This window comes from Chanodichthys erythropterus, chromosome 13 (assembly GCF_024489055.1).
Source record: "Chanodichthys erythropterus isolate Z2021 chromosome 13, ASM2448905v1, whole genome shotgun sequence".
NCBI lineage: Eukaryota > Metazoa > Chordata > Actinopteri > Cypriniformes > Xenocyprididae > Chanodichthys > Chanodichthys erythropterus.
The window spans coordinates 12,934,376-12,989,444 of record NC_090233.1 but is presented as its reverse complement, the minus strand read 5'-3'; the positions used below and the strand labels follow the sequence as shown (position 1 = coordinate 12,989,444).

Here is a 55,069-nt window from a genome sequence, read left to right as displayed (position 1 = left end):
TTAATTAATATCATTAAGTACTTTGTCTAATTACACTGTTACCTTAAAATAAAGGGTAACCAACTCATATTTCATATTGTGTACAAACCCTTACAACTGTCTACTTGTTCCGGGTGTTTCCCAGCATTTGGTACACTGGGATTTGCTCCAGCATTCCCACAAGCCTATGTAAGATGGATGGATGGATGGAAACTTTTTCCATGACTCCAAGGTCACAAGACCTTTATTTTGAGAATGAGCCAAAGACAATCAAAATGTAATTAAAATTGTCATGTTTCTTGACCCGGAGCTGCTCATAACTAATGGCCAAAAGCAGCTAAATATGAACTATTTCCCATACAGAATCTCCAGATCAAAACGCAGGTGAAGAAGAAGCAGAAACAAGCAATAAAAGCATTGCTTATGCTGAAGTCTTTGGAAAAAAAAAAAATTCAATATGGTGCTTTTTTTAAAATGAAACACCCAAGTCCAAGTGTTGATAAAAAAAAGGAAAGAAAAAAAAATAATCATGAAGGTAGAATAAAATGTTTTTTTAAAGCAGAGTCTTTGTTTTGATATAGTTCAGATATTTACACAACAAAATAATCTGGGGGGCATGAAAGTTTTGTGAAAATGATCAAAAATGCTGGCAACTTTACAAAAAAAAAAAAAAAAAAACAGGCAGGGAAAGAGTTAATTACTTTCTATGCCTTTACTTAAAAAAAAAAAAACATGACAGGTTTAGCTAGAATACAACATTCGGGATGTCAAAGAAAACCCAAGTCAAACTAATAATGTGAATTTTTGCTGAATCTGAACACTTTAGTCATGTTTGGTCTGGTGTGTTGCGGTTATTTAATACATTTTCAATCCGATTTTCAACCCACTTTGTATAATGTCGGCAGTTATATGGATTGTAAATGAACAATTTACTCATTTTCCGTGTCACCTATACCAAGAAAATCAGGTTTATTTGTCAGCAAAAGTCTTCTCCCTGTTGAAAAAAACAGCATATGCTGGTTAGGTATGTTTTGAAGCATGGAAGCTGGTTTAAGCTGGTCAAGTGCTGGTCCTACAGGTATTTCCTACTAAATCAAGGCGGTTTTTGACTCTGGTCAACCCTATCAGACTGGGCGTGGCCTCAGACTGCAACATGCCCAGTGCATTATGGGTGTTAGAGTTGTCCTAACTATTTGGAAAAAGGGAAGACAACTGAACCTGAGTCAGGTAGAACAGAAAATGTTTCACTTTTCTACCGCATTGGCAGCCAAGTTTTATTGAAAGCCCATTTTGACAGTGGTGAATTACACCTTTGAGCCTGAACATTTAAAAGAAGACTGTGCTAGAATAACGGTCAACAAGAAAAACACAGGCAGGAGAACATTCATATGTCATTTACTTTAAAAAAAAAAAATTGTGAAAAAGATACAAATCTCTCTGTTGAGTCACATCGGCTTGATATTTCAAATGATGGTGTAACAAATGCTTTTTATTGGTACATTAAGAGTCATATTTGCTGCACTTGAATAATGTTTATATATATATATAATATAAGTTATTCAAGAATGATGTGTGGTCATATTTAAAAAAAAGGCAGAAAAAAAAAATCAATAAAAAAACTTCATAGGAGTCATGTAGAATAAAATAAAACAAACTGACATGAAATGTACAGTTTTAAGAAATATCAAAACACACTGCTGAAAAGTGTATTTACAAAACATGCAGGAAAGTACAAACGCAGGTCGCTGTCGATGGACCGATCTGACATCTTTAAAAAGCAAATAGCAAATAATGCATATGCAAGTTTTTTGCTGAGATAAGCTGATTTAACTCTATTGCCTATTCAAGTTTATTTAACAGAAAATGCATTATAAATATAATTTGTGCTGCATTTTTAGTTAAGTTATTAAATAAGAAAAGGCTTGAAGACATTTCATAAGAGAAAATAAAAAGTAATGCATCGTCATTCATACATGTTTTATAATGCGCCATCCTCTGGAAAACTGTTCAGATGTAAACCGAGCACAGCGGTCATCATGTGCGCCACAGCGGCATAAGAAAGACATTTCATATATAAATATGCCTTTTAGCATCTCTTAATTATATTTAAAATTAGAATTTGCTTGTGTGATCTCAAGGCTTCCACTGTGAATCTGGAAAAAAAGGCCTTGATTGATTTTATTCAAATGTTTCATAAAAATAATCCTCTGCAAATGTTTCTCTTTCACTATGAACATTTTAAACAACTGTCAGACGTTACTTATCAAGTTTGTCAGTCCAATGTTGGATCATAAAAGTGCCATTTCGTTGTTCGTTTGTAATATATTTCAGTTCTAACGTCTCCATTAACCGTGCAGGAGATGATCAGAGTCTCTCACATGAACGAATGAATCAAATCACCCACAATGATGATGCTGAGCTCTGTTTTTACATTGATAATTACATTCCATCTTCACACTTCGTTTCAGAAGTGTGTCTGTCTTTCTCAAGCACAAAAACCTCAGAATCAGTGCGTGAGCGGCTCTGCTTCAGTCTGAGATCTACAGGAGTTTCAGGATGACGTTGTACATCTGCGTGAGGACGGTGAAATGAACGGGAAGGCAGGAACGCCGGTCTTGTGCGGTGGGATCACAGGTGAGCCAGGACAGAGCGTTATACTGCTCCAGAACAAACCTGAAACACAACAGCACAAACCTGAACATGTGAAGACCAGCATGAACTTCCACACTGGTGCGGGCTTATGTGCCTTAGTTTAGTTTGGAGCTGTTAACCAGCAAAACTCTGATGAAACTTTCTGGAGGGTTTGAGTGTGATGACCCAGCCGATAAAAATATGTTCTAAGAACGTTTCACTAATACTCTCATTAAGTTAAGAAAACATTATTAGTGAATAATCTCTTAACATTCAAAGTTTTTTCTTAATTATTTTTTACTAACCAACATCTTCTTGCGAAACATATGGAAGAGGATTAGGGCCAAGCAATAATAAAAAAAAATAATCTCGAGATTAAAGTAGTTAAATTGCGAGAAAAAACTCGTTAAATTTCGAGAAAAAAGTCGAGATAAAATGTTGAGAATAAACTTGTTAAATTATGAGAAAAAAAGTCATTAAATTTCGAATTTGTTCTCATGATTTAACGACTTTTTTCTCGTAATTTAATGACTTTATTCTCAACATTTTATCTCAACTTTCTCGTAATTTAACAAGTTTATTGTCAACATTTTATCTCGACTTTTTTCTTGAGTTTTTTTTCTCGTAATTTAATGAGTTTATTATTGGCCCTAATCCTCTTCCGTAGAAACATGTACAAAGTGCAAAGATACATAGTTTTGATTTATACATAAACTTGTAATATGACTGTGTTTTTTAAAGCATGACAAGAAGAATAAAGAGAAGAAATTAAAATAATAATAATAATAATAATAATAATAATAATAATAATAATAATAAAGGTACCAATACACCACTAAAACGAAACTATCAGAACAACAAACTTGAAATTAAAAAAAAAGTTAACCAGCAAAACTTTAAAAAAAAAAGAAGAAAAAAAAATTTAGGAGTGAAAAAAAGAATTTTAAAAAGTGTGCTCAAAAACTTCCTCCCCATATCTCACAAATTTCTCTTTTTTAAATGTTTTAAAAATGTTTTTTCTTGGTTATGTGAACATTAAGGGAACATTCCATTTTATTATTCTTCAAACATTATGGGAACGTTACTTCTGAATGTTCTGAAACAAATAGTAACACTTTAAAAAAAAAAAAACGATCATCCAAATAAAATATTTCAGAAAAATGTTCCATGAATAAATAATGTTTTTGTGCTAACGTTTTGGGAACATTATTACCAAACATTCTAGTAACAGGAAGAACGTTTGTTCATAACATTGAGAGAACATTCTGAGAGCGTTCCCTGTTAGCTGGTTAGTAGTTGTGCTGGTAAACAGACCTGAGCACGTCTGAAGTGGTTTTGGAGTCCAGTGGGTGAATCCGCAGAGACACCAGATCATCCGTCTGAGCGATGGAGATGTGATGATGCAGAGACGCCTGCGAACACAAACACATCTTAGATGCAGAGATATGCTGAGCAGATGCAGGTAATTCACACACACATCTTTCTCTAATTCAAACAAATGCTATAAATCATTCATTCATTCAAGTCATTCATTCATCTTGCACTCTACTTCATCTCTAGGGGCTTTCGCACAGAATAGTACTAGGAACTCAGTTATAGGAAACAGCCACTAGGATAGTTCCGAGAACTAATTTCTCCCCCGGGCCATGTTCCTCGTCGCATTCACACCGGGAATAGGAACTCTGAAGCGGCCAACAATGTTAAAAACCGGTGGATGGAGGATGCTGTGATCGGAGCTGTGTTTGTTGTGTGTCAAGGGTTTCATGATAACGGAGATGAAATGCAAACGCATAATTTACACGACTGAAAGAGCAAAAAGTGAGGCTATGAGACGAAATCTCCTATGACAACTTTCAATATTACATATCATTGAGGTGGAGAAAAGAACAACCCTGCAGACAACAGGTAAATGCCGTTATCGCTGTTTTCCATGTTTGTGAAGTAAATATGTTTACACAGTTTTTTAAAAATCCCAGGTGCCAGTGTTTGGTATGCGTTTGACCAATCAACATATACTTACGTCATATACTTGCTGGTTTAGACCTTACTCTGAAGTAGGAGCTAATTTAGTTCCTAGAACTAAAATCGTTTCTAGTTCCTGCGGTGTGAACACGCCAAAATCTGGGTATACTTCAGCCAATAGTTTTAGGAACTATGAAAAGGTTCCTCCAGTGCGAAAGCCCCTTCTGTGTCTGATTTAAGGTGGGCAGAATACTACATCTAGTGAGCCATAACTGACAAAAATAACTGTCATTTTAACCCTTCTGGTCAATTACAGCTTTAACTTGCCGATGCTGGTAAATGACCATGGTATAAATGGTATAATCCATGGCTAGCTGTGCATTAAACCATTTGAATGCAGCCCACTTCGCGTCAGGTGGTTCTTTGCCTCCAGGTCATGCATTAAAATCATTTAAAGCACAGCTAGCCATGGATTATTCCTTACTTAAATGTGTCCTTGATTTCACTTATTTAACTTTAGTTAGTGTGTAATGTTGCCGTTTGAGCATAAACAACATCTGCAAAGTTACGACGCTAAAAAAAGTTCAATGCAAAGAGAGATATTTTCTTTAACAGAAATCACTTTTAAGTACTACAACAAATGGCTGGTAGGGACTACAACAAGCTTCTTCCCGGGTTACTGACATCACAAATGCCATAAACCCCGCCCCCGGGAACACACAACAAAGGGGATGGGGCCATGTTGGGCTGCTTTAGAGAAGAGGAAGAGTTGTTGTAGTAGAGTGTTGTTGTCATGCCGTTATTTTACGCCAGACACCAGATCATCCGTCTGAGCGATGCTGGTAAGGCTGTACACAGTTACTGACAATCGTCATTTTGGCTGCGTGAGATTCTCCTGCTTTGTTTTATCAACTCAAGCTCATTTGCATTTAAAGGGACACACACAAAAACAGCGTGTTTTTGCTCACACCCAAATAGAAGCAAATTTGACAAGCTATAATAAATGATCTGTGGGGTATTTTAAGATGAAACTTCACAGACACATTCTGGGGACACCAAAGACTTATATTACAGCTTGTGAAAAGGGGCATTATAGGTCCCCTTTAAACCCCACATGTGTGAGAAAGGCAAAATAACTACAGCTGAAAATCAGTTCACATCCATCCTTTTCTTGCTAGATTTGCATTTGACATTACAGAACATGTTAATAGTGAGCGACAGACGTGCTGTCAGTTGACAGGCAGCCGGTACCTTAAGGAAGAGCGGACACTGATGCTGCGCTTGCGGGCAGGAGGCCCAGAACCAGTTCGGCAGCCCGTCAGCCGGAGCCGTGGACACGTAGTATCCCAGAGCCAGCGGCTGCTGCTTCAGCTCCTCTGGAGCGTCCCGGGACAACAGACGCTCACTCTGACTCTGCAAACACACAAAACACACAGTTTCACACAAGCCTGGAGCGACGTAGAGGAGCAGAGCGTGCGTTTGGGACTCACCCGTGTGTGATGGAAGTGAGAGCCGGTGCTCGGGGACCCTGGGGACGGGACGGGGGACACGCTGGGCGACGGGTGCAGCGTTCCTGTGAGCAGCATCATGTCATCGTGGCCTATGTCACTCTCCAGCTCATCGGGGAAGGGCAAACCGAACATGTCATCTACACACGGACAGACAGACACATTAAACGGAATGTAATATCGAGCAAATCTCAATGTATGTGTAAATGTGCGCTGTGCCTTGGTGACATATTGCTTGTGTGTTCAGGCCTTCTTGGGTAAAGCTGATTAAATTCGATTTGATATGTGGGAGTGATGGTGCTTTATATTCGTAGGAGTCTCTTGACCCTCTTCATGCTGCAGCCAGATGAACACCCACTGACTGAACAGAGAACACACGTCTGCGCCCTGTTGTGAGGGTTGTATGTGATGGTGTTGCCGTACCGGGGTTGTCTTCAGTCGGGTAGGTGCTCGGCGCCACCTGTGTGGTGGATGAGGTGGGAAACACCAGGATGTGTGTACAGGACGCGTCCTGAGGAGTGTTGAGCTGAGATGTCTGCAGGTTTAGAGCGGTGCTGCGGCCAAACACTGAGCCCATCGTCACTGCGTCTGTGCAAACACGTACACACACACAAAAACACAAATTCAACATTTAATTTTAATAGCAACGGGCAAAAATGCATCTAAGCTGCAGTTAACTCTTGTCACCATCGTAAATATACGTGGACTGCTGATGATTAAAGAGCACCTATTCTGTATTTTCACACTTTCCTTAGTGTGTAATATTGCTGATTGAGCATGAAAAAGCTCTATATCAGTAGATCAGAAGGGCTGAAATTCAGATATGCTAATGGAGTTTGGTTTCTGATCAATCACAGCAGATCAGGCCATCTGACCAATCAGAGCAGAGAAGGCTCTCGGAAAGGCGGGGTTTAGAGAGATCGAATAGAGGCATGCGTTGACGTCACTTTCCCGCCGAAAACGCGCTCCCTCAGCTGGACTGAGTGGCAAAAGAACCTGCTGCGTGACTGGATTTAACGGGAAACTGCGAAAAAGCGACTAAAACTAACAAATTACACTAAAAGTTGGAATTGAATGTGTTCCTTACAACTTGTCAAATAAACCTAATCCATGGATATTGATATGCAGCCAGCAGTCGTGTTTCCTGACATTTATATGTGCCTGATTTCGACGGTGGGGAAATGCATAAAGCAAATCTGCCTGTGAATAATTTATATAACTACAATATAGGTTGGTTTAAATTAGCGTAATCACTTATATCAATGTTATATCGTCATATTGTCCAATGGCGCGTTTTCGGCGGGAAAGTGAGGTCGATGGCCTACCCTCTATTCTTGATCGAACTGTTTTTGTTGAAAAGGCTTTGTAAGTTGGCTGGTGGTTATTGCTATTGTTTACAGCCGTAACTTAGTCCCGCCCCAGTTTGACGCAACTTATGTTCGCTGTCGAGGGCTCGCGTGTATTCAGTGTGCGTAACTTTGAAAGTAAGTTTAAATTTCACATATACTGTCTGTTTATAGTGATATTTGTTGTATTCTGTGTTTAAACGTTCTGACGTTCAAGGTATCTGCGTTTCCGTGAAGCTAATGCTAGCGGTATAACAGTGTTCAGTCTTCGCACTTGTGCTCCGACGCGCGCTGCACAAGTTAAATATTGATGAACGAATCATATTTTCCTTATTTTTACTTTAGTGTTTACTGTACAAATGCCATTAAGCCTTATATATGTGTATTGTGAAGATTACACTGAATTGAGTAGTTATAAGAAAATGATTGTGTACATGAATAGTCAAACATATACATTTAATATAGTGTTTACCGTTTATATTTCTGTTTTTATTATAGAAACCAATAAGGGTGTAACAATATATATTGTGACACGATATCGCAATAAAAAAAAATGCAACAATATTGTATCATAGATATTGACACGTGTATTTTGCATCTAGCCCAAAATGAAAACTACTGTGTGAGAAAAAAAATTCAAGTTTACATTGTTTTAGTGTCACTACTTAATTGAACTACTATATATAATGTTGAATATAATCTATAATAATGCAATGGGGGAATATTTGTGGGTCCTGATAATGCCAAATGTCTTGTGTTACCAGTAAAAGTGCCCTTCATTATTTTAAATATATCTAGTCAGTGACAGAGTGCAAACATATTTAACTAAAATAAATCTGTGTTTCAGTGTTAAAATCATGATTATTTTTATTCTGGTGTCAACATTTTCCTGTGCATTGGGTTACCAGCACCAAGTTCAAGCCTATTCATTTCCACTCCCAATATAATACCAAATTTTGTTATCCTTTTACCATATGTCTTGGAGTATCACAATAATATCGTATCATGAGTTAAAATGAAAATAGCATAATACATAACACTTTAACTCCCCATCTTTATGCAAGTGAATGAGGTCTGAAATTGAAGCATTCGGACTGAAGTGCACATTTTCACCTGGCATCACCACAAAAGATCCCTGTGGCTCCATGGAAACCAGGCAGGCACTGAGAATGGAGGGCGAATCAGCAGCGGACAAACCACACATACGACATGCCTCCCGCAGCTGACGGCCAATCGAATGCAGCGAATGCTCGCCCAGCAGCACACTCCAGTCTGAGAGAGAAAGAGAGAGTTTAATAAACTGATGATCTTTGTTGAAAATATTAGTCAAGCTGACACACCTTTCAGTTCCCCGTGGCCCAGTCTTCCTAAACGACCAATCACGATCCTCCACGGCAGTGAGGTCATCTGAATAATGCCTACGCACCATTCCCATAACTTTTGGAGGCCAATTTTCCGAGGAGAGAACTTTGGCCGCCGAGCTCTGTGAGAAATGAGAGATTTTATAGACTGGAACTGAAATGGATGAACTCAAATGAACAGGCATTACCTGTTGGGCACATCGATGTTGATGACGCAGGTCTCCAGCAGCTCCCCCTGCTGGTCCGTGCAGGACACCAGGATCCAGCGCTGGTCATGTGACAGACAGTATCCCACAAACAACACATTACAGCGTGAAGAAGCGTCTGAACATACGTCACCCGCCTCAGACGGTTTGCTGCGCGTCGGAGCCAGGATGAAAGGAGGGGAATACAGACGCACGGCACCGGGACTCTGGGAAATAGAGCAGAGAAATCATTTATTCAACACAAATCAGACAAATGAAATGAAACTGTTATATACATTACAGTTACAAAATTTGAGGTTAGTAAAATTTCTTTATGGTTTTCAATTTATTTGATCAAAAATACAGTAAAACATTAAAAATGTGAAATATTATATTGATATTTGTGAATATATAGTAAAGTGCAATTTATTCCTGTGGTCAAAACTGAATTTTCAGCAACATTACTCCTGTCTTTAGTGTCACATGATCCTTCAGAAATCATTCTTATATGATGATTTGCTGCTCAAGAAATATTTTGCAGTCCAGATAGCTCTGTTTATTATGACCAGAGTGATTTAACACAACCCATTCCCATGCAATCAAGACATTATAGTGAAGCGTGACCTCTGGGCTCCTAAGCGCTGACTGTACAGTGGCCGCGGGGCCGAATCCAGTGAGGGACCTGATGTGCGTCTGTGTGGGTAACAGGCGGCGACTTTGTGAGTATGTGGAGAAGGCCAGCGATCGCAGCTGCTGCAGGTACACAGGACTGTCTCCGCTGGCTGGCTGCAACAGATACTGACACGGCAACACCTGCCAATCAAAGTTAACAACTGAGACACCATCACGGATTCAGGAGCTGAAGTGAAAAGAGTGTTAGGATGAGCCTGACCTGCAGCACCAGCGCCGGCCGAATGCTCTCTGGCAGCTCGCTCAGCATGTCCGTGTAGCAGCGCAGCAGTGCTAAAAGCCACGTGCTGCCCGCATCCATGCTGTCCCCGCCCTCTTCGTCCCCTAACCCCGCCCCCGAACACAGGAAGGAATCCAACACATAAAGCACAATCACGGGTGGGTGGGCGTGGCTGTCTGCTGACTCCGCCTCTGTAGGAATGCCAATCCGTTCCCTCTCTGCTGAGCTACAACAACAATGACATTAATCACCAAATGCAATAATTAATAACTAAAAATATTAATAAAAAAAGAATGACTGGATGTTTATAATATATCACAAATCACGCATTATTATCTGTTCACTTTGAAAAGGATTCTGCTGAGACACCTCAGGTACGCTGGATTCTTAAATGTGAAGATTTTTTATGTTACATTCTCACAACCAAGTTTATTGTTCACTGCCTACTATTAGTTTGCCATTAATGGATTTATCTTGCCCAGAAGTGTAAACATTGAGACCCCCAGGCAGGCCAGTCTGTGGTTTTCCCGCGGAATTGGGCTACAATCACACTGTTACCGCGAGATGTTTTTCATGTCCGCGGGTTCAAACGGCCCCAAATAGTGTGATATTTAGCACCTGGAATGCAAATTTTACCAGGAAACCCCACCAAAAATGTGGATTTTACACCCCAGAACACGATTTTTACCAGGGGACAACGGGGACAACCCCCTTGTCAAATTCGTTCAAATCCTTACACTTGCCATTTTTCCTGCATCAACTTTGAGGACAAAATGTTTACTTACTGCCTAATATTCCCACCCACCGACAGGTGCCGTGATGAATAGATCAGTGTTATTCACTTCACCTGCCAGTGGTCATAATGTTATGCCTGATCGGTGTATATATATATATATATATATATATAAATTTCATAACCCATTAAATGCAACAGTCAAATCTATAAAGCATGCAGTATGCTAGGAATTATATCAGTGGAGTGTTATGGACACACCACAATTGCAGCGGATCACTCAGATTGATGTTCTGAGACCAGCGAAAGTTGTTGTCTCACCTTTCAGCGCTCTCTGCTGATGGTGTGGTGTTTGAGTCGCCCGTAACCCCCTGTCCTGCTTCTGTGCTGATGGACTGGGATGTGGTACCGCACGTAGGGTTAGGGGTGTTTCCTGAGTGTCCGTCTCCATCAGCGGCAGCAGGCTGTTGGGTGGATGCTGGCGGGGCAAGAGGAACAGAAGCAGGTGGAGGCTTTGGGGGCAGGAGGAGGCTGCTGTCCAGCGTCAGGGCAGAGAGCTGAGGCACTGAAAAAGAGCAATGTCACTTAAAAACTACATGTGGACCTTGCGATTTCACCAATTTTTCATAAAAAATGATGAAACATGATAACTTAGAACAAACATATTAATGTTACTAGAAGAGCATTTGTTCATAACTTTAAGAGAACCTTGCCAGAACTTTAGCTAAAATTCTGGAGAATGTTCCCTGTTAGCTCTAACCCTAAACAAACACAAACAAGCTAATCAAGGTGTTGAGAATTACTTGCAAATTACAGACAAGTGGATTAAACTAGGATTGGTACTAAAGCCTACAGGACACCGTCTTTCCAGGACAGGAGCTGAAGATGGATCAGTCCTGGAACGCTTCTGTGAAACAAGAGCCAAAGCGGATACTGTGTAGCATGTCATCGTGAGAACACTAGTTAAAGTTTGATACAAAAAAGAAATTAATGATTTCCATGAACAGGAGCAATACTGGAGCCAGGGAGCTGCTCACCATCTGTGCAGAATGTGAAATGAATCACGAGTCAATGTGTAGTTAATGGTTGAGTTACATTTGTTTGACAAGAATATTGCTCCGGCACCAATAGAAGACATTGATCCAGGAACACATCCTACCTGGTTAAATCACAGCCACTTTTAAGGTAAAGAGCATCACCACAATCATTGGTGATTCACTCCAATGAAACAGGGACAGAATAATAGGAGGGGTTCCTACCAAGTGTGTGTCTGCAGGTGTGTGTGTAGAGTTTGAGTTTGTTGAGATTTTCCTTCTGATGTTGTCCAGCGCAGAGCCCTGAGAACCACTGATCATCTGTCTCCTCCTCACACTCCACTGATCCCACTGGGACAATCCCGTCTCTGGACACCAGCGCCAGCGGACGGTGCTTCCCCAGCCGGCACGCCTGTGTGAAAGACACAGTTTGCTTTCTTATGCATTGATGCATTTGATTGGACAACAAATTGTAGACAAACATGAATGCAATAGGAGTCGTCAATATTTCCCAAAACAAAAATTGTCAGCTTTTAAGAATAGTCTTGCGGAGTTTAACTCCAACCCTAATCACACACCTGAACCAGCTAATCAAGGTCTTCAGGATTACTAAAACTTCCAGGCAGGTGAGTTGAGACAAGTCGGGCTAAACCCTACAGGACATTGGCCCAACAGGAGCAGCATTGGACACCCCTGACCCAAGCATGGGGCCGGGCCCAGTGTGAAGTAGTGGAAACTGTAGGGCCCCCTCAAGCACAGGGCCCGGTGCGGTCACACAAGAACTCCTAAGGGACATGTCTAGCAGTTCAGAACATGTGAGTGATAATGATGTACCTCATAGACAGCGCTGAGATCTTGGAAGAAAGCTTTGGTACCACTGAGCAGGGCATCACTATTGGGACACAGTACCAGGAAGGCCACATCCCTCTGACCTCCGTACGGCTCGAGGAGAAACTTCTCCCAAAAGGGAAGAGCAAGTGGAGACAGAGAAAGAAAATCTCTATCATATCCCAGTAGCACGCTGGGGATCGGCAGCGGCTCTGGGGATTCCTCAGAACCTGACCAGAAACAAGTTTAGTCGTTTAAAAATTTGAATTAACAAATATGGAGATTAGTTGTAAAGAAGAGCTGATGTGTTGTGAGGAGTGTAGTCTCACCATATGAACCTCGTCCAGCCATCTTGTGGAACTGCTGCCATGTGAGAGGACCCTGAACATGCTGGATGTTCTCCCAGCTCCGGCCCGTCCTCTTCTTCTGGATCGCATCCTGCAGGAATGGCTGGAGAGACAGCAGCATCCGCACCACATCTTGAGAGGACAGTTTGCTGATGTCCAACACTGAAGACATGCAAGGAGAACAGCTGCGTCAGTAAGACATTGCACAATCCTGTAGGATGGGCAACTCCGGTCCTGGATGAGCACTGTCCTACAGAGTTCAAGCTATATCCCTAATCAAACACACCTGAAAAATCTAACCTAAGTCTTGAGGATTGCTTGAAAATTATGGGCACTGTGGGCAATTACTGACAACTCATCACAAGAATGCCGGGGTGTTCAGAGGGGTTGCCGGGTCATTAACATGTTCTAGGAGGTTTTTGGTGTGTTGCTACATAGTTGCAAGAGGAGGGATGGAGGATTCCGGTCCTGGAGTTGTAATTTTATCTGTTGTGTTTGACTAGGGAAGGAGCTAAACTTTGCAGTGTATTTCTGGGACTGGAGTTGCCTGTCCCTGAGTGTTCTTTGTGGTTGCAAGAGCATTGATATGTGTGGTCTTTTTGGCATGAGGCTCTGCAATTGCAAGAGTGCTCTGGGTGTTTGCTAGGGTGTTGTGGGTGATTGCTGGGACACTTTGAAAAGTGGTTGCTAGCATGTTGTTATGTGGTTGCTAGGGTATTCTCAGTAGTTCTTATGTGGTTGCAATTTTTTCTGGGTGTTTTTAATTGCTTGATTTGCAGCTGCTATGACTTTGCTGAGATCTTCTGAGTTAGGGTTATCAATAATGCATAATATTCTGCTCTCTAGATACTATACATCTAGAGTCCCTACAGCCATTTAGTAACTCTTACCGTTGGTCTGTGGCCAGACGTGCAGTGCACTACTCCTCACTGTAGCTTGTTCCACCTTCCCTCCAGCTGCATTGTCCACATACTGCAGTCCCTGCACCAGCGCATTATAACACTCGACACATGCATCACTGCTGTCCGCCCACAGCCTGTCCATTGCCCAGCTCTGCAACAGCGCCCCCTGGCGGCCGTGACAGGAACAGCCGGGTGATCTGTGCAGGGATGTCAGGGACATGATTGGCTGAGAGCACTGCTCCTGTAGCAGAGAAATTACTGCGGAGGGCGTCTGTTGTTCCTGAACTCTTCCGCCAGGAGGGTCTCGCCGGCACAGTGCCAGTCTCCTCTCTGCCGCTCGGCCCACCTCAGAGCCACGGCCAAATATGTCCAGCTCATCCTCCAGAAAGAGGCCCGCCCCGTGTGCCAGCTTTCGGTTTACGATCGCACTGAAGCCGCACATGCAGCGATACTGGTCCTCACAGGTGGAGTCTGGGATATAGACACCAACATCCGCCCCTTTAACATTCATGTTACAGGCACATATGCAGCAGCTGTCAAAGTTGCGGTCTTTGAAAATATTCAGGACTGAGTCGGACAGCAGCAGAATAACGTAGAGACTGTGCGCCTCGGGCAGCAGCGCTCCCGATACAGACAGTTCGACCGAGCTGAGCGGAACGCTGGTGGAGGGAGTTGACGCTGGTGAGCTGAGCTCAGTGCCGTCCTGTCTGACGCAGCCCTGGCCGCCGCGGGGGGTACGAGGGGTCGGCACAGAGAAGCGAGAGGTGGCCGGGGAAGGCAGGACACCTGCGGCTGTGCCAGTGGCCATGGGAGTGTAGTCCTGCTCCAGAAGAGCACCACTGCTGAAAAACATTCATATGAGAGACTCTTGCTCAGGTGGCCAAAGTGAATATCAAGGGCATTTTGCCAAAAGTACAAAAAACACGTATGGCATTTGGCATTAAAAAATTATTTTTAGGACCATTAAGATGCATTTTCATAACAATTAAGCACATTTTCTTCCACATACTCTTTACGGTAATGTGAAATAAATACATTTAAACTGGAAAGTTTAATTGTATGCATACATGGTGGTAGCATTTGTTGTACTCAATTATGTTGATTTTTCTTTTTAAAAGATTGACTGCTTTTTCATGCAATTCACTCATTAAATTTTGAAAAATTGGACATTTGAACTTACATGCCGAAAGGATTTTGAGAGGTCAGGCAGTACTGTTCCATCTTGGTCATATCTGCCCAGGACGATCTGTAGTAGCAGTGCTCTGGGATTTTAAGAGCAGGCAAACACTGGCTGGGTAAGGAACGCAGTGGGGCGTACATGGAGCAACCAATCAGCAGCTGGACAGAGGAGATACAGGAAACAAATGAATAATCGTAGATGTTTCCACAAAATAAGTGAACGTTTGATTTCTTATTCTCCCCATGTATTTTCCCTTATCACTATGTTTTCAATCAAATCATTGTTAAAGTTCATTAAGTGTCAGAATTCAGACATAAATGAATTCCCAAAGAAAGAATTAGAATTAGCCACTGAAACAGAAAACACTGCTCAGACATGAATAACCCTAACCTAAAGTAATAACCCTAACCTAAGTCTGCTCTATGGTGTGTGTATTTAGTTTGCTACGGAAAACCTAATGTAACTGTTATACAAATAAAGATGGTGCACACTGAGCTAAACACACAGACATACATCCTCAGCTTTGGTGCTGGTCATGTCTTCCTCTACTTCCATCTTGAAGTCAGCGAGCTGGTTGTTGGACTGAGAGCTGCCGGATTGATCCTGACCCACTGAGGGGCCGACCGGCTCGTGGCTGGGTGTGTCGCGGTACGTCATGATGGGAGAGAAGGCTGCGTGCTGCTCTAGAGACGGAGGTGTGGGGAACATGCGCTGGAGCTCTGCTACTGCTGAGAAGACACACCATAGACTGTTAGGGATGATGGTTCTCCTGGTATCTGCTGACCTGTAGTGCTGTTGGACTTACTTGAGGGGTACGGTGCTGCAGCTCTCCCCTCGACTCCTAGTGGGCGCTCCTCCACTGTGACAGCCCCAGTCCTGGATGACTGCTGGTTCGGAAATGTGCTCTGGCATGGTTTATGTGAGAAACATTTATGAATCACGCAACATTTGAGACATTTCATAGTACTGACCGGTCAAAAAATAGCCAGGGCAGCATTTCCTCAAAACATCGTAAGCCTGAGTAAACCGAAGAGAATGTTGGTTTCAACCATCTACTTGGGATGCTTTTGGGAAACACAACCTCGTACATATGTGGCAAAAACTACTAATCGCTCTCTGTCTCCGTCTGTCTGTCTCTCTCCATATATGTAGGTATGTACTGATAAGTGCATATATTGTATAAAAAAAATATGAGTAATTATCAGTAAACCTCTAGTCTTAGCCTTGTAAGACTGTACAGAGAGATATAAAAACATGTTTACTCATTGAAATCAGATGATTTCCTATTAAGACAGCAGAATGTGTGGTAATCTCAATATGGCTGCACTGTTATGTTGTCACGAGCAGTCGAGATGTTTACTATAGATTGGTGATGGGCGGTTTGTCTATTTCAGCCACTTGAGTGACTTCCATAATACTTTCAGTCATTATAAGCTTCTCACCGCTAGTTCATCCTCCTCCCCAAAGATATTCTCCAGGTGAGAGATGAGCACAATGAGATCCTTCTCTCTGGTCAAGGGAGGATTCACTGTGTCATCTGATTCATCTGGATTTGATTCTCCTGAACAGGACAGACAGTTTGAGTGACATCATATTTTGTCAATTATTTTCCATATGTCTCATTGACTGAGTGTGTACTGACCTGAATGTGGGGATGAACTAAAGATGGACATGGCATCTTTCCCCTCAGGAACCACGCTGTTCCCGTTCACCTCCTCTGCCTGCATGACACAAACAGTGTTACAGAGAACTGAAGCACATGAAGCAAAAAGCTTTTCAAAATCTAAAAGCTTCAATCTGATTTGCTGGCTTCACACACTCTGTGATGCACAGGTTTATCTCAATCTGCTGCGATACAAAGTCATGTTTCCAAGAACTACACTGGATATAGTCTACACACCCTTGTTAATCTAAGACAGGAGTGTACTACTTCACATGAGCTTGATGATTAGCCAATTCTGAACACAGCCACATAGCTAATTATAAAAGGGTGTGCACACTTCTGTGGTTAGGTTATTTTAATTTTTTTTTTCAGTGGCATTGCATACATCACAAAAATGCACTGTTTTAACAGGGCGTGTAGAATTTTATATCCATTGTAGTTGCTTGTTTGTGCACTGAATCTCATTCAGGGTTTTGTTTTAGCCACTTTGTGGCAAGTCAAGGAGCATACAGGATGTAAATCTGATCACATCTGCTCACATTTCTTGGCTGTTTTTATCTTTGGCTGTGCCATTATTGAAATCACCACATTGTCTTACACTCTATTAAACTCTATTAACTGTGGTTTGTGACTCTATATATCCGTCAGATGGTCTCAATTCTTGGCCAGAATAAACTGAAGCATTTAGTTATCGTACGCTAAACATTATCGTACACTCTTTTAACAAGTGTTGCATGCCAACCTTAGATTTGCGGTTGGGGTCTCGGCTCAGTCCTTTCAGCTTTTTGGTGGCAGGGAAGCTGTACTCAATGTCTCCCTCTTTAAAGTCATACGGATCATCAGTGGGATCTTCCGCTCCAGCCGGTGTCGGTATGTCCTTCCTCACGTGCTCCTCTGAGATCTTCAATCTCTTCTGCATCTGAGTGAACAGCCTGAGAGGAAGTTCATTTCAGCGTGTTGATGTTGTGAGCCTGTGTAAGTGTGTGTGTTTGTGTCTAAGTAAACTGTCCAGAAAAATACCACCTAGTACATCTAGCCATGCAAGTGGGGGAGAGGGCAGGGCAACCTGTCACTCACATGAGATCCTCCAAAAGCAAACCACAACCATCCAATCATTTCACCACTGACAAAATCAAGCCCCGCCCTACATTTGTTCTTGTCCCAGAAGCCATTTCATTTTGATATACTTCACAACAGGTAAGAAAAGACTAGTGTAACTTCTGTTTCATGCAAACTTTAAAGGATTAGTTCACTTTAAAATGAAAGTTACTCAAAGCTTTACTCACCGTTAAGCCATCCTAGGTGTATATGACTTTCTACTTTCAGATGAACACAGTCGGAGATATATTAATAAATATCCTGACGCATCCAAGATTTATAATGGCAGTGAATGGGATCAACGAGTATGAAGCTCAAGAAAGTGCATCCATTCATTTTAAACGTACTCCACACGGCTCCAGGGTGTTAATAAAGGCCTTCTGAAGTGAAACAATGCATTTGTTTAAGAAAAATATCCATATTTAACAAGTTAAATAAGTAAAATATCTAGCATCCGCCAGACTGCCTTCCGTATTCAACTTAGGAAAAAGCATTGCATCTGTTGCGTAGGACGTAGCATAAGCATTTTGAACTGCAAGAAGGTGATACACTTTCTTCCTAAGTTGAATACGGAAGGCGGTCTGGTGGAAGCTAGATATTTTACTTATTTAACTGGTTAAATATGGATATTTTTCTTACACAAATGCATCACTTTGCTTCAGATGGTCTTTATTAACCCCCCCAAGCCTGAGGTCGTTTTCATTTTGAAGTGAACAAATCCTTTAACTTCATCGCACTTGTTAAGTATGTACATGCTCATGCTTGACTTCTGTTGGTACCTCTTGAGAGCGGCTCCGTCATTCTCTGGCAGATTCTCCTCTAAGTTGCAGCAAAGATCCAGAGGTCTAAATTCCATCTTGTCTGTTGTGGGAATCTTGTAGCTTCGCCACCATTCCCTGGTGGTGTCCTTTGTGCCCAGAGGCGCCCTGTACCGCATGCTCTCACTCGCCTCCACACGCGTGAGTCCTGATGGCCCCTCCAGACAGTCGGAGAGGCCCACAGGGGCCTCGTGGTCCCGTGGATGGGGGCTCAGTGTGGGCGGCAGTGGTGATACGGGAGAATGAACGAGTGATTCTGGGGCTTTTCTAGTGGCAGACGGCGGTTTGGAGTATTTGCAGTCTGATAAGGGAGCATCCAGAGGCATCAGGACGAGCTCAGGCCCGGAGGAGAGCCGCGGATCCGCAGACACACGGTGATGGAAAGGCGTCTGAGACACACGTTTGGGGCCCTTCTCGAGTTTGTCAGGCTTTTCAACTGCTTTGTGTTTTTGGGTGGACGGTGGTGGGATGGAGCCGGCGGACGCGGTTGTGCCGTTCATCTGCTGCTGCTTCACCCTACACCATCAAATACGCAGAGCACAAACTAACAGTTCAGCAGATGGTAAAGCATGTTAACTGCCAAGAATCGTGTTTGCACTGTGTTAGTTATGATGAAAGCATTCATGAGAGAGCGGAGATGAGATCTCTGCATGTTCCCTTAACATTCACATAACCAAGAAAAAAACGTTTTTAATATTAAAAAAAATGGATATTTTGAACGTTCAGTGAACATTTTTAAATAACGTTTTCATGATTACAGGGTTAGTTCACCCAAAAATGAAAATTCTGTCTTGGTAAGTACTCACCCCTGTGTCGTTCCACATCTGAAAGACCTTCATTCATCTTCAGAACACAAATGAAGATCTTTTGATGAAATCCAAAAGGTTTCTGCCCCCGAATAGAGATCCAAACCAACTAATACTTTCAAGCCCCAGAAAGGCAGTAAAGACATCATTAAAGTAATCAATGTGACTGTTACGTTTTGAGTTTGTTCATGTTTAGAGTTTGCTTTTGAGCTCCTTTTCTGTTCTGGGGTGTGTTTCCCGAAAGCATCGTTAGCCAACTATGGTCATAAGTCCCATTGAACTCTGTTGGTAACAACGGAACTTGCGACCATAGTTCGCTTTGGGAAACGCACCCCTGTTCATGTCTGTTTCTAGTTTGGTTTTCTTGTTCTGCTTGTTCTGTCATCTTCTGTTTCCTTGCCTGTTAGTCCCCTAGTTTAAAAATGGTTTGATTAAGTTGTCACAGGTGTTTCATGTTTCTTTGATTGGATTGTTCAGTCTATTTAAGCCCTGTGTGTCTTACAGTTCATTGTCAGTTCTACGTCATTACTATGTTGGTTGTTCAGTTCATGTTTCTGCGATTCCTTTGTGTTTTGTGAAGATTTAAGTTTGTTCTTGAAATTAAAGTTATAGCTGCTGTACTTAGATCCTGCAATCATTATTTCCTGCAACTAATCGTGACAGACTCCAGTGGTTTAACCTCAATTTTATGAAGAGACACAAGTGCTTTGTTTGCGCAAAAAACATAATTTACCACTTTATTTACGAAAATGTTGTTCAAGAGAGCTCCACGATGAAAATTGAGGTTAAACCACTGGAGTCACATGAATGTGTCTGTGAAGTATATATTTTTTTAATTCATTTTTTTAACTGCCTATTTTGGGGCATCATTATAAATGAGCCGATTCAGGGCTACTGGCCCTTTAATTCTCGTGCTCCACGCCCACGGAGCTCACGCTTGCCTTGAACAGTGCATAAACAAAGCTTACACAGCTAATATAACCCTCAAATGGATCTTTACAAAGTGTTCGTCATGCATGCGCCGGATTATGTGAGTATTGTATACTGTTATATTGTTTACATTTGATTCTGAATGAATTTGAGGCTGTGCTCTGTGGCTAACGGCTAATGCTACACTGTTGGAGAGATTTATAAAGAATGAAGCTGTGTTTATGAATTATACAGACTGCAAGTGTTTAATAATGAAAATAGCGACGGCTCTCGTCTCTGTGAATACAGTAAGAAACGATGGTAACTTTAACCACATTTAACAGTACATTAGCAACATGCTAACGAAACATTTAGAAAGACAATTTACAAATATCACTAAAAATATCATGATATGGATCATGTCAGTTATTATTGCTCCATCTGCCATTTTTCGCTATTGTTCTTGCTTGCTTACGTAGTCTGATGATTCAGCTGTGCACAGATCCAGACGTTACTGGCTGCCCTTGTCTAATGCCTTTCATAATGTAGGGAACATGGGCTGGCATATGCAAATACGTAACAGTCGTTGTTATGTTGAGATTCGCCTGTTCTTCGGAGGTCTTTTAAACAAATGAGGTTTATATAAGAAGGAGGAAACAATGGAGTTTGAGACTCACTGTATGTCATTTCCATGTACTGAACTCTTGTTATTTGACTATGCCAAGATAAATTCAATTTTTCATTCGAGGGCACCTTTAATGTCTTTCCTACCTTTCTGGACCTTGAAATTGGAAGTTGCATTGGATCTCTATGGAGGGACAGAAAGCTCTCAGAATTAATCAAAAATATCTTCATTTGTGTTCCAAAGATGAATGAAAGTCTTATGGATTTGGAACGACATGAGGACGAGTAATTAATGACAGACTTTTCATTTTTGGGTGTACTAACCCTTTAATGGGACCGTCAGCAAAACTTCCTAGAATGGAGAAATGCGTGGCTGAAGAGACTCACCTGTAGCAGCTGCAGGAAACTCTCTCTCTCGGGCTGGAAAAGCCCCAGACGCCGCTGCTGGAACACACATTAGTGCATTAACAGACCAATCAATCTGAACAGAAATCATTTCTCACGTTCACAAACAAACATCAGAGGCTCGTGTCATGCAGTGCTCACTTGCGCTGAAGTGGATCGACATAACATTCCCTACAGGCCTCATGGAGCATCTGATTCATGAGCTTCCTCCCAGAATGCTTTGGGCTGGAGTTTGGGACATTCTCTTGATTAGACATACAGACGGTCGTCTGATAGCCAGCATCTCCTGGAAACAGATGACACACGCTTCACTTAATTCAGCTAGTGAATCCAGAACAACTGCTAAATGTCAAGATCATTGACATGAACTACTAACAACAGACTAACTGCACATTACTCGTCAGCAGTGGTGGACAGTAACTAAGTATTTTTACTTCGTTACAGTACTTAAGTACATTTTTCAAGTATCTGTACTTTACTTGAGTATTTTTTATTTTTAGCAACTTTTACTTTTACTTCACTAATTCCAAAGCATAAGATCGTACTTTTTACTCCACTACATTTCATAAAACATGTCGTTACTCATTATTTTAAATGGAAGAAATTATCACATGCTCAGAGACGTTTCGTGCACGAACTGATTCTTTTCAATCATCCTGTTAAATCGGTTCACAAATCACATCAACAATTCATTCGCGAATTGGACTGATCGTATTGCAGCTGTTATCGAGTCAACAAGTTACTGATTCAATGATCCGTTCAAAGCGACTCTCCAGTAAATGAATTTAAAAATCTGAAAATTAGCCAAGAACTGGGGGATCCTCTGAGTGCGTGCGCGACTGATGGTGAAAAGTAAGTCAGCATACTAATGTTGAATTTTAGGATTAATTATTGTAACTGAAAATCATATTTAGGTCACAACTGTCAGTTGTTTTTGAACTAAATCTGCTGTAAAGGGCGATCTGTTTAAGCCCACTGACAAGTCCACATCAATGTGTTTACAGATCGCGATCTCGATTCAAACAGATCAAATCACATTTTAAAACTAACTTGGTGCTTCAAACGGTTGTGTCAATTACATCGTTATGGCACTAGGAGGCGACAAGTGGCTGTTAAAATGTATTTGACAATGAATGATTCATTCATAAGATTTGTTCAAAAACATTGTTTAATCCACTAATGAAACAAGTGAAGTAGTTATGAGTGAGTCATTGAATCATTCATTCAAACCCGTTTTTTAAATAATTAAATTAAATTGTCTGCAGCAATTAATATTTTGTCCTCTAGTAAATAATTATAGGCCATTTTGTTTAGTTGTCTATTCAGAATCGTGGGAAAAGCATGATTTCTATTTGAAACAAACAAACAACAACAAAAAAGAAACAAAAAGAAACCTTTATTCTCATTTTATCCAGAATCGTGCAACTCTAACACAAATAAAAATAACACATGCACATTCCTCTTCCCCGCTGCTGCAATTTTTTAAAATGTTATGTATTTAGCCATATGTATCTTTGACAATTCATTCATAATTATTTTAAGCAATACGATTATATAAAATATATAATATTAAATTAAATTATATAAGTGGCCTATATAAAATTACAAAATAAACATTAATCGATTACTTTTTTACTTAAGTACATTAAAAATCAAGTTAAATTGAAAAGGAGCACTAAATACTTTCACTTGAGTAATATTTTATGATACGTATCTGTACTTTTACTCAAGTACTTGATTTGTGTACTTCGTCCACCACTGCTCGTCAGTCACATGACAGTACTCCAGCTTCTTTAGTAACCAGCTCAAATAAAGATGGCCGGGCACTGCTATTTCGTAAAACTGTGTCTAGACCGGACAAGGAGATTAGAACCCATTATCATCAGTGTGATTGTGATGCACATTGGATGTGGCATGACGCAACATAACACAACAAAACATCACTTCTATTATGAAGGACAAATGGACTTGCAATAGTCTGTTACATGACTCGATAATGGTCGCATCCAGTTCAAACGCAGTGCATCATCAATCTGTAGTTCAGATTCTGGTGTGCTGATATATGTGTGCAGCCCAACTTACCACTGCACTCACTGCAGGTGCAACTGTCAAAACCCACTAATTACATAGTACTTAACAATTAGGTAAATATCATACGCCTCAACGAGTAAAGTCATAACATAATGATACATTTTCAAATTATTAGTTAACGATTAATTTAAGCAGACAACTGGAAGTTGGCTTCAACCCATTGCGACAATTAACACATTAACTTACACTTTTAGTTAATAAAATAAGTTATTAAGGAATTAATACATTATGACACATTTAATTAATAACAATTCATGTATTACTTAATCTATTAATCATATAGAAATTTTATGATTTTTTTTAGTTGCTTTATTAGTTTTAGTTGTCTAAAAGAAGAAAGTCATATACACCTAGGATGGCTTGAGGGTCATTGCATTGTCAATATAAGATCTTGACCAAAAAATGATGCACCTCTCGATGGAAATAAATGTTGTGATGTTATTTCCATCAAGAGGTTCATCAATTATTGGTCAAGATCTTGTATTGACATTGCAAGAGTCAAGCACTCTGTAAAGTCTCCTCCAGCTTTACTAATTTATTAAAAAACACTGACAGACTTAACGGGATCCTGAAGATGGATCCTACCTGAGCAGGACTGTCCCGGTGAGCCGGGGGGTGTGAGGGGCGTCCCGCAGCTGGACGGGTCTCTGACTGAACCCTGCACAGGTGCGTCACTCTGAGCCACGAGCACTAAGGCTTCTGGGTAAACCATCCGTACTCCACCTGAACACACACAGACGGATGGATGTGAGGTCTCACACCAACCCCAACACACAATCACACCACTGTTGTTGTAAAGCACTGACCTACAATGACCTCGAATGCAGCGTAACCCTGAGGGTCAAAGGTCAGGTCGGCATCCGATCCTTTGTGTTTCAGCACCACGGGGTAGAAATGACTCCAGTCCTCCATGATTTTATGCACCGCAGGGTCGTTCATCTTAAAGGCTCGACCCGTCAGTGTCCCGCAAAGGCCGTACGGACTCAACACCACTGCAACACACACACAGGTGAGGGTCATTGGCACATTTATAATGCGGTTTGATTGAGCAATGCATGCAGTAGAGAAGCTGACGGGACGCACCCTTCAACGGGCGAATGCCGCTCCGGACCAGACGCATGTGATCCTCCGTGACGCGGTGCAGAGGCTGATGCTGCGACACCTCCACGCTGCAACACACGCTGCTCAAGCCATGCAGGAAGAACGAGAAGCAGCACGACAGGTGCTCACTGCACACACACAAAAACACTCTAAAGTTTGGCTAATTGCAGTATAAATTTACATGGAAGTAAGTGCCTGAAAACATTACTTAAGTAAACTATATTATTTCTATAATAAGTCTGCTCAAGTGTAGTTCTTCTTTCACACTCTCTCCTCTAACACTCATCTGTCGTGCGTCTGCTGTTACTCACACTTTCGCAATCAAACATGTTCAGAGTTTCTCTCCTGTAGTCACACAGATAAAGACGCTGTTGGACGCTCACCTGCTGCTGACGGGCTTCTCTTCCACCGTGTGCGGCTTGACAAACCACTTCCCAATGCGAACAAAATCTTTATCCATCAAACATCTGTAAATCAAACACACAAGTCAATCTGAGAGCAATTACAGTCACAGATGTAAAAATGAATTAAACAAGAAACAACAATGGAAGATACAGTCTCTAATCAGTCACTCATCTCAGCGCATACAGTATGAACTTATGCAGTCTAAACATGCACAGTATGAATGTGTGTGTACTCATACTCATATGCGTGTACAACCGTGCAATACAGTATGGACATGTACAGTATGAACGTGTGTACAGTATCAACGTGTGCATACAGTATGAACGTTCAGTATGAATGTGCGTACAGTATGAACATGTACAGTACGAACATGCATACAGTATGAATGCAGAATGCACATGTACAGAATGAATGTATAGGTACAGTATAAGCATGTACATTATGAACATGTGCAGTATGAATATGTACAGTATGAATGTGTGTACAATATGAGCATGTACATTATGAACATGTACATTATGAATGTGTGTACAGTATGAAAATGTACAGTACGAACGTGCATACAGTATGAATGTTCATAAGTATAAGCATGTACAATATGAATGTGAAACGTATGAACGTGCAGTATGAATGTGTGAACTTATACTCTTATAAGCATGTTCGGTACAACTGTGCATACAGTATGAACATGTGAAACATATGAACATGTATAGTATGAATGTGTGCATACAGTATGAACATGTACAGTATGAATGTGTGCATACAGTATGAACGTTCAGTATGAATGTGTATACAGTAAGAACAAGTACAGTATGACTGTATACAGTATGTGTACAGTATGAATGTGTGCACAGTATAAGCGTGTACAATATATGTGAAACTTATGAACGTACAGTATGAATGTGTGCATACAGTACGAATATATGAAGTATAAAAGAACAGTATGAATGTGTGAACTCATACTCATAAGCATGTACAGTACAACTGTGTGCATAGAATATGTGTACAGTATGGATGTGTGTACAGTATGAACATGTACAGTATGAACACATACCTCTCCAGCAGATTGTGAATTGCCTTGAATAGCAGCGTCCGACACTCATACGACAGGCCACATTCCCACAATCCCTCCTCCACCACTGTAAGACAATCCCACATTACAACAGTTAATCAACACTATCTGTACAGTTACACAATACACACACACACACACACACATATTATTTAGTGTGTGGAGTATTCATTAGCACTTTACATTTTTCCTAGAGAAATGTGCAGAACACAAATATCTGCTCGTGTTTGAAACTGGACAAACTAGAACAAAAGAACAGTTGCTGCAAAAAAAAGTATGTGAATGCTTCCAAACCAGAGGAAAGGCACATGACGGAGCCAATGACCATGCACTGACCAGTAGGTGGCGCTGTCACCCCACTGCACCTGTACACCACTGCCAATGACATGCACATCAGTGAATGACTGCAAAGATAAAGCCTCAGTTGACCAGGATGGTCTCGAGATGATCCACTTTTGCTGAAGTTCTGAGAAAAGTGTTGTGAACTTGATGGGAAAAATTGATTTGGCTGAGTGGAAACTGAAACCACAAAGTGAAGCTGCCAACTTCAGCAGCTCACCTTGAGGAGAAAGACAGACTGAGATTGAGACTGAAACTCTCTGATGGGCTGCACAGACTCAATGACAGGAGAACACATGCAAACCAGCCAAGCAGCTCATAGAAGCACATGCTGTGATCTTCAGCTTTGTTGATGTTTTACTGCAGAGTGAATGAAATATCCTTACTCGCCAGAATTCCCTCGTAACCATGGCAACACAGCCGGAGAACACACACACACACACACACACACACACACAGTCTGTGGCTCTTTATTGGTTTGAATGGAGACAGACACATGAGCAGCACAGACAGTCTGTACATGCAGCTCACACACGTGATGAGACGTGTCTCATTTGATGGCAGCGTTTGTATCACAGTGCCAATTCAAGCAGAAAATAGTTTCTCCATCCTGTCTGTTATGTATTTATTCTTCAAAGGCAGTGAATGTAGTTGTAATTGATCTGCTCAGCTGGAATGTGCAGCTCGTGCTTTTGTTCGAAGTCTCTTTCTGCATTGTGTTTCTTTTCATGGACATGACATGAAATACGGTATGTAACTTCATACAGGTCAGATCAGTTATACACACTAGTCTGATGTGAACACTGTAATGTTTGAGTTTGGTGACTTCTGAAACAGTGTGTATTGTGTTTACACATGGCACAAGGGCTCAGTTGAGTTTATTTAGTGCAGTGAGAGACTTGAAATGCTGTTGACAGAGCTTGTATTGAACTTCAGTACTTTCCCTTAAGTATGATCTCACATGGCCAGTAGATCAGGACTTTATGTTTATTTCTCTCTCTCTCTTCTCAACACAAATAAGTAGTGACTGAACTGGGTCGCTGCTGCATGAGCTGCTCTGCTTCATTCTGGCCACTAGTGGGGGTCGTGCAGCTGAAGCCAGTGTGCTTCCTATCCAGGGGCGCAAATTTCATCGGACAGTAGGGGGGGACAATAAACATAAAATTTCTCAAGAGCAATTTTTGAAGGGGACACAAATAATACAGCCACAATTTTACTTATAAAGGATATATGTAACGTAATTACACAGAAGAAAACCTTACTACTATTATTAGTGTAGCATGTAGACTGCCATTATGCTCAATGTTTCTCTTTGGTTCAATAAAAAAAAAAAAACCTTACTAAATTGACCAAAATATTCAAAATCATTTATTTATTGGAATATTTTTGAAGTTTTTTACAACCAAGTCACCAAAATACGATGAATATACTTTGAGCAAAACCCAACACACAACAGTAAATCTTCTAGCCTTATTACAGTTCACATATTCTTATCACACGGTTAATTGTTGTTGGTGTGGGTGACATAGTATCCAACAAACTATTGTAAACAAGCTACCAAACACGCTAGGTAACATTATAATTGCTATAATAGCGGACTCACGGAAAAAAAAAATCATGTTATCATCTTGCTTTTTTTGTTATGACTAATTACTCAGCGTCGTCAGCATTAAAGCAAAAATAACCACTTCATCCGATGTTTTTGAATAAAATTGCCTTAACAGCCTACTTACTAGAGCTCCTCTCAACTACCGTCTGTCTTCTCTCCCGCCGGCGCCGCCGGATTTCTACACGCACGAGTGTGACGTGCGCGGTGGACCAAACCACTGTGAGGCAAGGGAGGGGTGACTCAAAATGTTTCTAAACTTAAAACGCTGTTTGCGTTTGTATTGCTTTAATTGTTAAATGATATATTTTTAAAATAATTGTTTATTTACAATACTTAGAGTGGTATTTAATTATATTTTTTGGGGGGGACAGCACTCAGATAAGGGGGGTCATGTCCCCCCCGTCCCCCCTGCGATTTACGCCCCTGTTCCTATCCATCTGATGAATAAAGAGAACAATCTCAGGAGTCACAGCAGTGCTTGAATGTGGAGTAATTATCTAAAATGATCACTCAGTGTGTGTACGGTACACAAGTCACTCCTGAAATTGTGATGATTGACACAGTAGTTACCATAGCCACATTTCGGTTGTGAACAAGAAACACAGTGCCACAAGTTTAAAGGGATCATTCACCAAAAGCGAAGGGTTTTCATTCCAAACTTGTAAGACTTTCTTTCTTCTGTGGAACACAAAAGAAGTTATTTTGGAGAATGTTGGTAATCAATCCGTTTCGGTTCCCATTGACTTTCATTGTATGGACAAAAATATATAATGGAAGTCAATGGGAACTGAAACTCCTCTTGTTACCAACACACTTCAAAAAATCTTCTTGTGTTGCACAGAAGAAAGAAAGTCACTTTTGGGAGTACTATCCCTTTAACCTGTTTACTGGCCACTGTTTTTGGCCAAAGTAATATTAGTATGCTAATTTAGCACTAACCCACCACTGACAGTCGCTGTTTTGTGCTCATGAAGCCACTGCACTCTCAGGGCCCAATCATACACCCGGCACAATGCGACGCCAGGCGTGACGCAAGTGTTTTTTGCTAGTTATCATTTTCACGTTCTGCGCCATGTTGTTTAAATAGCAAATGCATTTGTGCCCATTTGTGCACCCATGGGCGTGCTGGTCTGAAAACGAGGTGTGTTCAGGTGCACTGTTGGCGTGTTGCTATTTTGAGGCAACTGAAATAGACTGCGCCATTGACTTTAGACCAGGTTTCAGTTGGTCAAAGGTGCAGTCTATTTCAGTTGCTTCAAAATAGCAACGCGAGATTCTCTGGAGTCTGATTGTTAATAATTATCAAAAAAAAGTTGAAATTTCAACTCGCGGTCCCTAAGGGCCGCCAAAACATTCGAAGTAGGTTGAGACACTTTTACTAAAATGGTTATAACTAGTGAACGAAATGAGATATTTTCACCAAACTCAGCACACCAATGTAAGAGCTCATTCTGCAGTCGCGTGAAAAAGAAAGCGACGACTGGCCACTTGGTGGTGCTATAACAGCAAAAAAAAATGTTCACTATTAGTCTGATTGACTTGAAAATTGGCATGCAGTGTCTTTGTTCGAGGTGCCATGATTGTGTATGATGACATTGACATATTTAAAAAAAAAACATGTACTCCATCGGCCAATGAATTTTGAGCAGGTATCAGAAAAGGTTAAAGGAGGCCAATCAGAAAAAAACTCACTGGGCCTGTTTGACTCACGGCCACAGAGGCCTATGAGAAAGCCGAAAGTAATTGGCCACCATGGGGTGCCTTCATTGTTTTTTATGTTCCGTAAAGGATTGTGTATCGAGCGATTTTTCGCACACACCCATGACATTCATACCTCATGGTAGAAATCCTCATTCTGAGAAACTTTGCCTCTAGAACCGCCGCTGTCCATCAAATCATTTGTTAAATATTAGAGATTATTTATAAAACAAACTAGTCCTAGGTTTTTGGCTCAACCTTGATAAAACAATTTATTTCTAATGCTAAATGGCCTGTATTAGCTGTAAATGGTCTTTTCTATCTATGATCGAGATGGTTACAAGCTTGCTAAATAAAACAATACCTTTTTACGCTTGTGCTTAAAGGCCTTATAGCACTTGAACCCCGATAATTGCTGCTCGCAGCTATATTTGATCCTGTATCTGTAATAATTCATAATAAAACAACAGACCTGTTCACATCATAGCCGCATTCGAGCACAACTGAAACACTGGATGGACCAATCAGACGCACATATCTCCACTTTATAACAGTGGATGAACAGAAGATGACACTCGTCGTCTAAAAAATGTGAACAGATTCAGCCTCTTTACCGCAGACACATGTTTCTGGAAGTTTTCCTGTGAAGAAAAATGACTGTCCACTGGTCTGGTGTGTGTGATTTAGCCTTTACCGCTCAACACTCATTCACTTCTTCCATTCAGGAGTACAAACAGGAAATGACTGTGGTCATGCCCAGACAAACCAGGACGTCCTGAGAAAAGTTCCCAGCATGGTCAGATGTCCCTTGCGTCAGATTATTACGCATCACAACAGCTGCAATAACCTGCTGTGCGTAAATACTGATCCTGACGTCAGCCACTGTCACTTAACATTACCACGACTCCAAAATATCAGAATACATCACAAAATAGCTGAAAAACAAAACAAAAATTGTTTTGTTTTTGTTTGATTACGCACCATTGCAGTGTTAATAAAGAGGACCTGAGACCAACTTAAGCTGACCCTGACTTCTCCTCATTTCAAAGACTTGTTACATCGGTGCCGAAACCCGGGAGGAAGGAGGGACGTGCTGTTGGAGAGCCCTCGCTGCTGAGGGGAATCCTGGTGCTGAGGGGGTCGGGCAGCATGAAGCAGTGGAGAACGTCAGTGGCTGCCCGAGGCGATGGTGCTGAAGCGATTGAGCGACAAGTTGGACGGAGAGCGCGCTGCCGTGCTCCTGGGTCGAGGTGGCTGCCGTCCGTGAGAGGACGGAGAAGTTGCCGCCGTTCGCCGGAGGTGAGGCCTGCTGCCATTCCGCCATTATGGGGAGGAGCAGGCAGGCCGAGGGAACAGGGAGCTTGCTGCCGGACCGTCGTAGTGTAGGAGGCACCGCGGATGGCAAGAGGCGGAGGAGTATCGAGCCATCCAATGAGCACCATTGCATGGCAACACAAGTGAGAGCCAAGCGGCAATGTGTCCAAGAACCGGACTAAGATTTTACTTTTTCTCTCTCCCTTCTCTCATCTCTGTCGCTCCTGATGCTTCCGTTTCCTTTTCTCTTGCCTCCTCTGTCCATACCCCCAGGTGCTGCGGCCGCCATGACGATCCCCCGTAGGAGGGAGTAGAGTGCAGCCCCCCCCCCGGCCTGCGAGAGGTGACGGGGGTATGTGCCACCTTCCGCCCTGAACAACTAACCTTGTTACAATAACGTTTTCATAACTTAGAACATATTTTGTTAGCTGGAAAGTCACTTAGAAAAGTAATAACCCTCTAAAGGTTGGATGATTTTAGGTGTCATTCATATTCCTCACACGGTGCAGAAACCGGTGCCCGGTTTGTTCTGATCAATATGAGCAGTAATAATACTGATGCTTGACACAGACACACAGCTCAGTATCAGTCACTAGCTGGTCTCTCAGTCGTCAGTCAGTTTGTATGTCAGTCATCTGTCTGTCTCTTGGCTGTCAGTTGGTCTGTCTATCGGTCTGTCCATCAGTCGTCAGTCAGTCTGTCTGTCTCTCAGTTTTCAGTCGATCTGTCAGTCTGTCTGTCAGTCATTTGTCTGTCATCTGTCAGTCAGTCTGTCAATCTGTCTGCCTGTCAGTCAGTCTGTGTCTCTCAGTCGTCAGTCGGTCTGTCTGTCATCAGTCTGTCTCTTGGCTGTCAGTTGGTCTGTCTATCGGTCCATCAGTTGTCAGTCAGTCTGTCAGTCTTCAGTCATCTGTCTGTCTCTCAGTTATCAGTCGATCTGTCTGTCAGCCAGTCTGTCTGTCTGTCAGTCTTCAGTCAGTTTGTCAGTATCTCAGTTATCAGTCGATCTGTCGATCTGTCTGTCTGTCTGTCAGTCATTTGTCGGTCATCTGTCAGTCTGTTTGTCAGTCTGTCTGTCTCTCATCATCAGTCGGTCTGTCAGTCATCTGTCAGTTTATATGTCAGTCTGTCTGTCTCTCATCAGTCTGTCTCGCGGCCATCAGTCGGTGTGTCTGTTAGTCTGTCTATCGCTCTTTCTATCTGTCGGTCATTTGTCTTGTCTGTCAGTCAATCTGTTGGATTCTGTCTGTCAGTTGACCTGTCTGTCAGTCATCAGTCGGTCTGTCTGTCAGTCTTACCTTGCAGCTCATGGTGGATAATATCCGTCAGGTTTGGTTCTTCACCCCACCAGAAGATCCAGAGCTCTTTGGCATCAGGTTTGACTTTGCGCCGCCACACACACAGCAGGTTTGCACGAACGCACTGCATGAAGCTGTGCAGAATGGGGTCATCCTGCGCCGGAGCGGATATCAGCGGCCCGAATTCGCCCAGACCACCACAACTGTAGCACCGCCATTTAATGCCCGTCAGCTCCGCCTGCAATGAATCAAAAGACATGCTCACAATTAATTAATCAAACAATTATTTTTCAAAGTTGTAAACAAAACAAAGATTTTCTTTGTAATTGTGAAATGCACCAATGATTTCTGACTGAAAACCATTTCTACAACTATTTAAGAGAGTGACAAATATTCTGTAAGCCGAATGTAGTTCAGATGCACACAAACATTTACAGTTTTTTACAATCACTAGGAATCATTTCTCAAAACTTAGGTCATACTAAAATATATAATGAAGTCGTAAATAACATAGTTTCTCTAATGAAACAATCAACCCAGATTCATAACACTTGTATCTGTGCTGCATGTTTCATGAGCCATTTATCATTTACTAACCCTGTAATTAAAAGTGTTTGATAAGTAATTGATGAACGATGAAGAGCAGCTGATAACGCTGCATTATGAGCATGTAATTCTCCCTTTATCACTGCAGATTTATAGTTACAGTATCTTGATATTGGGTCATAATTAAGCCTTTCTTTTTTAACATCAGTGTCTGAAACAGCTCATGTGCACATTCATTTTCTGAGGAGAGTCTTGATAATAAATGCTAAATTATAATCTCTCTAACCACCAACACAACATTGTCAATGGAACAATCTTGCAGTGCCACATATACACTATAAGCGCAACAGTGAGCATTCAGTGTTTCTTTCAACACATACTGGAGCTGATTCGATGTGTAGTTATGCTGATTTTGACTACATTTTCAGGTTTCAAAGGCAGGTGGTTGCGAGGGTGTAGGAGTCATTAACAACATACTGTGGGTTTTTTCAGCTGTTTTCTGTTCCAGCAGGTGAAAATCGTGCATCTGATCGATCAGTAAAGCAGCAGCTCACTCTCTTTAAAAACACATTTTGAAGTTTGAAGCACAAATGCTGCAGGACAGTGACGGTTCTACATTGAAATACACCCTGGGCGAGACCCCTTTCGAGCACCCCGTGTGACTGACTTTAGCCTATTATTAATTATATTACTGGGCTGCGTTCCAGTTCGGTTTTAGACACGCTCTCGCGAACTGCCCTACACACTTCCCCTCGGGGGAATCCCTGCCGCCATTTTGAAGTGCGTTCCACTTCGTGACCGAGGGAGCGAGTCTACTTCATACACTTCAGGCAGCTCCATAACCCACAATGCAACACGATTGTGACGTCACCGCATATCGCGTTTATTTTACCCCACCACAAACAACTCTATGATATATTAATTATTTTTTAAACATTTTAAACACACATATATACATATAGAATGCAGTATTAAACAATTTTGTAAGGGGAAAAATAAATAATAAACAGCTCCATTGCGGATTCCAAGTGATCAAGGACTTAGGACGTTCCAGTTCAGCCCATACAAAGTTTCCGCCAGAAGTGGGCACTCGTGCAACGTAAGTAATGATGTACATCCGAGTCAACGAGACCGAGTGAAGTTAGCGAGGGAAGGGCATTTAAAAACCGTACTGGGGCTGCGTTCCAGTTCGGTTTTTAAATGACCTTCCCTCGCTAACACGCCCTGTACGTTCCATTTGAGAGAGACCCAGAGGTGAAATGTCGCTCGCGCCTCTCGCCCCACCCCCTTTTACACTTCTCTCACAACACAGCTTCTGTGCATGGTACATTTTCTGCAAGCAGGGGCGCCGGCAGCTGCAGGGAGCGCCAATTTGCCAATTCAACACACAGTGAAATTATATAAATGATGAAAAACCGCCTCGCGACGCAGAGGATTTTTTTTTTATCTGCTCGTGCTGCCGCCCCCAATGTGTCACGAAAAAATGACGCCCCGGGCGGCTGCCCGGTTCGCCCGTGCCTAAAACCGCTACTGCTGCAGGATGATGCACACACACGCTCAACTTTAAAGCCAGCATGAAATCAAAAAATGACAATTACGTTTTTATGGCATATTGCAGTGTTTATTCTAAATGATTTATCGGTGCACATCATCATTGTTTTAAATTCATGTTCCTCGAAATCTTGAATCACAGTATCTCTCAGCGACATCTCTGATGACGAGGGCGGGGCAACCTGTCACTCACATGAGATCCACCAATAGCAAACCACAACCATCCAATCAATTCCCCACTGACAAAATCAAGCCCCGCCTGTCTCAGAAGCCACGGATATATGTTTCAACGGGGAAGAAAAGAGCAGCGCAAATCCTGTTTCATGCTGACTTGAATACTTAGTGCTGGAGGTTTGATCACATCATTATCAGCACTAGCGAGGATTGACTTAGCAAACAGCTGTAATATGAGTTTGAGAGACATGCAGCGATCAGAGACAGTGGTGTGAGAAATCCTGTCAATCAGTGTTTGACATCTTTATGCTGATATTTGTTTGAAGGATCAGATCTGACAGGCTGGAAAGACTCTGAACTGTCTTGGAGGAAATCAAACTGAATGAAGACCGAATGTTATCTGAAAGGAAGGAAATAAGTGAGAAGTTTTATGAGCAGCGGAAAAAAGACATGTGGCTGCATCACTGACTAAGCAGATTTTTGAGCTGATATCTGAAGAACATGAAAGTGAAATTCTCAGCACAGCAAATATGCATGTGGTTACTTATCACTAGTACATTCACCTAGAGCTTAACTTGATGAATTTCGCAACTTTAACTATTATTTTCCTGTTTATTACTGTGAAGCTGCTTTCAAACAATCTGTATTGTATAAAGCACTATATAAATAAAGCTGACCGGACTTGACTAAGTACATCACAGACTAAAAGAGATGCATATAAACTGTTATTTAGGGAGCCCCACACATAAAGAAAAAAACAAGATATCATGATCATGAACTATGAATTCAGTCCCATGATATTTTCTGGGCTCTGTAGATATTCAGTGTTTGATATAAGAAAGCAGTAAAGAGGGGATGACAAAAGGAGGCCTGTAGGCCGTCACAAAACAAACTGTAGGCCTATGTGAAACATCAAACATCTTCTGATGGACACCGGAGACTCGACAGCATCTGCTTGCTGCAAAAGCTGGCCGAGACGTTTTTATTGTCTTCTTGAATTATCACAGTAATAAAAGCACCTCCATTGCATCCACACAGGACATTAATAACACCAGCTCCAGCCGTGGGATTGAAAATGATTGGACAATCCGACCACAGAGAACTGAGACTTTCAGTGAACCATCTGGAATTCCAGTGCTTCTCAAACAGGGGTCCAGGGCCCACTAAGGGGCCTCAAGGTGACTGTGAACGACAGGCAATATGCATTTAAACTGGATGAATGTAAAAGGATAATGTGAAGATATGCGACTTCTCCGGTTTCCCTTTTTTGACGTTACTTTAATCCCTCACTATGGCAACACCATTCAAGATATCCAATATCCATTCACAATTTAGCATCCTCAGTGTATTATCATCATGTTAAAAAAGTTTTGCGTGAATCATATAAACTAGCTAGGAGTAGTAGTTTAAAATTTTTCAAAAAGTCCACATTCAAACCAAAATAGCTGACTTCCTGTTGGTCAGAGCTAATGACTGTAAATTAGAAAGTTGTCTGGCTTGATGAGAATAATACATGTACCAATTTTGGTGACCGTAGGTAAAACTAACCCCCCAACTTTTGTCAAAAGGTGGCGCTACTGAGCCCCTCCACCATGCCCATTTCTAAGGCTTTGCCCACGTCTACTGGCCAACAACTTTGATGTGGTTGTTGAGTTTCAAGCAATTTGAAGCATGTTAAGAGCCTCAAAAACACCCAAGAATGTTATTGAAAATACCCAAGAATGAAGTCTGATGTGTTGCCATGGCAACAGTATTTAAGATATAAAGAATCATTTCACAGGTGTACATCTGCCCTGTTTTGACATTATACTGATGAAGTTTGAAGCAAATTGGGTAAAAAATAAGACGGTGATCTCAAAGCATTTTGAAAGTGACACACTTCCTGCAGCCAGTTGGTGGTGCTATGACTTTGACTCACAATAGTCACATCCATGTGATCAGCCTCCTACATCGAACACACAGCTGAAGTTTCATCAAAATCAGGCAATGTATTCGGAAGTTATTACACACTTCCTGTGTCCCTTGTCTCGCCATAAAAAAGGTGCAATATGTAAGATTTTTGCAGTAAAATATCCAAAAACCACTAGGCCATATTTTGTTCACTTGCATACTTACAATATCCCAAATGTTTAAAACTATTTGTAAATCGTAAGAAAACTGCAATTTTAATCAAGGCTCCGGGACGTGTGAGGAGTCGCCAGACAATTGTGTCATACCCGCGTTACCCTCGGTTTCCGTTTTTTTTTTTTGTAGAAACCATGGAAACACCAAAGACGCTTTAATATATTACATGTTTTAATAGACAAGAGAACAACTGTTTTGATATATTTAGACAGAAAACTAATTATTGTTATATAGCTCAACACGTTTAGTCTTATTGTTTAAATGTAATTTTCTTGATTTTTTTTTGTTTTTTTTGCGAGTACCATGCTTTACCATGCCTCAGAGAAAACACTATTTTGTGAAGTAGCTAACATAGCATAATCAGATGCAGCTTTATTTTTTGTAATACAGCATTTTCTCCATCATACAATACATATTAAAATTAATTGCATGCCATTTATCAACACAAGCCATCCAGTATTTATTAATATGATATTAAAATCGATCTATCTTACTGCAGTGTGTAACAGTGGCTCACAGCAGCCACTGAGCGAACGCACGTTAAAACATTTTAACGTTAAAATATTTAACACACTCAACTGTATGTATTATGATAAACAGAGCTGCGTTACCTCATACTCCGGAAAAGCGGAAGCAGCGCCGGCGACTGTGTCATAATAAAAGTCTGTGTGTTGCGCAATCGCTCCAGTGGCCTCGTTCAGCTCCACAACACTCATTCCTGCTCTTCATACTACATTAACGTTAATAATCGCATCCATGAACATGATTTCTTCCCGAGTCCTATGCCAATTCTTTTCCATCGGCCATTGAGGTGAAGAGCACATGTCCCAAGATTCCACACTCAAACTTGCCGTCATCAAGCTACGCCTTTGTTTTGAATAGACCTCTAGCGGACAGAAAATATTACATATTGCACCTTTAATTTCAAAGCCACAATCAAACCGTTCAAGATATAAAAAATCCGCTTGCAATTTAGCATCCACAATGTCTTGACTTCACGCTGACCAAATTTGGTGATGATTGGATGAATTCCCTAGGAGGAGTATATCAAATTCCAGAGCATGCTTTTTCCAAACAACCCTAAATAGCCAATTTCCTGTTGGGTGGAGCTAATGACAGTTGTTCAGCCGATGAGATCTATATGTGTACCGATTTTCATATATATACATGCTAGTATGTAACCATAATTTCAGATTGCGTTCAAAGGGGCGCCGCACACCTGTGAAGCAGGAGAGTTTTTTAACACGTTAAGGGCCCCAAAAGCCCCCAAAACCCTGACAAAAAAGAATAATATTTAAGAAGAATCCTAAGGATTCTTGGGCCCTAATAAGACAAAAAAAAACTGTAAACAGGTGCTTTGATTTTGCAACCACCTCTAGAAGACTCTACAGCCGCTTGGTCGCAGCGATCGGCCCGGGCCCGGGCCCGGACGAACCTGCCAATCAGGTGAGAGCTTTACACTGCATAGCGCCGCATCAAGCACCGACTTCTCACCTGTCAAGGGCCGTCGCAGCGGGGAACGCGCACGACTGATGTTATGAACAATGAACAAAGAGCCGCTTCGCTGGCAAACAAAGGCCACGAGGCAGATTCGCTTCAAAACGGCGAACCGGCATCCCTGCTTACGCTGAATTATTAACAGGCAGATAAATAAACCAAAGCTTGTCTCCTGTGTAACTTAATTAACTCTGACAGGCACAGAGAGATGGGAGAGGGAAAGAAGGGAAGTCAAAACAGTTGCTAGGCAACATACAACATCTGTAGGACTTCAGCAACTTATTCCATTTTCAGGATTCTGTCTCCAGGGTTACAGCAGAGCGCTGCGGCTGCCAGTCGTTTGAGGGGCTTTTCTATTGACTGCACATGACAAAAGGGATGTAATTTGCACCAGCTCAGAGTTTCACACGCTCGGCAGACTTATCTTCACCGGAAAATGCCAACAGAATCTTGATATGTGGACATACAGCTGACGGCACGTCAGTCCCGCGGTTTTATCTACTCATAACTACCCATCTGACAATCAGACCCTCAGTCAGCAAACATTTCTTTTTCTGTGCACATCTTTACATTTTTTGTTCCAGAGCTTCACGATTCTGAATAAATTGGGATTAAACAATTGTTGTTTTGTTTAAAATAGAAGCCACAATTCTGAACATACAACTACACAAAACAACATATCATTTAGCTACTAGAGATTTTGACAAAATGTTAATTGCTGCAGACTATTTAAAAAATATATTTTTTTAAATCAGTTTGAATGAATGATTCAATGACTCACTTATAAAGACTTTACTTGTTTTATTACTGGTTTTTGAACGAATCTCTTGAATGAATGATTCAATGACAAATATATTTTAACATTCACTTGTGTGTATCAATGGTGTAACAATGTAATTAAATTTTTTTTTTTGAAGCATCAATTTTCTAAAGGTGCTTTACAGTATTTTGATCGCTACCATAGACATCAGTGTTTATATCCGAACAATAAACTTTTATCCCAGTACTTCTGTGATAATATGAATTATTGTAAGATAGAAATTATGATACTGTGTGGTTGTTTGTGAAGCTGTTTCATACGATACATGACAACTGCTCTCTCTGGCTCAGAACGCAGATCTGAATGTTTGCTGTGATTTTGTCAAAGGTTTAATAGACAGAGGCGAATCACTGTCATTTAGGAATAAAATCGCGTGGGTGTTTGAATCAAGATCGCCATCATTTAATGATGAGCTTTTGATATATAAGAGGTCATCGTACTATAAGAATATCCTGTAAGTTTCAGAACTGAAATCTTCCTTGCTAGCGAACGACTGATCCTGGAATGTGCCTATATATGTCATAGATACAGTGTTAATTTTGACAGCAAATTCTGATTTAGTTTTAGTCATAGTCTTTTGACTAAAATGCCATTTAGTTTTAGTCATATTTTAGTCATCAGAAATTGTTTTAGTTTTATTCTGAAATCTAATTTAGCTAAATTGTAATGCATTAAGTAAGCATTTCTCTAACAATACACAGATACAATACACTGATATACATCTGATATTCTCCAAACTGTTTTTGTTCACTGAAGGCAACCAACTGTACTTTACTCGCCAAAGCAGACGGTTTTTGACCGTTCAAGTGCAAAAAGACACGAAAGGGAGCTCAATTCAGTAATTATCATTGAGGTGTTATTATAGTTTTTGTTTAAAATTTTGATTAGATTTGATTTTTAGTTTTTCTGCTTTCATTGTAATTTTAGTTAAAAGTTTTAGCATTTTTTTGTGTTTATGTCTTTAATTTTTGCTTTTAAAGGTCTATAAAGTTTTTTATTTGTTTTAGTTATTTTAGTATATCAGGTTAAAGGATTAGTTCACTTTCAAATAAAATTTTCCTGATAATTTACTCACCCCCAAAAACAATCGAAAGCGAAAGGATCGGCCATTTTTCAAAAAAATGTAAATGCTTTATATAAACAAATGATCACCTTCCAAGTGGTTTCGCCAAAACTGCACTTTCATATTATTCAAAATGCTTACGCTGTATGTCCTACGCCTTCCCTATTCAACTTACGGAATGAACGCAGTGCCGGTTCCATTTTTTCCGTAAGTAGAATAGGAAAGCTTTGTTTATATAAAGCATGTACATTTACATTTTTTCCGAAAATGTCCGATCCTTTCGCTAGATAAGACGCTTATTCCTCGTCTGGTATCATTTAAAGCCCTTTGAAGCTGCACTGAAACTGTAATTTTGACCTGTTTGGAGACCATTGAAGTCCATTATAAGGAGAATAATCCTGAAATGTTTTCATCAAAAACCTTAATTTCTTTTCGACTGAAGAAAGAAAGGCATGGACATCTTGAATGACATGGGGGTGAATTATCAGTAAAATTTTATTTGAAAGTGAACTAATCCTTTAAGCTAAAGCTTGGAAACTAGATGAAGTTTACATTTTTCATTTCAGTTAACGTTTATTTCAAGTAATTATTTCAAGATTTTTTATGGTTTTAAGTTTAGTTCACTATAATAACACTATAATACCTGTAAAATATATAGAATAATGTGTCAAATAATGTTCTTAGATACAGTAGTTTACTATGAATTAAATAGAAATTAAATACAATTTATTGTGTAAGAAAAATAACAATAATGACCAGGAAAAAAATAATAATTATAAACCATCCCAAAATACACTTAGACTCTTATTCTGAAATGTCTGCACTCTGCAGTGTAGCAGGCTGCTCAAGTTCAGATGAGGGAGATAAAATATGCATTCTTACAACCGTCTAAAACATACTTCCATATAAAAATCATGTAGTAAACATTGTCATAATTCATCATTAGCAATTGCTTGGCATAAATGTGTGCTATTCATTAATTGCAAAGCAGTCTGAAGTGCTGCTGGCGGGCCTGTAGAGCATGCAACAGCACCGTGTTTACCGCGGTTAGATCAGCACGTTACACTTCAAATGTGCCCATCTTCCACACAGGACAGCAGTCCTGACTGGATATCTTCCCAATTCGTCCCTCTCTGTCATTTTTTTGTCTCGTTTTTATTCATTGATGAGATTTTAGTCATAGTTTTAGTCATTCAAAATGCATTTTTATTTAGTCATTGTCTCATTTTCATCCATGAAAAAATATAGATAGGTGCATAGATAGGTGAAACTCTGCCTCTGCAGAAGTAATCAACACCTACTTCATCATTGCAATGTTAGCCCCGCCCACTGCCACGTTAGCCCCGCCCACTCATTGAGTCGAGTAAAGTTACCTGTGGATGAAACAAAAACGCTGTTTTCTCAGGTCACAGTGGCCTTATAATCCACAACTGAACGCGTGTGTCGTCACACTATCGCTGCTCATAGGAGCTTCATAAGGTGCTCGTCATACACATGATCCACTGCGTGCAAACTGAGCAGCAGCTGAAGAAACTGAGGTCAACATCTGATGTAAGAGAAGCTCCAGTGTCTCATCTAATGTTCAAAAGGTTTAGTGACAGAAAGAAGCTTACAGAGCACCAGTGAAATCAGCAGGTCTCCTGTGATCTGAGAGGACTGAGCGCTCTCCACGGCACCCTGGACAGGTCACAACCTGCCACTGCATTTCGTCTAAAATCTTTTATCTCTCATTTGCTTGCCCAATGGGTGTGGCATTGATTCAGAAAGTACAGCCTGATTTGAACGCACTTATACTGGAGAATGCTGGACTACAGTTGCACTTGCTCATTTACCATCTCAGTCAATGCAATGAGCGTCACACAGTGGCTTCTCTTCCAAACGGCTTCAGCTGAGGATAACTAGATAAAGACATGCTGTTATTGATTCAGTTCAGGCCGTCCCTGTAGATGAAGTCATTGCATTTAGGACACAACAGACGGCTGCATTCAGCAGCGCTGCTGGAAACATCGATGTAACCTTGAAGCAGAGCAGACGCCTGCAGAACCGCCGCCATCCTCCACGTCCTGCCAGTCGGCCTGTGTTTCTGCCAATTCTTCTTTGCTATTCCCTCGTGTGGCTCCGCGCGCAGGAACACCAGAGGGCTAAGAATAGCACACAGCTGGCACTGCAAGCCTTACATATTTCACACTCAAAACACCAGCGCTCCCGAATATCAGCCTGCTGCTGCAGACGCACCACTGATGAAGCTCAATGAAGCTGATCATCAGGATGATGCATTCAAGCTTTCATGAAACCTAGAGCTGCTTCTCACATTAGGAGGCCTTTCGCTTGATCTGTGCTGGGAGGAGTCAATCACTTCACTACTGATAGTGAGAAGCTGAAGTGTTAAAATTGGCATGAATGATTCCTCAGATCACGAGTGTTGTTGAGGAGAGCGAGCTGCTCAGAGATCAGATGCACCATTTTCACCTGCTGGACCAGAAAACCGCAGACACACACAGACTGTTTACATGCACCCTCTTAATGCGATTATAATGAGATTTAGCCAATATTGCAATTGAACTTCATGTAAGCAAACACAAAATTGATGCGATTAAGCTTATAATCATAGCAACCATAATTGTAGCAAATATGTAGCATATGCAACGAACAGGCATGTAAACACTTAAATTATATCCATTCAGAAGGCATCACATTAAGGGGTGCTGAACAATGTGAAAAAAAAATTTTTTATTTTACTATGTAAACAGAGAAAAACTAGAAGCTCAGAGGAAAAAGCAAACACTGACTACAACATAAACAGTATTAAAGGGCACCTATTATGCACCTTTCACAAGATGTAATGGGGATGTCCCCAGAATGTGTCTGTGAAGTTTCAGCTCAAAATCCCCCACAGATCATTTATTGTAGCTTGTCAAATTTGCCCCTATTTGAGTGTGAGCAAAAACACGCCGTTTTTGTGTGTGTCCCTTTAAATGCAAATGAGCTGCCACTTTCCAGAAGAGGGCGGAGCTTTAACAGCTCAAAAACAACAAAGCTGACAAAAGTGTTCAGCCTTACATTGTTCAAACCGGAGTCGACACTGATGGAGAGACTCAGGAAGAAGTTACAACTTTTAGACGTTTCTGAATGATTAGTGGATAAATTTATGTAGTTGCTGTGGAGTTGATTCAACTCATCCACTAGCATGTGCCGTCATGTTCATCTTTTGTGTTGAATTGACCCTCGTTTGTGAAGCAGTCCGGCGTAAAATAACGGCATGACAACAACACTCTACTACAACAACTCTTCCTCTTCTCTAAAGCAGCCCAACATGGCCCCGCCCCCTTTGTTGTGTGTTCTCAGGGGCGGGGTTTATGTAAATTGTAGGGTTTGTGATGTCACTAACCTGGGAAGAAGCTTGTTGTAGTCCCTACCAGCCGTTTGTTGTAGTCCTTAAACAGTGAATCTCTCTCTTTGCATTGAACTTTGAGCGACTTTGCAGATGTTGTTTATGCTCAAACAGCAACATTACACACTAACTAAAGTTAAAAAAGTGAAATCATAATCAACCACCCCTTTAATATTTGGTCGGTTCTCTTTTGTTTTTGCACATGTTCATAATTTCTTTGTATGACAGTCTGGTAAAATATTATGTCACACAATTTGTCATGTTTCATTGCGTTATCACAAATAAAACAATTGACAAGCACAACTACGCAATATGATAAAATCTTTAACACATTTTTAACAATATTTGAATAAATGAAGATGGCTGGATGTCACTTTTGGGCACTTAAAACTGTATTAAGAAACACAACTCAACCAGATAACCAGAATATTATCAGGAAAATTAAAATTGCATGTAAATGGTTTTAAAAAAGTTTGATTGTGTCATGTAAACATATTACTGCGATTTATTCCTGATCACTGGAAATAATCACACAATGGAGGAGGAACCCGAGCCATAGAGGAAAACACACAGTGATGGTGAGTTTACGCTGGCAGGCAGAAAATGTCAAATCTATCATGCCTGTGGAAACTGTAGCTCATGTTCAGGGCAGCAGGCGCGGTGAGTTTAAAGAAGTCTATAAAGTCACTGCTGGACTCTCATCTCGCACAGATACAGGGCGTCAGTATCAGCTGGATCGCTCTGTTCTCCACATATCGTCACATCTCATGATCACACTGATGTTATGAGCCAGAAACTGCTCTGTGTGTGGAAGAGTTTAAGGAGGCGTGTCAGATGTGCAAAGAGAGAGAGAGAGGCTGAAACTGGACTTGAGCTGGAGCTCAGGAAATGCACATCACACACACACACTCACACACACACACACACACACACCACACACAAAATACTTTCCTAAAATGAAAACAGATTCCTCCGCTCCCCGCATCACCTCTCTCTCTCTCTCTCTCTCTCTGCAGCTGGACATGTTTTTTTGTTTTTTGAGCTCAAACCTTTTTTTTTTTTAGACACTGCTGTCTTGTTTTCCTATCGGTGGCAAGAGTTTCCATGTGCACTGCTTTATGTTAGTCTTCTGTGAAAGTGTGTTTCTGGGAATGTTTCACTGGTTTCAGTAACAGAACATTTCAACAGGCTGCAGGAAACAACACAAACACACACTCTCTGTGACTCAAACATCAGCATCACGTCATGCCTTTGGTTCACTATGAGCCAATGAAAACGGTGTGCAATGGTGTGCATTTTCACCAAATACGGTCTAACTTTTTCAGAGTTTCATGTTCGGATAACAGAAACAATTTGCATTTTAAAGTTTCCTGAAAAAAAAAAAATCAATGAGACAAATTACTAATTTTCATAATGGTACATTATTTAATGACTAAATTCCGATTTGAACACACTTCTACATTTTTGATCAGGAAATATTCATGTGTCCCTCCCTCTCATAGCCTCTCTTTCATAGTAGATAGATCCATCATTTTGAGTTAAATGTGTTCAAAAGTCTGAAATGTCACTACCAAACACCTGTTTTTCTGCAATTAAAGGGATAGTTCACCCAAAAATGAAAATTTGATGTTTATCTGCTTACCCCCAGTGCATCCAAGATGTAGGCGACTTTTTTTCTTCAGTCGAACGCAAATTATGATTTTTAACTACAACCGCTGCCGTCTGTCAGTCAAATAATAGCAGTAGATGGGAACTTCAACTATAACAGTAAATAAAACTTGCATAGACAAATCAAAATTAAAACCTGCGGCTCGTGACGACACATTAATGTCCCAAGAGACGAAACGATCGGTTTGTGCGAGAAACCGAACAGTATTTATATAATTTTTACCTCTAATACACCACTATGTCCAACTTCATTCAGCTTCCGGTTAGTGAGGTCTGATCGCGCTCTGACAACGGCAGTGATGTCTCGCGCTCATTGAAGTATATGGGCGAGACATCACTTCCGTCATCACAACGCGTTTTTTGACCTCACTAACAGGAAGCTGAACGAAGTTGGACATAGTGGTGTATTAGAGGTAAAAAATGATATAAATACTGTTCGGTTTCTCGCACAAACCGATCGTTTCGTGTCTTAGGACATCAATGTGCCGTCACGAGCCGCAGGGTTTAATTTGGATTTGTCTATGGAAGTTTTTTCGACTCTTATTGTTCAAGTTCCCAATCACTGCTATTATTTGACTGACAGACGGCAGCGGTTGTAGTTAAAAATCATAATTTGCGTTCGACTGAAGAAAAAAAAGTCATCTACATCTTGGATGCCCTGGGGGTAAGCAGATAAACATCAAATTTTTATTTTTGGGTGAACTATCCCTTTAAGCACACTTTTTTTGGGTGTTATTTCATAAACTGTAGTTTTTATCTGTGTACAACAGTTCAGAACTGTGCTAGCTAACCATGTGCTGACCATCATCTCTGAGCGGCTCAAAACTATCTAAAATTGTCACTACCGAAACATATGGTGAAGTTTCAGTAGTGACATCATTGTTTTTTGGGGGTTATTTGATAAAATTTAGTTTATTTTATGTGTACAGCTGTTCAGAACTGTGCTAACTAACCATGTGCTGATTATCATCTTTAAGTTAGGCTCAAAAATATATAAAATTGTCACTACCGAAACAGTCACAACCGAAACGGCATCATTGTTTTTTGGGGGTTATTCAATAAAATTTAGTTGTTATGTGTGTACAACTGTTCAGAACTGTGCTAACTAACCATGTGCTGATTATCATCTTTGAGCGGCTCAGAAGTATCTAAATTCGTCACTACCGAAATAGTCACTACTGAAACACGTGGTGAAGTTTCGGTAGTGACATCATTGTTTTTCGAGTGTTATTTGATAAAATTTAGTTTGTTTTCTGTGTACAACTGTTCAGAATTGTGCTAACTAACCATGTGCTGATTATCATCTTTAAGTTAGGCTCAAAAATATATAAAATTGTCACCACTGAAACAGTCAAATGCCGAAACGGCATTATTGTTTTTTGGGGGTTATTCAATAAAATGTAGTTGTTTGTTATGTGTGTACAACTGTTCAAAACTGTGCTAACTAACCATGTGCTGATTATCATCTTTGAGCGGCTCAAAAGTACCTAAAATCATCACTTACCGAAACAGTCACTACCGAAACATGGGATGATTTGTCAAAAATAAAGTATATTGAATTATCAACGAAAATGTTATTATAGTGTTTGGTTCAATGTTTATTCAAACTAATGAATCCTTCACTTTGAAATCAGTATAATAAACTTTATGCCTTTTACAAAGAAAGATTGGATTGAAAATACAACAAATCTTATATATTACACTTGAAATATTGTTAAAATTGTAATAGTTATTGATTTACCTTTTTTAAAATAGCAAAAAATATATTTACAAGGTAGATGTAAACAAAATCTTAATAGGTCAATGTAACCCTTCTTATTATAAATTATTTATTATTCTGTTTCGGTAGTGACAAATTTGGGGAGAGGAAAAATAATCAAACTTTCTGAAAATACAATATGATAATCAACTGCAGAATTACTAGAAATGTGTACTTTGGATAATATACAATTTGCATACATAAAAAATTTGTGGGGAAAAAAGACGTTTCCAATGGCCCTTATGTTATAAATATACCAGTCAGTCTTGAGTTGTCACGAGTAACATCATCATTTCTTGTTAAAGAATTGACCTATCACCTCACAAGCAGACACAGCATTCAATATTGACATGAGACTGAGATTTAATAAGATCAAAGGGTCTGTACCAGAGAGAAGAGGTTGGAATGACAGTCTTCTAAACTCGCCCCGTTCGCCACCCAGTTCGCTGCTGTAGTCATAATCATCCGGAGCCGAACATGCCGATTACAGCCGATCAAAGCCGAACATCCCGATTAATCGCCGAATCCATACCGAAACATCAGATCAAATAAATCAATGCAAACGCGTGTATGTGAATCTTCTGCTTTATAGTTTCTCATCGGTTAAATCCTTAATCGGTCCGACCGAATCAAGTGTTTTTAATCCATGACAGATAAAGCATCCAAAAATCATATAATCCACAACGACTCCATATACAGACGCTCGTGAAGTTTCGGATCATCCGGTTGACAGTGAAATAAAGAATCGGCCAGATCTCACACACACGCGCATGATCACAGGCTGCTTTCACTTTAACAACACACTCACACACACACACTTATACTCACATACACACACACACTGAAACACAGCGTTAAAATCCTTCAGATTTCCTCCTCACAGACTGTAGTGAGCAGTGAACACATCTTCCTCCTTCCTCTGAGAGACCATGACGAAACAACGACACAAGCACAAACAGCGATGCCAGTCACACCTTGTAGAGATCATTCAGCAGTAATCATCAACACAAACACGCAGTGATGTTGAAATGACTCCAGTCTGAGCGCGCATTGTTCACGCGTGTCTCATACAGTAGTGCTGAGCGCGCTCCCGCGTGCGTGCGTGTGTGTGTGTGCGTGTGTGTGGTCACGTGATCAGGGATTACAGCAGCGCTGGAGAATCCGCGGTAATGGTGCTGTTCGGCCTCTAGGTGCGCCGCAGATCAACAGCGTCTGTCTTTTCATTTGTTCCCCTGTCCTGACACACTTAAGATCTCAGTGTTGGCTTCTCTGTGGCTCAAAGGGTTAAATGTCTTGTTCATTTGCTGCTGAGTTGGGATGATTAATGATTCTATTTTTTCCCTGTGTAGGATCATTAAAGCAGTATAAACAATCAAAACTATCTTAGAAATATCAATACAACTAAGGAACATATAAAATTCAGCAAAACTTAGACACTAGCCATTTTGTCCCAAAAGTGTAATTCAGTGTTGTGGAGTAGTTTTTACACACAATGTAAAGTTGTAGCAAATTAGCTCAAAAGGGAAATATGAATAATTAATCATAACTCATTATAATTAATTATACATATTTGGATCAGTTAAAGGTGCAATATGTAAGAATTTTGCAGTAAAATATCCAAAATCCACTAGGCCAGTGTTATATATTTTCTTCACTTGAGTACTTACAATACCCCAAATGCTTGCAACTATTTGTAAATCATGAGAAAATTGCAATTTTATCCAAGGCTCCGGGACGTGTGAGGACAATTGTGTCATACCCGCATTACCCTCGGTTTTTATTTTGTAGAAACTATGGAAACACCAAAGATACTTTAATATATTTACATGTTTTAATAGACAAGGGAACAACTGTTTTGATATATTTATAGACAGAAAACTAATTATTGTTATATAGCTCAACACGTTTATTCTTATTGTTTAAATCTAATTTTCTTGATTTTTTTGTAAAACCGTACCATAACAGAGGAATGGAGCTATGAAAAGAGTAATTTAAAGGTGCAATATGTGATATTTCCTGTCCGCTAGAGGCCTATTCAAAACAAAGGCGTAGCTTGATGACGCCAAGTTTGAGCGTGGAATCTTGGGACATGTGCTCTTCATCACAACAGTGAGTGGAAACAATCGGATTAGGACTTGGGAAGAAATCATGTTCATGGATGTGATTATTAACGTTACTGTAGTATGAAGCAGAGCAGGAGCGAGTGTTGTGGAGCTGAACGAGGAGCTGGAGCGATTGATCAACACACGCCTCACGAGCAGCGGGACTTTTATTATGACACAGTCGCCGGCGCCGCGTCCGCTTTTCCGGTCATGAGTATGAGGTAACGCAGCTCTGTTTATCATATTAGATACATTTGAGTGTGTTGAAAATGATGTTATAACGTTACTCTGTGCGTTCACTCGGCGGCTGCTGTGAGACACTGTTACACACTGCAGTAAGATAGATCAATTTTACAATATCATTAATAAATGCTGGATGGCTTGTGTTGATAAATGGCATGTAATTAATTTTAAAATGCATTTTATGCTGTATTACTGTTACTAAAAATAAAGCTGCATCTGATTATGCTATGTTAGCTACTTGACAAAATAGTGTTTTTCTCTGAGGCATGGTAAAGCATGGTACTCGCTGTAAATCGAGACAATTAGATTTAAACAATAAGACTAAACGTGTTGAGCTATATAACAATAATTAGTTTTCTGTCTATAAATATATCAGAACAGTTGTTCAGTTGTCTATTAAAACATGTAAATATTAAAGTGTCTTTGGTGTTTCCATGGTTTGGTATGACGCAACGACTGACAGGCGACTCCTCACACGTCTCGGAGCCTTGGTTAAAATTGCAATTTTCTCACGATTTACAAATAGTTGCAAACATTTGGGATATTGTAAGTATCAATTTAACAAAATATATAACACTTGCCTAGTGGTTTTTTGATGTTTTACTGCAAAATTCTTACATATTGCACCTTTAACAAGCTGGAAGAACCATCAGTTTCTCACTATAAAGCACCTTTGGTAACAAAGGGGTTCACAACTTAATACTAAATCGCTGTTTAGTGTCTAAATGTACGATACTTGCAAATGCCTTAGCTGTTGAAGATCGACTGGATATGCAGTCTACAGAGAATTTCCTGATGGTTAGGTCCGAGGGTGCTGAAGTTTGTGTCCATTTATACTCTGATAAATATAACAAACCTACAATGCATTCTATGAGATGGTGATGTCCACCAAAGTGTAAGTCATTAAACAAGGAGTATTTTGATATAAAACACCACCTAGATGGGCTACATTATCTAGTAGTTCCATCATCAGGCATGCATAACACTATACAATATACAAATGGTAATAATACACAAAATGTACTGGGGAAATGCATGTTCATTCATTTAGGCAGATTTGTCAGTGAATTAGTGGAAAGGATGCCATTTCTATGGGACATGTCTGTTTCTTGTAGCCTGTACTTTTCTGAGCAGGCACTGACTCCCAAGTGCCTTTGAAATGTATGAGTGAAGCAAATGGGGAAACCAGACATCAAGGAGTCTACATGGGTGAAGGGTTGTGAAGATTAACTTTTACAGTTGTGTGTTTGATTGATCCAGTTGTTACAAAGTAATTTTGCATTATATCAAGAAGTTTTCGATAATAGAAATCCTACAGTATACAAAGCTCTTGATCGAATTTCAGATTTAATACACAAACATACCTGGACAAAAATCCCTTCAGTGAACAGTCAAACTTTCTTTTAGTACCCTCAAGAAAAGATGACTCGGTTTGAGTCTAACATATTTTTAGTCAGTACTTCATTCATAAAATCATTTAGTGTGTTGAATATTTAAGTATCAATTAAAGCACACTGTACTATTGTGAACAGTCTTACGCCTAAATGGATCATGCGGTTTTCTGGATGGTTTTATATAAGGTCTGTTCAGAACAATGCCGTGAAATCCTGCGAGGCTTGACCTAAATCCTATAAACTTCAGCGGCGCAATCAATGTTGTGATAAGAACAGAGGCAGTAACCCATTTGCCAAATTATGGTTATTTCCGTAATGCATTGTAAAGCCCAGCTGTATCTGATAACCTGCGCTGCTGGAGAAAAGTGGATTCTGGCCCTGTGCCTCTTCTTATTGCTGAACGAGAGAGAAACACATCAGACAGATTAGAGCTGAGAGCAGCACATATTGATCTCAAAGAACATGGCAGAATTCATTTGTAGTTTCTTCATCTTGTTTAATCTGCCCACCCGGGCTGGAAATGTCTCTCATTAGCAGCTCTTATTTTCAGACCTGTTCTCCTGTAAATCACATCATACTGTGGTCCGCTCATGTGTTTAATGCCACAGAATGAGTCCGAGTTGAGTGAGACATAACGTGCTAATAATCTGGTCTAATGTGGTTTCATAACATTTATGACTTTAATAATAATGCATTTGAAGTTATTTAAGGCCTAAATACAAACTTCAAAAGCACAGAAGATCTCTTGCACTACTGGCGCATTATTGCATCTCATCTCATTTTTAGAGATGCTTGCGATCTTGAAAGGTTTATTTTAACCAGTACAGTGTACCTATGAAAAGAAAAATGTATGTACTCAAGAAATTCCCAAGCATTCTTTGTTCTCTCTCTCTCTCTCTCAACAGAATCCAAACACCTCACTAGCATTTCCTGGAAAGGCGACGGTCTGGCAGAAGAATAGATGGCACGCATTATAATGAACAGAGTCTGACACGAGGCCATCGATCATCCAGCCCGGGAAAACGATCACACAGTGTTCACGCGAGAACCACTTCACAAAGACACAGCACTTGCTCAAACAACCTTGAGCTGAATCTGGCCTTCACCTAAATCAAGCTACTGCTGATGTGACATCATGTTTATGTATTTTGAAATTACGTTTGTTACAAGAAATAATATTATGACTAAAGAGACAGCAAGATAGAGCAGTGTTTAGTCATGCCATAAGAAATCAAATTTCTCTTGATCTTTTGACATATATGAGGTCATATTCCGTAGTTTTTAAAAAATAATTTTGGCAGCTGTGGTTGCCAGAATAATTTTGTAAAAAATACAAAAAAACTGTAAACACATTTACAGAACAAACTGTAAAGTTTACAGTATAAAACTGTAATTTACAAACAAGAAAATTTGAATGTAAACCAGTAAATTAAACAATGCACACTACTACTAAAATCTGTTTTGTACCTTTAACATATACCGACAAGCACATTATAATGCAGGTGGTAAAAGAAAAAGCCACATGAAGAATCAGAGTTCATCACAAGTAGCTTTTCCAAGAGCTGAAGTATATACTAATATAAAGAAGGTGTCGTTCACGCAAACGCAAAACACCATCATGGTAACCCACAACACTTACATAATGCAATAAACATTGTCTTTTTTACTTTTTTTTTTTACTGTGAAAATTACATAAAATATCTGGTAAGAGTTTTTCCCTGTATATAATACAGGAACTTACTGTTAACCTATTTACAATCTTTTTCTGTAGTGTTTTTACAATATTTTATTGTTAAAATCACATTCATTTTTTACAGTGTACCATAAAAACATCCTGCAAGTTTCAGAGCTTCAAACATTCTCTTCATTACTACTTATTTAATCAAGCTCCAAAAACAAGCTTGTTTTGATATTGCAGGATCTGTGACATCACACGGGGACCGGGATCAGCTCAACAAGCACATAGTAAATCCTGCACCTTGAAAATGATCTTGCAAATTAAATATATCCTGAACCCTAATAGAAGAAAAAGAGCATCATTCCCTTGAATGTTAATCATGATAATCAGCATCTCTGAGGTCCAACTAGCATTAAGATTAATTTCTGATCACAAGTGGCCAGTTGAGAAAGATCATTAATTGTTTACACCTGATCATAACAATCATGCAAATGTATCTGCTGTGTGACCTTCAGTAGCAAAAGATGTTGCTTTCGTTGGTTCTTGCTCATCTGTGTCCAGAACAAAACCCAACACAGTTCCTGGTCCAGTCAGAAATCCAGTGTGGTTTTCTCTTAATCCCTTAAACACTGTAAGCATTCATGTTTACATAATGTTTCAGAACGCTGCTTTCTGCAAAAACCCTAAAAGTTTTCTTTAGAGCGTTAAAATACAGTGTTTGTATGTCATCTAACATTTTGAGTCTTTCTCAAAGTGCAGCAGTAAATTCTCAAATTAAGTCCTGCTGTTTGCTTTTCAGTCTTTGCCCTCTCAACCTGACTGACCTTCTTGCCTTCCCTGCCAATCAGACTCTGCAGCATGATTTCAACATTCAGCTAGGTACATCATCAATGACCCCATCAAGGTCAGCAAGAAATCTTGGAAAGATCTTTGATAACCGACTGACCTTCAAAGACCACATTGCAAAGACAGCTCAGTCATGCAGATTTGCTCTACACAACATCAGGAGGATCAGGCCGTTAATCCTACAGAGCATGCAACACAACTTCTTGTCCAGGCCCTGGTGATTTCTAGGCTTGATTACTGCAATGCTCTTCTGGCTGGACTTCCATCATGTGCAATCAAACCTCTACAAATGATTCAGAACGCTGCAGCACATCTTGTCTTTAACAAGCCCAAAAGAGCCCACATCACACCTCTCTTTATCTCTCTGCTTTGACTACCACTTGCTGCTTGCATCAAGTTCAAGGCATTGACGTTTGCTAACAGATCTACCACAGGCTCAGCCCCCTCCTTCTTCCACTCACTCTTACAAATCTACAGGTGCTGGTCATGTAATTAGAATATCATCAAAAAGTTGATTTATTTCACTAATTCCATTCAAGTGAAACTTGTATATTATATTCATTCATTACACACAGACTGATATATTTCAAATGTTTATTTCTTTTAATTTTGATGATTATAACTGACAACTAAGGAAAATCCCAAATTCAGTATCTCAGAAAATTAGAATATTACTTAAGACCAATACAAAGAAAGGATTTTTAGAAATCTTGGCCAACTCAAAAGTATGAACATGAAAAGTATGAGCATGTACAGCACTCAATGCTTAGTTGGGGCTCCTTTTGCCTGAATTACTGCAGCAATGCGGCGTGGCATGGAGTCTATCAGTCTGTGGCACTGCTCAGGTGTTATGAGAGCCCAGGTTGCTCTGATAGTGGCCTTCAGCTCTTCTGCATTGTTGGGTCCTCTTCACAATACCCCATAGATTTTCTATCAGGCGAGTTTGCTGGCCAATTAAGAACAGGGATACCATGGTCCTTAAACCAGGTAATGGTAGCTTTTTTGTCTTTAGACGCTTCTGACGCTGTCTGTTGTTCAAGAGTGGCTTGACACAAGGAATGCGACAGCTGAAACCCATGTCTTGCATACGTCTGTGCGTAGTGGTTCTTGAAGCACTGACTCCAGCTGCAGTCCACTCTTTGTGAATCTCCCCCACATTTTTGAATGGGTTTTGTTTCACAATCCTCTCCAGTGTGCGGTTATCCCTATTGCTTGTACACTTTTTTCTACCACATCTTTTCCTTCCCTTCGCCTCTCTATTAATGTGCTTGGACACAGAGCTCTGTGAACAGCCAGCCTCTTTTGCAATGACCTTTTGTGTCTTGCCCTCCTTGTGCAAGGTGTCAATGGCCGTCTTTTGGACAACTGTGAAGTCAGCAGTCTTCCCCATGATTGTGTAGCCTACAGAACTAGACTGAGAGACCATTTAAAGGCCTTTGCAGGTGTTTTGAGTTAATTAGCTGATTACAGTGTGGCACCAGGTGTCTTCAATATTGAACCTTTTCACAATATTCTAATTTTCTGAGATACTGAATTTGGGATTTTCCTTAGTTGTCAGTTATAATCATCAAAATTAAAAGAAATAAACATTTGAAATATATCAGTCTGTGTGTAATGAATTAATATAATATACAAGTTTCACTTTTTGAATTGAATAGTGAAAAAAAATCAACTTTTTGACAATATTGTAATTATATGACCAGCACCTGTACATCCCTACCAGAAGCCTGCAATTGGTAAATAAGCGACGGCTTTTGATACCATCACAGAGAGGCGCAAAATTACTCTCCAGAACATTTTTGTTCACTGTTTCCTGCTGGTGGAATGATCTCCCCGCCTTCATCCAGAGTGCAGAATCTCTGACAACATTCAAAAGACAGCTGAAAACTCATCTCTTTTGTGAGCAGTTAACCTCATCATCATAAAAAAAAAACCCCTTTGCTTTCACTTCCTGTAGTCCCTCCCTATTCTAGTTTATATTACGCAATGTCTGAAACTTCGTATTTTGAGCACTTCTTGTATTTGCCACTTCACAATGAATCACTTGCTGTATTCCT

The 55,069-nt window shown here is 40.4% G+C and overlaps 1 protein-coding gene across 7 annotated transcripts; it reads right to left on the bottom strand.

Annotated features, from left to right (window-relative positions):
• Positions 1–1,100: 1,100 nt before the first annotated feature.
• Positions 1,101–47,829, bottom strand: LOC137033566 (mediator of RNA polymerase II transcription subunit 13-like). 7 transcript variants are annotated; one of them, XM_067405511.1, is made up of 31 exons: positions 47,137–47,829; positions 32,157–32,394; positions 25,881–25,965; positions 24,805–24,888; positions 24,404–24,549; positions 24,127–24,312; positions 23,906–24,043; positions 21,371–21,515; positions 21,212–21,268; positions 18,447–19,001; positions 17,312–17,501; positions 16,549–16,627; positions 16,349–16,452; positions 15,712–15,811; positions 15,420–15,634; positions 14,907–15,064; positions 13,715–14,568; positions 12,807–12,986; positions 12,484–12,707; positions 11,875–12,061; positions 10,937–11,180; positions 9,865–10,108; positions 9,597–9,785; positions 8,976–9,199; positions 8,767–8,909; positions 8,540–8,698; positions 6,504–6,668; positions 6,063–6,220; positions 5,824–5,985; positions 3,925–4,022; positions 1,101–2,652 (listed from the first exon to the last, which is right to left on the bottom strand). In XM_067405511.1, exons 1-31 carry the CDS (start codon positions 47,212–47,214, stop codon positions 2,520–2,522), a joined length of 5,922 nt encoding a protein of 1,973 aa, XP_067261612.1. In that variant the 5' UTR covers positions 47,215–47,829; the 3' UTR covers positions 1,101–2,519. The 7 variants fall into 7 exon arrangements, with proteins under 7 accessions (XP_067261612.1, XP_067261608.1, XP_067261609.1 ...); XM_067405507.1 differs by having other exon boundaries at positions 1,102–2,652; positions 16,349–16,467; XM_067405508.1 differs by having other exon boundaries at positions 1,102–2,652; positions 13,715–14,565; positions 16,349–16,467.
• Positions 47,830–55,069: the final 7,240 nt, after the last annotated feature.

Excerpts from the sequence above, each read along its gene's own strand:
- LOC137033566 (XM_067405507.1), bottom strand. The coding sequence starts at position 47,214 with ATGATTATGACTACAGCAGCGAACTGGGTGGCGAACGGGGCGAGTTTA. Across the intron at positions 24,313-24,403 it reads CGGCATTCGCCCGTTGAAGG|TGGTGTTGAGTCCGTACGGC; the intron begins GTGCGTCCCGTC and ends TGTGTGTTGCAG. Across the intron at positions 8,910-8,975 it reads AACATCGATGTGCCCAACAG|AGCTCGGCGGCCAAAGTTCT; the intron begins GTAATGCCTGTT and ends CATTTCTCACAG.